General features: G+C 38.5%; 2 protein-coding genes and 2 long non-coding RNA genes across 4 annotated transcripts; all 4 read left to right on the top strand.

Annotated features, from left to right (window-relative positions):
* Positions 1-7,195: 7,195 nt before the first annotated feature.
* On the top strand, positions 7,196-8,368 carry LOC128014568 (uncharacterized). Its single transcript, XR_008183578.1, has 3 exons — positions 7,196-7,814; positions 7,916-7,981; positions 8,267-8,368. It is a non-coding gene; the product is annotated as an uncharacterized LOC128014568 (long non-coding RNA).
* A 165-nt stretch (positions 8,369-8,533) lies between these two features.
* LOC128013970 (uncharacterized) lies at positions 8,534-12,066 on the top strand. Its single transcript, XR_008183467.1, has 3 exons — positions 8,534-8,603; positions 9,855-9,983; positions 11,125-12,066. It is a non-coding gene; the product is annotated as an uncharacterized LOC128013970 (long non-coding RNA).
* A 13,611-nt stretch (positions 12,067-25,677) lies between these two features.
* LOC128014694 (uncharacterized) lies at positions 25,678-29,437 on the top strand. The gene is made up of 2 exons (XM_052598398.1): positions 25,678-26,010; positions 27,854-29,437. The coding sequence occupies exon 2, from the start codon at positions 27,862-27,864 to the stop codon at positions 28,897-28,899; it is 1,038 nt and encodes a 345-aa protein (XP_052454358.1). The 5' UTR covers positions 25,678-26,010; positions 27,854-27,861; the 3' UTR covers positions 28,900-29,437.
* Positions 29,438-35,962: 6,525 nt separating this feature from the next.
* On the top strand, positions 35,963-37,651 carry LOC128014080 (zinc finger BED domain-containing protein 4-like). Its single transcript, XM_052597304.1, has 2 exons — positions 35,963-36,658; positions 36,837-37,651. The coding sequence occupies exons 1-2, from the start codon at positions 35,963-35,965 to the stop codon at positions 37,281-37,283; spliced, it is 1,143 nt and encodes a 380-aa protein (XP_052453264.1). The 3' UTR covers positions 37,284-37,651.
* The last annotated feature ends 29,370 nt before the right edge of the window (positions 37,652-67,021 follow it).

Raw genomic sequence — 67,021 nt, 5'->3', positions numbered from 1 at the left:
GTGTGTCCACCTTTGTGTGTGGGTCCATGCACATGCTGAGTCAAGTCAAAGGTGTTTAGAACCGTTATCATTTCTTTTGTAGTTCTTTTAGTTTTGTTTTCTGCATTATCTATGTGAATATTAAAATCCCCTGCAATTGCAAAACAGTCAAACTCTGAGGAAATTATTGATAACATTTCTGTGCCCTCTTCAACAAAGACTGGAGAGTATTTTGGAGGCCTGTAAATAATAATAAACAGAATGCGTGGAGCACCTTTCAGCACAATCCCTAGATATTCAAAAGACAAGTACTGACCAAATGACACTTGCTTGCATTGATAGACATCTTTAAATAGAGCAGCTACACCTCCACCTCTCCTAACAGTCCTGCAAACACTCATGTAAGTGAAGTTAGGAGGGGCTGCTTCATTGAGGACTGTTGCACTGCAGCTGTCTTCTAGCCATGTTTCATTTAGAAACATAAAATCCAGATTGTTTGAGGTTATAAAGTCATTGATTAGAAATGATTTATTTTTTTAGTGTGCAAATGTTTAAAAGTGCTAACTTGATGGCAGTGCTTTGTGTCTTTATATCAATCTTAGTTTGATGCATAATAGGCCGCAGATTAGATGAGTTTGCCCTTCGGCTTGAGATGGCCTTAGACTTTCTATCACGTGACACTCTTGCACCAAGTTTGTTTGGGTGGAGGCCATCTGGTTTAAACAATTGTCTATGGCCCCAGAAAAGATTGAAGTTGTCGATGAAATTTTATCCTTTTATATTACAAGATCTTTGTAGCCACGTGTTGAGCCCAAGCAACCGTGTAAACATATTTGTTCCCCTCGCTGGGAGTGGTCCACTGATGAACGACTGAACTTTGAGTCTTCGAAGTGTTTCAAAGAGTTCACTGAAGTCCTTCTTAAGGAGTTCTGACTGCTCTTTCTGAATATCATTCTTCCCCACATGGATGATGATTTGATTTGCAGTCTTGTGCTTCATCAGAATGTTCTGAAGTTCCTTGTTCACATCAGAGACCGTTGCTTGAGGAAGGCAGCATGTTGTTGTAGTCCTGCTACGGATGTTTCTGATAACAGAGTCACCCACTATCAGTGTTCTGGGCTTGGCTGCGCTCTGAGCTGAAAGCCGCTGTCTGCTCGTCCTTGAGCGCCTGTTAGTAGCGATGTTAGCTGCTGGCTGATCAGATCCATGTTTAAATACATTTGAGGATTCCTCACCGACATTTATTAATGCTTCAAATCTGTTCTCCAGATGTATAGGGGGTGGTAGAATACCAGTATTTACAAGCCTTGTCATAGTCGAATCTGGGGTAGAGGAAGCTATGGCAGCAATACGAGAAACTCTTGACAATCTGATATCTCGTGTTCCTTTGGGTCTCGCTCCCTGTTTGTGCCATCGATTAGTGTGGCGATCAGTTTCGGCTTGTTCCTCTACACTTGGTATAAACTGTTGAGATGCAGAAGATTCATGGGACTCACCGGCTGTATGCTGAGGGGGTCCATGACGACGGTCTGCTGAGTGTTCCGTCTGTTCTGGAAGTCCAGAAAGTAACTTTGTTTCAAGAATCACAATCTTTTGTAGAAGTTTGCAGCAGTTCATGCAACAAGTAGATCCAACAGGAGGCATTTTCTCTCTTTTCTGTTTGAATGTAGGCAGTTGTTTTCCCGTCTCCGGAATGTAAGCTGTTCGCAGTGGGAGACAAAGTCTTCTTTTTGTAGTATTATTCCAGTCCCAATGTTTTTAGTTTTAGCGTTTGTGCCAAAAATCTTTTGTTTTGAGCACTGTGCTGATAAAAATCTGAGAAAAGTACAGAAATAAGAAGCAAAGCGCAGAGCAGTAAGCTAGAACGTCCGAACGGTAGCAAAGCCGGAAGCTGGACCTGCGAAGCTGGACCTGTAACAGCGAGACGTACTGCACCGCGGAATATATCGAGCACTTCCTCAACCCTCTCTCCACCAGACATCCAAGCTATTTAAAAGATGCGTACGATTTTATTTCCAAAATTGGCAAACTCAAAATTCCATCAAACTCCTTTTTGTTCACCATTGACATAGACAGTCTATACACCAATATTGATACCCCTACTGGCATTACAGCAGTCCAAAACTGTATGAAAAAATACCCCGACCCCCATAGGCCAGATGAACATCTCCTAAAACTATTAGAGATAAACCTGGAATTTATCTGGATTAGCGTAAAATACAGTATAGACAGGTCAGAGGTCAACTTTTTAGATGTTGTGTCATATAAAGGACCTAGATTCACAGAAACGGTTCATCTAGACTTTAAAGTCTATTTTAAGGAAACCGACACACATTCCTTACTACATAGAGAAAGTTTCCACCCTAAACATACCTTTAGGGGAATCATTAAATCCCAATTATTGAGGTTTAAAAGAATCTGCTCACAACCCAGCTCGTTTCGGGAAGCCACACAGACCTTGTTTCACCTCAGGTGTCGTGGTTACGGGAGATCCTTCCTGAAAAAAATATTAAAAAATTTTGATGAGCCAAAGAAACACAAAACAGAACACAAAACAGACACAAGATTATCCCTTTAACGGCACTGTACTCTAGCCAGTGTGTTTCCTTTAATTTGGCCATAAAAGAAAATTTTCTTAAATTCCTAGGACCCACAAAGTGCCTTCAGCACCACAGGCCAATTGCGGCCTATAAACGTAACACAAATCTCAAGGACGTATTGGTCCGTAGCAAATTGTACACTCTCAAACCCCAGAGCCGCGTTGGTCGCTGTAAATACTTTGTGCAAACCAGATGGGTAATGAGCAGATACAACAAAAAGATTTTCAAGATCCCCAGACCTCTGACTCACGAATCGTCTAACTGTATTTACCTGGTCTTCTGTGCGAGATGTAGGAGACAATACGTCGGCCAGACGAAAAACGAACTCCGTGTCCGAGCTTATCAACATGCTCACAACATTACGCATGGCATTGACAAGCGGCTGTACCTCGTCCAGCACTTCCTGGCCCACGGATTGTCCTCGTTTAAAGTCACCGCGCTCCAATCCAATCCAGCATAGTCCCTGAATGAGAGACTCAGGGCAGAGAGTACCTGGATTAAACGTTTGGACACGGTGCATCCGAGACGCCTGAATGAGGCCTAAATGAGTGATGTTTTCCTTCTCTTATCTTCTTTGATCAGCATGTGGGTATGGCAATACCCATACCACCCCACCCCTAAAACCTACCCAGATACCCCGGGCAAATGTGTTTGTATAGCCACACCCACATCCCCCCTAACCCTACCCAGATACCCCTGGCAATATCATCAGTGGCTTTATAGCCCTCCCATTATGCTAACCCACACCACAAAACCTTACCTAAAACCTACCCCTCTCGTCTTGTGTCCGAGTCAACCCTCGGTTCCACACCCCGCGCGGATCCAGCCCGGCCTGTCATACCCCTGGTGGACGTAGCCCTGGACTCCTGAAAAAAATAGAAATAATTATATGATTATATGAAACATAACGTGGGTTAAATGGCATAAATGGCTAACATATAAATAACTATCTTATAATAAAACATACAAAATGTTTTTTTATATATAGACTATAATGGATACGGGTGTGATTACGGGTGGTTATACATCCATACACATAATACCAAATTGACATAATTTTACATACATAACTATTATGATTTACCATACACCGTTTATACTTACCCCTCTTCTGGTTTCTGCAATATTAATAAAAAAATAAAAAATTAATGATGACATACTATTATGATTTAACATACACCGTGTATACTTACCCCTCTCCCGGCTATACCGTGTATACTTACCCCTCTCTTGGTTTCTGCAATATTAATAAATAAAAAATTAAAAAGTGATTATCACATATACCATTTGATGTATCATACACCGTGGTTACTTACCCCTCTCCTGGCTTCTACAGTATTAATAAATAAATAAATAATTAATTATGACACATGCTTCATAGATATAAACTAAATATATAGTGTCACTGTGAGAACACGGGGACGCATGGTATTGACTGTCTTTGGACCTGGGCTGCCTTTAGTGGTCAGTAGAAGGCTGGACTGTGCATAACCATTTCAGGGACCTTAGGGCCCCTGATCTTGGATTTTTCATTCCCCTAACCTAGCCCGCGCCGCCACCTCTGAGCTTTTGGTGGGCCCTGGATCGAGGGTGGTCTGTATTTTAATGTGTCCCCTGTTTCCTATGATATAACAATATACTACCATTATTTTATATACAGATTATCATTGTAGAAAACCATCCCTCAGGTGAATATACAAGTATTTAACACCTAGAGGTTAAAAATTATCACCTCTATTTTTCTAAAACACATATTGATCCCTCTGGTTTTCTTTAGTAGGTATTGAGAAGGCAAACATTTATTATTTTACTATATTAAAACATTTTTTCCTTACCATCATATAGGAAAACGTGCTAAAGTACATTTTATCATAAATCTAAGCTCTCAGAATTTTCTGGGATGTTCATGACTGTTTTTAACAATATTATAGTTCAAAAGAGAAAACGATATCGTCCCGACCTGTGGGACGAGATCGTCCCTGTAAACGGGTTATGTTTATATATTTCCACAGGTATTTCACCACATTTCCTTTTATGAATATGTTCTGTGGTACATTTCAGTCAAGAATCCTCGTTTTCAGAATTTTCTGAGATGTCCACGACTGTTTTTAACGACCTTGTAGTTCTTATATGTTAAAACGATGTCGTCCCGGCTGAAACGATGTCGTCCCGACCGAAACGATGTCGTCGCCGAAACCATTCCCAAAACACATGTTTCCGGGATCCCTTCATCCAAACTCTTTTTACAGAAGGAGAGTATAAAATATTTCAGTCATATATCCTTATTTTCAGATCTTTTACTGGTTCCTAAGACTATTTATAACATGATTTTAGTTTACCACTGTCACCGCGGTGATGACGTCATCCGATGTCGTCCCGCGCTCCAGTAATTATTTAAGCCATATCTCACTCTTATTCGAAACTTTATTCATTAAAACACATCCTGCACCTGTTTCAACCACCATATACTCACTTTTCGCTGTCTTTTATTAATTATATCTGGTTCAGAAGGGTTTTTAATCCACGTTTGGGCATTCTCTCTGTTCCAGAGGAAGCCTATCCATGCGCGCGTCTCATTTCACTCGTGCTCAGACAGCAGACGGTCGCAGCCTTATCGCTCTTCCTTCACAAACCAACCAAGAGTCACAATTCCTACCTTGTTGGGTGTTTATTAAAGATATATTGAGTAATAGATATATATTTATATATATACACATTATAGCCTGTGTGTGTGCCTTTATATAGATATATACTGCACTTTCATATATATCTTTATTATTTGTTATATATAAAAGTTCAAGTCTAGCCTGAAAAAGGTATTATTGATATACCGAAACGTCGCGAAGGACTTGAACATTTGGCCAATTTTTTTTTTTCATTTTTATCTGGTTTTATTTTATTTGTTCTTATTTTATTTCACTGTTCCTGGTTCAACAAAAAAAACTAAAAAAATACAAAAAAACCCCACAATAAAAACACTAAAAAAAGTTCAACATTGTGTGATCATGGATATTTTTCGGGGCCGTTCGAGACAGAGACAGAATACACCTCGTCTCAAAGTGAGACACACCCCAGATAGCAAACACATCCGGGCCTCATCTGGGCCAACTATGGCACATCTGGCTCAGTTCTGGCAGCGGCAGAGGTTATATGGGCCATCTCTGGCCCACACACATCAAGCCGGTTTTAGTTTGAGTTGTGGCATGCTGTTTATGGGCCAGATCCGTCCCATGTGTGACAAACCGGCTTTAATTTGAGTCGTGGCTTGCTGTGTGTGGGCCAGATCTGGCCCGTGTGTGACAAACCGGCTTTAATTTGAGTCGTGGCTTGCTGTGTGTGGGCCAGATCTGGCCCGTGTGTGACAAACCGGCTTTAATTTGAGTCGTGGCTTGCTGTGCGTGGGCCAGATCTGGCCCGTGTGTGACAAACCGGCTTTAATTTGAGTCGTGGCTTGCTGTGTGTGGGCCAGATCTGGCCCGTGTGTGACAAACCGGCTTTAATTTGAGTCGTGGCTTGCTGTGTGTGGGCCAGATCTGGCCCGTGTGTGAAAAACTGGCTTTAATTTGAGTCGTGGCTTGCTGTGTGTGGGCCAGATCTGGCCCGTGTGTGACAAACTGGCTTTAATTTGAGTCGTGGCTTGCTGTGTGTGGGCCAGATCTGGCCCGTGTGCAACAAACTGGCTTTAATTTGAGTCGTGGCTTGCTGTGTGTGGGCCAGATCTGGCCCGTGAGCGACAAACCGGCTTTAATTTGAGTCGTGGTTTGCTGTGTGTGGGCCAGATCTGGCCCGTGTGTGACTAACCGGTTTTAGGTTGAGTTCTGGCTTGTTGTATGTGGGCCAGATATGGCCTATACCAGGTGACCAGATGTGCCATTTTCTGAAGACACGTCCTGGCAGATCACCTTACTTTACCAGTCAGTGGTTCTAAAACTATCTTGAGTACTGGACGCCCATAATATTTCAGGACACGTAATATAAATACATACACACATTTATTTGACCTACAAGGACCTGTTATGAAGCTACAATGTTATTCGATTTTTTTTTACATTTTTGTACCATGTCCTCTGGTGTGACACCATGTCCTTTGAACTTTTTCGGAACCACTACAAATGTTTTATGCTTTGTTGTGCATTAATATGACACCCCTAAATTATATATTTTTTTAAATTAAAAAGTGCATGTTAAGATACATAATCCTAGAAAATTTAGCAAATGTGTCTTGCTTGCCACTAATGACAGGTTAGCTTTGGAATAGCAAGGTCATTAATTGACAGAAAAGGCTGAAACGTCCTTTGGTGTGATAAAAAAAAAAAGTCCTCCATTGTGACACCTGTACTGTCACACCACAGGACAAAGTTTCTTTAAAAATCATTTTAAATTATTAAATAATATTTGTTTAACTCCTTTTTTTACTTTTAAATGTAATAATTACATTCATTAAATTAAGCTCTAATCATCAAAAAAAAATGAATCTTTAGAATATATGAAAATTTCACTTTTTAATAAAAAAAGTTACAAAAAATGAACTTTTTTCATGATATTCACATTTCTTCAAGATGCACCTTTTACACACACACACACACACACATATATATATATATATATGAGTGTTAGTAAAAGCAACAATACAAAATCTTAAACTATAAAAGTGCCACTTTGTCCCACTATTATGTGCAGGCCTGGCATTTTGCACTGGGCTATAGAACTACAAAATGAATTTTAAATTAGAAATATCATAATTGAATGACATTTTGAATTATGTAGTGATCTAATTCTATCCACCAAACAATTGTATGTGAATGTGTGAGACTTATGGTCATGGTTATAGGGAAATAACAAGAAGAACAAAGTGCAGTAAACGGTAAAACTGTTTGCACTACAAACCAGTACGTTCATAATTAAGACAATACATTAAAAATAACATGGTAATACAGCAGTTTGCAACAGTAAACAGCAAAACAAGCTGTTTGTACAGCTAATATAGCTGGAATGACACCGAAAGCCAGACACATTAAATTTACACATGGCCGCGCCCCCTCTTACAGAAAAAAAAATAAGGGGCATATGTTTATTCATATGTTTATTTATGTAACGTAAGAGTGTGACTTTTAATTCGTGACGTGCTTTCATGGGCGTGCGCGCGGACCGGATGGAGTTGCCATGGAAACGGAGCGCAACACTGCAAATGTCACGAGGAAACACCCCGTTTCTCGCTGATTTCACTGTTTTCAGGTGAGTTAAGTCCATGAAATCACACAAATATTACTTATAACTGTTGTTGACACTTCTCTTACTTGTATTTGACTCGCTTCTGTTGTTTATTTACTTTATAGGAATGGTTTAATGTCTTCGAAAAAGTCCGTTAGCATTTCTACCGTTTTCAGACGACGTATCGTCAGGTATGATAACTCTATTGTGCTCTTATTTATGAAAGTTTGGGCTTTTAATCAAATCTTCATCTGTAGATGATAGCTTTTGACTGTTTTGTTGGTAATCTTTCAATGGATGATTGGAAATTGCTTAATTTATTTAACCTTAACATTTACACTTTACTGTTTATCGATGACGTCACGTTATCAAGGAGCGCGAAAATTGGCAGAAAACTTAAGTTGTTTTGATCTTTTATGGTAAACATGAAACTGTTCTGCGATTTCAAGAATAATAAAATAATCCTTCTACAACAGAAGGGAGTGTCCAAGATTTCAATATTTCTGAAGGGAGCTGCTGACAGAGATGTAGGAAGCGCTGAAAAGGTTAAGTAACCTAATATGCATTTTTTTCACAACATATATCGAAATGAATTTGTTATTTTATTTATTTATTTTTTGCATTTCACCTGCTCTAGCTTGTTTCCATCTAATAAACCTGGAACTGCAGACTAAATATCGTTGGCTCTGTGTCAAATTGCTTGTTTTGTTCCTAGATTCTCCAGTGCTGATGGCCTAGTGCATCCAGCAGAGTCGGAGTGAACCTACTGTAAGACAACATCTCCAAGATGCTATTGACCACAAGACTAGTACAGTAAGTCAAACCTCAAATATACAGTACACTAGTGTTCAAAAGCTTGAAGTTGATACAATTTGTAATAATTATCTTCTGCTCACCTCTTTAGTAATTATTTGATTAAAATATGTAAGAAGAGTAATATTGTGAAATATTATTACAATTTAAAATAGCTGTTTTCTATGTGAATACATTATAAACTAATTTATTCCTGTGATGTGCAGCTGTATTTTCAGCATCATTCCTCCAGTCTTCAGTCTCACATGGTTCCCTCAGAAATGCTGATTTGCTGCTCAAGAAACTTATTATCAGCGTTGAAACAGTTGTGCTGCTTCATTTTTTTTGTAGAAACCGTGATGCATTTTATTTTTCAGGATTCACAGATGAATACAAAGTTCAAAAGACATGCATTTATTTATGCAGACGCTTTTATCCAAAGCGACTTACAGTGCATTCAGGCTATCAATTTTTACATATCATGTGTTCCCGGGGAATCGAACCCCCAACCTTGCGCTTGCTTGCTAGCACAGTGCTCTACCAGTTGAGCTACAGGAACACTATTTGAAACAGATGATTTTGAACAATTTGATGCATGTAACACTAACATTAAAATTTTTAGAGTCTATGTAACAATGAATCCAACAAAAAAAAAAATTCAGCACATCTGTATTTTAACATTGATCATAATCAGAAATGTTTCTTAAGCAGTAAATCATCATATTAGAATGATTTCTGAAGATGTGTCACTGAAGACTGGAGTAATGATGCTGAAAATTCAGCTTTGATCAAAGGAATAAATGACATTTTAACATAATATTCACATAGAAAAGAGTTGTTTTGTATTGTAATAGTCACAGTGTTACTATTTTACTGTAATTTGATTCAATAAATGGAGCCGTGGTGAGCATAAGAGATTTTTTATAAAGGCATAAAATATCTTACAGACCCCAAACTCTTGAATGGTTGTGTAAATTACAGTTATGATGTTCCTCCCAGTTAAATTTTATTAAAATGTATTAAATGTTACTCTGGCATATGCAGTCCATTCTATAGAGACTGTGTCTGTTCCCCAAAAACAGACAACAAATAATATGTTTATTAAGGGATCTAGAAAAATTATTTCAGTTTAAACCTACTAGATTAAAAATAGTACTCAATGTACTCCATTGATGAAATTGTTAAAAGTGCACATTGCCTGAAATGATATGAACAGCAGCTATGCTACTCTTTCTCCCTTTGCCTTCCTGTTTCTGCAAATGTCCATCCCAGGGTTATTAGAAACTGCACAGCACAGGACTTGCATTGACTTGTGAGGACTTCAGATGATACCAGTACTCAAAAGACCTTAGATGATGGCAACTATAGATGGACATACAAACTACCGCCACTGCAAAAAAGGTCATGTTAATTTGAAAGAGCTGTGTCACAGTAGCCGTGTTTCCACTATCGAGCTAAGACCGGGCGTGCTAGTGCGTGCCAGGGCCAGTCGCGTTTCCACAGTCACTTCCGGGGCTTGATCGTGCCTCGCCGGGGCTTCCTACCACTTGGATAAATCAGACGTCAGCTTCTTATTCTCTAACAAAATTGTGTATTTATTAAGTAACATTTTATCTGTCGTCTCGTTTCAAGAGTTTAGCTCCACGTTGCATATCATCAAAATATAATAATGATTTTTGTTTGTGAGCTTTTATAAAAATAGCGAGTCTGCACTGCGGATCATTTCAGAAAGATAATAGCTTTAACACCAGCATTAAACACTTTTTTAAATAAGTTGAGCTCAAAACTCTCTTTCAGTCAGCAGCGAGTGTTTGAAATAACTTGATCCAATGTGGATTATAATCACCATGCAAGGCAGAAATATGTATAAGCGATGAAAAAGATATGCACGCTAAACATATTACCATAGTAAACATGGTAAAATAAGACCGCTTGAAGAAATCAGACGTCAGCTTCTTATTCTCTATCACAATCGTGTATTTATTAAGTAACTTATATTATCTGTCACAAGCCTCGTCTCGAGAGTTTATCTCACGTTGCCTATCATAAAAGAATATAGCCTAATAATGTTTTTTTGTTCGGGAGCTTTTATAAAAATAGAGATATTATCATTCATTATAAATATGACAGCTATACTGTGGCTAATAAACAGAAACAGACTCGACTGAATAAGCAGGCTATTTTCATAAGCGTTAAAAATAAATAAAATAGAAATAAGTGTGTTTATGTGTGATTAATTTTGCATGGCGTTGTTCTGAGAGGCGTGTAAAGGGCGTGTTTTAGTGACGTGCAGCGGTGCTTCAAGCTCCACTGTGGAAACCCTGCGCTATTCTGGCCTCGTGCTACTGGCCCGGGGCTATGAGCCCCGCCCGACCCGCTTTAAGCCCTGGCTCGCACTGGCCCGACAGTGGAAATGCGGCTAGTATCAAGGGCTCCCTTATCAGTTCTGCTTTCAGTACTGGAGAGTAAAAGATACATTTTTTTTGTTTGATGTTTTTATTAGTACATATATGTTATCTTGCACATTTTATCTCCCCAACAGATTCTAATTTGAAAGAAGTTTATAATGCATGTTCGCTACTCCCAATTCAGAAGACTGAATCAGCCTGTGTATCTGAATGTTTCTCATACTCACTCCTCTCTGCCGCGGCTGAATTTGGGATTTTCCTTAGCTGTCAGTTATAAACGTCAAAATTAAAAGAAATAAACATTTGAAATATATCAGTCTTTGTGTAATGAATAAATATAATATACAAGTTTCACTTTTTGAATGGAATTAGTGAAATAAATCAACTTTTTGATGATATTCTAATTATATGACCAGCACCTGTATATCATTGCTCTTTTGTTGATTTTGCTTCCATTGTGCTCATTTGTAAGTTGCTTTGGATAAAAGTGTCTGCTAAATGTAAATGTAATGTTAATGTGTATTTAACTATATTTATAAATATTTATCTGTATTTTTTATTTTGTAATAATGTAAATGTATTTGTTTTATATCTATACATGCAGTTGTATTCATGTATGTATATTTATTTGTCTAATTTTTATATTTTAATAAAGCAGTTTAGACTACATGAGTGTTTTCTTTATTCTGGATGAATTACATATTCTTTTGTGTCTAGAAAGGGTTAATATGGGCCATATCTAACCCAGAAGTCAGCCACAACTGGGACGGATCTGGGCCACATCTCAGAAATGGCGTGGTTGACATCTGGGCCAGGTGTCACCCATGCCATTTGTGAGATGCGGCATGGATCTGGTAAAGTTGTGGCTGACTTCTGTCAGACAAAACTGGGCCAGATCTGGCCCAGATGTCACCCACACCATTTCTGAGATGTGGCCCAGATCTGGTTCAGTTGTGGCTGACATATGTCAGCCAGACTCAGGTTGAGTCATCGCCGTCATTCCGCGCGGTATGTGGGCCAGAAGAATATGGGAGATGTGGGCCAGAACTGGGCCACATGTCATTTGCTATCTGGGACTAGTGTCACACCGAATTTCAGAGACTATAATTACTCACCTGCGTCCCAGATAGCAAAATCTTCCGGGCCTTTTCTGGATTCTTCTGGCATTTGTTTGGTTTGTGTACGTTGTTGGCAAATGGATGGCATTCCTGAAGAGTCCCGGAATCGGTGGTGGCGCAGCTGGGGGTGGTGGAGGGAGGGGCATTATTTTATGGCTCTCTTCTGGCAAATATGAAATGTGCCAGATTCAACGTATTTTTCAGTTGCTGTTGTGGGAGTGATTGTGAAATGACTTAAACAAGTATTTCCTCTCATGTTTTATCATTATATATATATATATAGCCTCTAATGGACAAAGCTGTCTTTGTCATAACTTTATGAAATTACACGAAGTTACACAATTTAATAATTAATTTTACTGAAATCACATTTAAAATGTATGTAAAGGTAGGGTATGACCAGAATTAACTTGGCATAATAAAATAAAAATGGATACCTATTTAAGTATGAAAAAACAAACTTATAAAAACATTAATGATTTACCCTTTGACCTTGCTGCCGCGCCATTTTAAACGGAGTCATGTACCTGAACTGCGTTGAGGTAAAGTTTTGCTTAAGCTGAACTATGATTTATTTTTAGTAATTCCATTAACTGTCCTGCAAATAGCCCGTTACCTAATTATAGTTCCTGTTGTATAGGTGGTAAGTTCCGTGTAAACTGGCATTATATTATATGATATGTTGTGAGAAGCAGAAACTATCCCGTTTTTGAATAGTTGTACCAGACCTTAGCGTCAGCACTTACTTTAGCTAACCGAGCCCGTTTCTCTTGACCAAACCAAATGTTCCTGTACATTTCCTGACAAAGATTTCACCGCTGACTGTCAAGAGACAAGTAAAAGTAAGGTAAGTTGTGTTCTGTTCGTCTTTTATCTGCTAAGTAGATTTTTTTTCTTTTCGCGCCCTAACGTTAAAGTGTCCTCATGAGCACCAGGCAGATTGTCATGGCAGTTTAGATGACAGGAATATGATGAGAAAATTGCATATGGCGTATGGATAGGCCAGATCCATTTTCTCACGCACTGAAAAATCGCGAAGCAAAGAGGACATGGAGACCGACAGACTAGACCAAGCACTTATGATATAAAAAAAATCTCAGATTCTGTCAATTTTATGGAAAGGGTCAATAAAATTTAGCCTACCTCAGGAAGCAATTTAATGACCATAATATAGCCAATAGTATGTTCCTGCACAACCGGAGGCTGCAGATTCAGGACCGCAGATCTGGGCCGCAGTTCTAGGACCCTAGTTTTTCCTGACAGCGCCACCTACCGTACTGGCCAATATAGCGATGGCTGCAGTTTCAGGACCGCAGATCTATTACCCTGTTGGTTTAGTTTGCAGTCACGTTACTTTGTATATAGCATCAATATATTAATCTCAGTAGCATTTGTTTTTAAATGTGATTTTTGATTTAAAATGCAGCAGAGTTTAATTACTAAGTGTGCTTTGAGTCACAATTTTAAATTTAAACATGAATTTACACAAAATATAAATGAAATGTCAATTTTGTAAAATTGATGTATATCAATGTTAAAACAATTGTAAAAAATTAAGAACCTTAAATGTCTTGAATTGTCTCTTGAATTATACAGTATATTTATTAACCTCCTTAAGGTGAATTAGCTCATTATCAGGTAAGTTAAAGTTGGAATCAGTGTATGGAGTCACTAAATTACAGCCGAGAGTTTAAAAGTTGTTGAGAGGAATGATCATTCAAAACACAAGAATGATTCAAGAATGTTTATTTATATATATATATATATATTATAGCTAAGACCAAAAGTTTGGAAAGACCTTCTCATTCAAAGAGTTTTCTTTATTTTCATGACTATGAAGATTGTAGAGTCACACTGAAGGCATCAAGGGCTATTTGAGCAAGAAGGAGAGTGATGGGGTGCTGCACCAGATGACCTGGCCTCCACAGTCACCGGACCTGAACCCAATCCAGATGGTTTAGGGGTGAGCTGGACCGCAGACAGAAGGCAAAAGGGCCAACAAGTGCTAAGCATCTCTCGGGGAACTCCTTCAAGACTGTTGAAGACCATTTCAGGAGATTACCTCTTGAAGCTCATCAAGAGAATGCCAAGAGTGTGCAAAGCAGTAATCAAAGCTAAAGAAGAACCTACAATATGACATATTTTCAGTTGTTTCACACTTTTTTGTTATGTATATAGTTCCATATATAATTCCACATGTGTTAATTCATAGTTTTGATGCCTTCAGTGTGAATCTACAATTTTCATAGTCATGAAAATAAAGAAAACTCTTTGAATGAGAAGGTGTGTCCAAACTCTTGGTCTGTACTGTATATACATGTAATTTTTGTGACAACATCACAACAGCACCAAAGTGAACCCCTTCTCCATCAGGTGCTGCATGGATAGAATGGCTGTAGGCTTCAACTCTAGAGAAAGAGAGAGTGAGAGACAGAGAGAGATAAATAAGAAACATTTGTTTAACATATTCAACTGGAATATATATATATATATATATATATATATATATATATATATATATATATATATATATATATATATATATATATATATATGAAAAGTGAAAGTCCTTGCAGCATGTGGTGCATCTCTTCAATTCGGGCAGGGATTTCCCTTTTTGATTGTTATATGTATCTTGGAAAAGTGAGAGTGTACTTGTTAGAATATTTTGAGATCATGAAAATATCACTAATGCCTTTTTTAATCAGCTGTCCTACAATGAGCCTAATCAAATCCATAAAATCCCTTCATATTGCCATGCAGAACATGACAGAAACTAACACATGATCGCACTGTATAACTGTATGTGGAGTAGACCTGCAGATTAGGCCAAATTGTAACAAACTATTAAAATTGCCAAATCCCTCATTTATCATTGCAAAATAATGCCAAAACAACAGGCTAACACATACTGCAACTAGGCAGTCAGTCCAGTTTAATTATGAAATATATTTTATACACCAATATGGTAAAACAACGACTATTAAGCCAGTATTCACACTAATACATTAAGCTGCAGGTAAATCTAACGAACCTTACATCAACCATGCTCTTGTCATAAGTTTAATTAATGTGCAGGCTAGATTCACTTATAATACTTCGTCATTAAAACACAATTATAATTTATGAAATCATAGCCACGAATTAACGTCGTAGTAATTAATAAAACTAGCTCACAAATTCTTAATTTGGTGGGAATTAATTATTAATTCATAGGTAGCAGTTCTCACTATGTAAACTTCGCACCGTTTAAACGTTATAAAATAAAACTTAATTAAATATCGATACTCACCGTCTGATTGCTGTCCACGTCGTCCATCTTTAATTAGTGTTGATTCAGTACAGTAGGTGGCGCTGTCACAAAAATACTAGGGTCCTAAAGCTGCAGTCACAGAATTGCGGTCCTGTAACTGCAGCCTCCGGTTGTGCAGGAATACCCTTCTCCTTTTTAACTGTAAAGTGCATTTGCAGCTTTTGACCGCTGAGTGGCGCTTTAACCACAAGTTATCAAACAAGCGCATCAAAGCACATTTTCACTAATAGACGTCAGTTTTGCCTCGCTGATGTGTTACATTTGACTGCTTTAGTCACGGAAAAAGAAAAGGAAAACACTATAGTTTAAATAACAAATTTTTTTAAATATTTAATATTCCCAGATGAAAGTTTGGTACTTATGAAGTTATATGCATTTCTTAGAACGTATTCAAGCAGGATAAATGTCAAGCCTGTTCAATCAATCAATCAATCAATCACTTTTATTTATATAGTGCTTTAAACAAAATACATTGCGTCAAAGCACTGAACAACATTCATTTGGAAAACAGTGTCTCAATAATGCAAAATGATAGTTAAGGCAGTTCATACTGTTCCTGAGTCTGTGCTTATATTTTCTCTAAGCTACATGGTATTAAACCATATTTTAGATTGGACACATTTAAAAGGTGTGCAGAATTATTTATATTATATTAATTATGCATTATATTATTCAAAAGAAATTGTGGTTTACTTAGCGTCGGAGCATTAAAAGTGGTAGCCTATTTTAGCGGGGTAGGCTACATGGATTAATATGCAATATCGATATTTTCATTTATTTGCCTATATTTTAAATAAAAATGTTAAAATTCCTTTAATAAAACAACATGCATTTTTGTTATCTGTTACCTGCCCTTTATTTTGAAAGATAACTTCTTGGGAAAAAGACATTTGTCTGTAAACTGATTAAGAAATTGTTGCATGTTTAAATGTGAAGCACTGTATAATTTTGTTCACATTATTTATGCCTAATTAGCCTAAAACAAGAAACTAACAAATTAAACCTGCACGATTTAGATAAATCTTTGAAACTCTAAAGAATGGACGGATTAATAAACCGTCTTCACGTTTAAACTCAAGCAAGTGGAAATATATTTTCTAGTCTATATTTCCATCTCATTATGCCGCTGGTTTAGGTTTTTGTTATTTTTATATAACTTATTTGTAAATAGAGCAGTCACTGTCTGTGTATACACCGGGCGCGAGAGCTTTCGTGCGAAAAGTGTGTCTCAACTTGATGACATCACACTACAGTGTCAAATCTTCTGAACACAGTGTTAGTACAATTCGTCATAAACCGAACGAGCATCAGTTCACTGATGGGGATCGTGTCCAGTGTATCCATCACTGGGTTCTGTTGTTGGATCGCGCCACTTGTGTCTGGTGTAGACCTGGTGTGCATTTTTTAATGGGTTATGTAACAGCCCTGCTTGTTTTTTATTTTTTTATGAAATATCTGTATTGACTGCATGGTCATAACATTGTATTATTTACTGCAGCAGAGTCTGTGAGAGTTGCTAGAGCAGCAACAACTTCCTTCCTTCAGAGCATCAGCTGCGCACTGATACCAGAAACACTGCTCCGCCTTCACTCCGTGCGTTAAGTATTTTAGTATGTTTGAAAGGTTATGTTCATAACGTAGCCTATAAAAAATAATAATAAAAAATTAAAATAACAGGAGAGTTTCAAAGTGGCTTAGGCTATTGTGTGTAAACATTTTTCCCTATCACATGCCAAACCAATAACATTGTAAGGATTAAATCTTTAATTGCTGCTTTCTGCTGTGAAAATTTTGTTTGTGAGGAAAATAACTTTTTTTTGTCAGTTATTTTATCTAAACAGATCGATTATTTTCTTCAAGATTTCAAAATCAAATAGATGTAAATTACAAATTCAAGTTAATTGATAAAACGTATTTATCACACAGTCCTACTTGCTTTCATATAATTTAATAAAAAAAAATGTAGCTGCATTTAAATGCAGGTGTGTAAAATATGTGCAAGTGTAGATGTGCAGCATTTATTCTTATTTGTTTGAACTTCATTAAAAATAAAAAGATATTTTTATTTTGGTTTTATTTTGGATAACTGCATGTAAAAAAAAAAAAATTTAAGTTGTAATGCATAGGCAAAATGTGAATTAATATTCATTCAAGTGTTTGTGCAAAAATGATTAATGCGCATTAAAGACAGGGCGCATTAATATTCCACATTCAACAAAGTGAATGTTGCATTTCTCTCGTCGGAGTCATACATAACTACCCCCAAAAACTCAACCCCCTCCAGCTGAACAGAATTCGGTCTGTGTTTTGGCTCTGAGGAACGGTGTGTTACTGAAACATGCCTGCACTCAGCAGCACTACTATTTGTATTCATTATTTTCTCACATCCCATATTATTATTTTCACAAGACCATAATGATAATAACAAATCAACAATTAATAATTCATCATTATTTTATGAAAATCATTGTTATTTGTGATCGTGGATGTTTGCGGGAGGCTTTAAGACCAAGCGGAGTCCTCTGTTCCCGCCTCACAGCGCGTGGGTCTCCGAGGCTTCACTGTCTGCGGTTTGACTTTACTGAATCAGATTGAGGCGAACTTATTGATCATGAGCCCAACATTTAGCAAGGCAGGAAAACATTCATTCTAACTGAAGGAAGACGTATATCATTGAGCTAATGCTGTTAAAGAGAGAGAGAGAGAGAGAGAGAGAGAGAGAAACTAGTCTAGGACTATTCTTAAACTTGGAGCTCATTATATTGAAGTACAAATCCAAACACCAGAAACGTTATGCATTTTATGAATAATGAAATGTTATGAAAAGTCTGCATTTTAGTTCAAAACTTTAAGTTCCATTGTTTAAAAAAATGCTTCATTGGCTAACGTTTCATAAACCTTCAGTTGTTATGCTCTAAAATCCAAATGCCTTTTGTAATTTCACAGTATTTTCACTTCCTAAATCACTAACCTTTAAAGCTGCAGTAGGTAACTTTTGTAAAAATATATTTTTTACATATTTGTTAAACCTGTCATTATGTCCTGACAGTAGAATATGAGACAGATAATCTGTGAAAAAATCAAGCTCCTCTGGCTCCTCCCAGTGTCCTATTGCCATTTGCAGAAACTCCATCGCTCCCGGTAAGAAACAACCAATCAGAGCTGCGGTCCGTGACTTTGTTTGTGTTCAAAATGTAGAAAAATGTATATAATAAGTGAGTACACCATGAATCCATTTTCCAAACCGTGTTTTTAGCTTGTCCTGAATCACTAGGGTGCACCTATAATAAGTGTTTATATTCGGACTATTTTAGATTGCTTCGGGGGTACCGCGGCGGAGTAACCCAGTACCTTTGTGATTCTTCATAGACATAAACAGAGAGAAGTAGTTCCGGCTACGATGTTCTTCCGCAAGACGCAAGCAGTTCTGTTTATTAACCGCTAGAGCGTCAAAAGTTACCGACTGCAGCTTTAAAATCACAATTCTATAATGGTCAAATTTACTCAGGCCAATGGTATTTTTTAATTACATTTTATTTATTTATTTATTTATTTATTTTTGAATAATTGTAGCCGACATAAATAGGTGAAGCGAAACATATTTGGATCGTCCCTTATTTCTTCCCTTATTTTCTTAAAGTATAAACGCTTATTTTCTTCAAGAATAAACATGATAACATGTTACTAATTTATATAGAAATAATTTAAGCAGTTAAAACTTATTTTTAAACATGAATTTAAATACAATTAAACTTTAAAATCTCAAGGTGTTTATAAATTAAAACCTTTATATCAAACTGTAACAATATAAACCTTCATAATCATCGGGAAGAAGGAGGCGGGAACCGGCGGACAATCAAATAGAAACTTTAATTACAAAATAAAGACAAAACAGCGCATCAGCCCCTCACGGACGACTGACGCGGACAAATAAAAACCGAACGCAAACTAAAATCCAGGGCCCGTATTCATAGAGATTCTCAGAGTCCTCTCAGAAAACTCTTAATTTAGCTTAAAAACTTTTACGTAGGAGTCTTAACTTAAGAGCGATTCAGGACCGATCTTAGAGCAACTCTGAGTAAGGAAAAGACAAAAACTTTCATCTTAGTGAGGAGGCGGGGTCGACCCCGTTGCTATGTATGACACAATCTTTTGAAGACTGTGATTGGTTGGTTGTCCAAGAAGAAAAAAAAGAGTGATTTTAAGTATAGGGTGTATTCTAATTCTCACTTTGAATTTACATGCGTAATTATTCCTATTTGACCGTTCTCTCTCTCTCTCTCTCTCTCTCTCTCTCACACACACACACACACACACACACACACACACACACACACACACACACACACACATTATATGTGTGTATATAAATCCTTTTTTTATTTACCATGCTTGTAATTTCCTATAAGGTATTTGATTGGCTTAGAATGATAAGAATTGTTCCATTCTTTCTAATTACAGTGATTGCTGTCGTATTTAAGTGGTGGTTTGAATGTTGGTTTTAATGTATCAAACATGGAATCAAAACCAAGAAGGGCGAGAAAACCAAACTGTACAGAGGAACAGTGTTTACTGTTAGCCCAGTTAGTGGATGAACACAAGGCCATTCTTAAAGGATAATTCGGGCCGGGTGTCACAGCAAGGGACAAGAAGCAGACATGGGAGCGTATAGCACAAACTATTAACGTTTCATTCCCTGCTTGTGCGCATCTATAAGCCTGCTATATTCATAAATGCAGTTATTTGAGCCTGCAAGATGGGAATGTCCAGTGGAAACTAAATGAACTGCGACACAATAAGATGTTCTGAAAGTGCTGTAATTGTGTGATCACTCTGCTTACAGAAGGTTGTGACAGACCCAAATCATCACTATTGCATTGTTGCATTTTTCCAGTTGCCAAATATCGTAATGTAGTGATTACTTTAATTTATATATTAAATTATAAATTATTATATAATCGATACTGTCTTATTAACTCCCTGTCATCCATTGTCTGCAACACATTTCTTCTGCCTCTTCGTCTCTCTGCCATTTTCTCCTCTGCTAAAGAAACTCTTAAGCCTCTTAAAAGTCCTCGTCTGTGCTCCTAACAAGTTTGACCTTAAGACCTCTTTTAAGGGTTAAGATGCTTTCTGAATTACTTTTTTCTTTACTAGGTGTTTTTCTTTAATTTTAAGAGCAAACACTCACATTTCTAAAAATTTTCTTAGAATTTTGTCACTAGGAGCTACTTTTTGCAGTAAGATTCTTTATGAATACGGGCCCAGGCCTGGTCCTCTCTCGTGAAAAAAAAACAAAAACACCTTGATAGTCTAGATTAGGCCCATGCAGGCTCTGCTCTGAAGTATATAATAATTATAATTACTGTTAACCCAGAGTAACACATTTTTCATTTGCTGCATGTTATGTTTTTTTTTAAACATGCTAAAAAATAAAGTTTGTGAGAGGAAAAAATATATGAGTCTGTATAGGTTGCATTTTAACGGATTAATCACCTATTTTCATTTGCTGCATGTATTTTTTATTATATTTTTTATGTATAAGTTGCATTTTATTCCATTTAGAAATAATAACGGCTGGCCTAATAATGTTATAATGTACCAAGAGGATATATTTAGTTCCCTTCAACAAATCCTTTAAATTTAACAAATATATCAGAACAAAAAAAGAATTAAAAATATATAATTCTAAGGGATATATATAATTGCAGTATATAATAATATAGGCTTAGCTATAAACAAACAAAAATAATAATAATTTAAAGCTAAGCATAAGGTAAGGTTGGGCTCTCTCATTCACTCGGGAGAAATCTGTTTCCATATTCGTGATGTTGCCCATTTGAAGCTTAACTATTATTCATGAGGTAAAATACGCTTTGTAGTTCATGCATGTATTAATATCGATGGAAAAAAATCATAATTAACAATATGTGGAGTGAATGGTTTAAAGCAATAGGTTTCCCAAATGAAACAAGTTTCCACATGGTATAATAACGGTGACATGCTGTAATAATGGAGAGCTGTAAATTAACTGTAGAGAGCTGTAAATTAACAGTACAATGCTGGCAACCACAGCTGCCAGTAGATTACCCCTATTTTACAGCACATTTTTTTATAGTGTAGCCTGTTCAACTCAAGCATTGTGAAATTTAAGGTTAAATGAAACAAAAACCTAAACTTAACCGTCACAGACCCAGCATTTAGAAACCTAACTTTCACTTTTTAGGCTCAATGCTTAGACAAGCCCAGCTCCTAGACGCGCACCTTTCCTCAGTCTATTCCAAACCCGCCTAGATGGGGGCTAGGTTGGGGGGAGCGGATGTATTTCACCAAAACATAACCAAGGAAGAATGTGAGATTGAAATAATGGGGGTTTTGTTTTCTATTTTATTAACAACACATTATAATCAAAATATACACATTGAACGTCAAAGACATATTTACCACACTGGTCTATACTCAGAACGTGTACAAACTTGTTTCATTCCTGAAAACAGGTCCTGTTCAACAAGTGAAAGAAGTAAACCATTGTGAAATAAATGTAACATTTAATCACAAGTGAAAGAAGTAACCCATCGTGAAATAAATGTAACATTTAATCATTAAAAAAATCATAAAATCTGCTCAAAGTAATGTACATTATTTATTTTCTTGCAGTCATAACTTTATAGTATGTGCTAGGGAACAAAGATGTTCTAGCCTTAAATAATACATTATTAAAGGAATAGGTTGAGATAATCAGTAACTAAGGAGAAGTGGTTATTGGTTTGCCACATAGGGAACCTATCATTGTAGAGGTAAATTATGTAATGTGACATGCTGTTCATTTTCCTATGTACCTTCCTTGTATAATCTTTTATTTCCTTGAAGCATGAAATAGAAAAATCCACCCTATCTTTGTTTTTGTTTTTTGTTTTTTTTCCCCAATAATGGGTTTTTGCTTTGCTTTTGAAGCGAAACTTATGATTTTTATTAAGTACATTTTTTATTTATTATTTTTTAAAACAAAAGTGACCACTGCTGAAAAGTGCTGGAAAACTGTTTGCATTTCATTCCTAAAATATGTAGGAGGAACTCTTCATATATCTGAGCAAATTATGGTTGCATGGCGCTCCGATACTTCAAAAGCAGGTTTAGAAATGAGGGGGGTCTGGGGGGGTCCCGGATTTATTTCCTAGCGCGAGGCAGCAATCAGGGCAGCTATTAGCTAAATGTGAGTTCAGCATCACAGATTGTTGTTGTGGTGCTCCCGCAGACACGTACTACATGAACGCGGCAAAACGAGACACCACAAAGAGTGAAATCCTGAATGAAAATCCTGTAAGTGCTTCAATTGTGTTTATATCTCCATAATTGCTTATAGTAAAATATTAGGAGTTCGAGTTCCTATATCAAAAGTTGCATTAACTAGATAACCAGTGTAATGATTAGAAGAGTACGTTTGTCAACGTTTCTTGCTAGCTGTAACTTATGTGTATGAAGCCAAATGATCTGCCAGCTAACAGCAGAACGATCGGCTAGACAAGTTATTCCAAGCTAGCTTAACAATCTAATTGTCCAGTCAGTGATTACGAAAGATAACCAGGACTTAATTGAAGTCTGTGAGTTGATTAAAGTGAATGTGATTTGAGCATGAATGTACATGAGAGATTGGTAAAGAAGCTAATATTATTTTTCTTAATTTGGAATCCTGCACATGGAGAGAAAAAGAGGAAAAGAAATATCACCGACTTTTTTTCTAGGGTAAAATGTGCTTATGTGATAACATGGCTGTTGTTGGGGGAAATTGTAGAAATCAGGGATGCAAAAACAGTGCGCTTTTCGGCGCCTCCCGTTTAGTGTTTATTTAACTCTCTATGGTGTCTGCTCTGCATCAAATTCTCATGAAATTCTGCTTTAAAAAACTCCCTGTCAATACAGAACGAAATATGCTGTAGCCAATTTTGCCGTCAATACTGCCGACGTTGTCTTTGCTGTATCAGAAGGCTATATATTTATGTTAAACATCCAAATGTAGACTGGTCTGTCTGTCGGCGCACAGAGCCACGCAGTCGGAGACAGCACGTGGAGTTTGTGAATACCGATTTCCCTTGTCTTTCTTATCAATTTGTGTTTGAACAAAACACGATGTGCTCGAAAAAATAAGTCAAATTGTCTGTTTCAACGAGTTTCCTCGTAAACGCAGTCAGAGAAAGAAAACAGATGCATGTCATTACCAGTATAAGATACATGAATTCGTCTTAAAGGGACAGCAACCCAATATACCTGCAGCTGTTTGTGTCACCTAAGTTAATCAAAAAACAAAAGAGAAAGTTTTTTGTAGCTAAAGGTAAACTGTATTAATAATATGAATCATATTTAATGTATACAGTGAAGGCAGTGTTATTTTACATTTGATTATTCGGTTTCTTTAACTTAATACAGTTAATTTACCCGAGAAACCAAAAGCACTGCTTTATTTCACATATATTTTTGTTCTATTGCATTTATATATGCTTGTACTTTGTTTATTATTTTCTATGCAAAGGCACTTGGCCTACCCTACAAAATAACCCCAATCATCCTAGAACTTTACAAAAAGAGCTACTCAAATCATCAGGTGAAATTGTTTTCAGGAAGAAGAGGAAGGAGTAGTAAAGCAAGAAGAAGTGATAGTTTTTCAGAATTTCATTTTACTCTATGTGCCTATAGGGGTGGGATGGCAGGGGTTGGTGGCAATGTAAGTATCTAGATATTTGCAGCAGGGCAAGGGAAAACATCCCGAGACCATTATCCCACCTTCAACACTGGTCCATATAAATTTGCCTACAATGTATTGTGTAGCAAGGCAGTCTTCAGAACCTTTAATAATAAAATTTTAAGGGACCCCCCAAGAGTCCTAAATCATTTCGAACCCTGTTCAAAAGTATCGCGATTCTCTGAAATAAAAAACATCACGATTTCTAAATGTATTAGTATCGATACTTCAAAGAATGAACATGTTCCAGATTTTTAAGTGACGTATTTCATGTTGTTGTGTGCAACAGATGCTTCCAGTGCTACCCAATAGACGTCTGTGTTTTTTTCCTCATTCATGCAGCAAAGAAGCTGCAGATGTCATGCGAAACTGCTTGCTGTCTGGGAGTGAGAAGACTATGGTTTATCTTGTGACAATTCACTATTTTGCACCACTGTAGTTTGACGAGGCTATATAGAGAAATAGTAGACTAATTATGGGCATTATCCTGATGGCTAACCAATAGACTGCCTACGGCTAATTAAAAATCTCTGAAAACACAACTTTCATACATAACATTAATCATTTACAAACTGCTAAAATGAAGCAAACAAAACATCAGCTAAAATGATCTATAGGCTATATGATTATAATCAGAGCATGTCCATGTTTGTCAGTGATTTGTTTATGTTAGGTTATTACAGCATTTAAAGAGCACATACCTACACAAAGGAGGTGTATTTGTAAAACGCTTTGTAGGAAATTGTGGACTCAAATATATAGTAAACCATCAAAGTAACCATACATTTAAGTACAGGAAACATTTGCCTATATTAATCCATATATCACAGTTTAAATAATTAAATTTAATTAAATTCAAGTTTATTTGTATAGCGCTTTTTACAATTCAAATCATTACAACGCAACTTTACAGAAAATTAAGTTTCTACAATATTTAGTAATAGCTTATAAGTGGTGACTGTCAGTTTATGTGCATAAGACAGGATTTTTCAGAAAAATGAATACAAGACGTAGTCAGCCAGATGATGAACATTATTAGCAGCCATTATTATATGATGCAGTCACACTTGTAGCAATAATTGTTAGTTCTGTTGTTGATTCAGGGTTAGCATCATCTGAGGGTCAGCATCATCTCTTCTCAGGTGTTCTGGATCCAGACTGGAGCTTGTGTAAATCCTAGTTACCACGGGATGAAGATCCAGCAGAAACAGAGAAACACATAGAGACATCATTAGCATAGCTGCTGATCCAACAAAGTAAAATTAGTTTAACCCAAGCTAAAGATTAAGAAAGTGCATTTGATCAGATACAACTGCAGTCACAATTTAATAGAAACATTATTTGATTGCTTGTCGAAAGAGATGTGTTTTAATCTAGATTTAAACAGAGAGAGTGTGTAACATTAGGTTAACTCAATATTTATGTAGTTGGTTAAGTGAATGTTATCAGTTATCACTATAACCACTGCATATAGAGATGATAAGTTAGTCACACGTTTTTGTTTTGAAATAAAGCACAGCAATGATATTTGAGAGTGTATTTTCCCTTTTCAGGAAAAGTATTGAAAAAGTATTGAAATCGTAATTCTTGACTTGGTGTCGTATCAAAACAATAATTTTGGTATCGTGACAACACTAACGCAAATAGAGAACAGTAACAGGGCCAAATACCTTTATTCAACAGTGTAGTATTGCACTGACTGTTGGTAACGCCTGTTGCTGACTGGTCTGGCTTGTGGGTGGGTTTTTCCATTCTTCTGAGGAGCTTTATTTAAGAAAGAAATCTGTCTGACAAGTATCTCTCAGACTTGACCGAGGAGAAGCTGCTCGTCTGTCTCATTCTACAGTCATCTGTGAGTATGTTTCTAATACAGAGCAGTTGTGGGATTATAGTTCATTTAAACGCCTGCATTCTATTGTCAAAAATATTTTGTATTACATACTTATTGGTCCCACTTTATATTAGGTGGCTTTAACTACTATGTACCTGAATTTAAATGAATCATTTGATAAAATTTACAAAAATAAAGTAATGTAATTACTTCTGTAATTAAATTGTGAATTATCCCTTACACCTTAATCCACACTTAAACCTATCCATACCACCAAACATATCGCCTTACCTGTACCCACCTCAATAATACCAAAAGTGTTTTGCAATAGAATATGAACATAGTAATTCTTTTTTTATGTAAGTACAAAGCCACCTAATATAAAGTAGGATTGACTTATTAAATATTATAACTAATATCATATGGGAAAGTCATGTTCTAGTGGTTAGAGAGTATGATTATTGGCTTGAGTCTCGGGCCGTCAATTCCATGACTGAGATGCCCTTGAGCAAGGCACCGAACCCCCAACTGCTCCCCGGGTGCCGCAGCATAAATGATGAACACTGGTCACTGCTCTGTGTGTGTGCATTTCGGATGGGTTAAATGCAGAGCACCACTTCTGTATATGGGTCACCATACTTGGCTCTATGTCACGTCACTTTCTAATATTTAATCAAAAAAAAAAAAAAAATATTAAACAATTTTGAAGATTGTAAATTAAATATTTGGGTCACAAGAAGACTATAAAGAGAGAGCTAAGGAATTATTAACTTTAACTAATTGCCTTGATAATGGAATACTGTCCAAAAAACCTTGCTCATATGTCTGTGAAACAAACCCTCTGGATACTGCTTTTAAAGTTCCTTAGAAGGGGTTACATTACAATCAGTCATTAAGCTTAATTTAGCCATTTAGCAGACTCCAATCAGACTGATTATATTGCTCATAAGCCATGTGCATATGTGTAAAACACATCACTTAAGAAATTTCCTTATAAAGCTATTTAAGATTAAAAGCTATTTTTAAGCTATTTATCTAACCCTAACAGAATATAAAAAGCTATCTGTTATTTGTCACATCTATTGTGCTTAAGTGGTGAGATATTAGCAAAAGGTTATTATATAGTGCTATAGGATTTTTGGTCTTCTAATTACAAAAGCATTTACAGTGACCGTAAGGATATTTAACATGCCTGACCGCTCTCCAAACTCGGGAGAAACAATTATTCAGTGACAGGGACCCAGTACAGTTTTCCTGATAAACCACTGTCTGATGAGGTAGGTTACAGTACATAAATACAGTATGTCTGAAAATGTCTTCCCTTTCCATTGAACATTTTGTTTGCATAATCTGAATTATTTAAAACTTGAAGGCTGATTGTAAAGCCAGCTGAAGCAAAAATATCCTATGCATACATGGTTATCATTAGTGTCTTGACTGGTTGATGCAAAAAAAAAAAAAAGAAAAAGTATACTGTAATGAAAGCATATTAAAAATTACACTTTTCAGAATATTAAATACAAAAACCACATCAAACAGAACAAATACAGGCTAATGATCAGAAAAGAGTAACAGGTACATGTTGTCATCAAAAAACGAGTAACCAAGGAAACAAATGCAAACCAAACATCACAGTTTGTTTTCTGAAAAATGTTCTCAGGTCTAAGAAGAGTATTTTGAAATAAAAATGTATTTTCCACTATATTATTAAATGCAATGAAATAAATATCAGGATTATATAATCAGTTAACTTTTTATTTTTGCTCCCAGATTTAGAGCTGTTTTGGCTTGATATATAGGAGGACTAAACTAACAGCATTCCTTTTGGGTGGAGACTGAATGTTTGTCTTATTCTGTGTTTCAGGTTCAGACATGATGAAAGGCATTATTCCCAAGAGCAAAGCAAAAGGCACTGATTTCTGTGCAGAGGGCAAATACCATTATATAATCCGTTCTGATCTTGGCTGCTATATGCAGACAATTGACGTAAAAGAAGGTTTAGACATCTCTATTTTCAGTCTGCATCCTGCCTGCCAAAATGGAGACCATTACCTTGGTAGTGGAGATGGCTCCTTTTTCATCATCAAGGGCAAATCATTCCGCAGAGTCAACAACCTGACTAGAGACAGTGATGCTAAAGTTTACAGCCTTCATCCCAACTGCCAGGGTGGAGACCACTATTTTTCAACCTTTGGATCTTGTTATTACATCATCTTCCAAGAAAAGGGCACTTATCGAATAACAACAGACTTGCATCAGGACACAAAAGGGGAAGAACACAAACTACATTCCAACTGTAGAAATGGTCTTTATTATTGGGGCATGCCAAAGCGCTGCTTCTTTCTCAAGCCAGTCTCAGATTGGGGAGTTGAGTTCTGCGGAAGTAATGACATCAGCAAAGAGCAGTGCTTTGGTGTCTATTCTGTTCATCCTGATGTTCTTAACTTCCTTCCTGGTGGGCTGTCAGTAACTAAAGGCCCAGCATTTGGCATTTGGGAAAACATTAAAACTATAACTAATGACAGCATGACACCAGTGACATGGCAAAAGAGAATCAATAAAAAGGTTGGATATAATAAGGAGAAGATATCCCAGATCACCCACAACTGGAAGGTAGCCATATCATCCTCAATTGAATCTGGAGACCTTTCAACGTTAATTGCAAAATGTCAGTTCTCCTTTTCTGCAGAATATGGAGGTTCACACGTCAGCACTGAAAACGAAAGCTGGAATGAAGCAACTGAAGTGGAAGAACAGCTCACATTTGAGCTGAAACCAAATGAGTCTTTATATCTGTGGCAGTACAGACTGAGTCTTGGTCAAGAACCAGTGTTATTCTGCCGTGATTTGAAAATTTGTAATAAACCAAACCCTCCGACCGAAGTCCCGCTTCCACCTGCACAATCATGAAAAATTACAGGATGGTTTAAGCCCAAGTAACACCAAATGCTTCCGTTAAATACCTTAATTATTACTTCTCAAGTGATTACTATCTGCATGCATTGCTTAAAATTAAACTAAACTGTTTGAAATATTTAGGATAATTTTCAGTTCTAGTCAGTATAACCACAAATTACAACACTATTCATTATGATATTATTAAAGAAATGGTGTTTATTATTAAAATAAACTGACAGAATCATATTTTTAATCTCATGAAATGTCTTCTTAAAATCTCAACTCAATTGTAAATCTTTTAATATGGTTTTGGGGAATTTCTACTCTGATAAAAATGGGTGCTTAGCATTTATTATTGTACATGTAGTTATAGATTATGTTGTAGTGTATCCAAAGTCTACTTAAGTGTTTGATTCACAAGTAATACAAAGTTATGCATTCTGTACTCATACATCTGGGATGTACATGTAATTTAAGGTGTCTTTTTTATGTTGCCACATTTTACTTTAATAGCATATATAATTTGGATTTTGCTTTTAATAAAGCTGCATACCGCTTTTACAATTTTGTTGTTTTCATTTCTATTCTTTTTCTTTATCAAATAGCATTGTGTTGTGGTGTATGTTTAACAAATCTAGACTCCCAGATAGCACATTCATGTCTATGATGTGTGATGGTTTTTAAGAAATATGCAGAAGATGCTGGAAAACAACAGATGCAGGACCTGCAGGAATTTTCTAAAAAAGTATGGAGCAGTTTAACTGCAAAGTTCAAACTAGGGACATTTTTTAAAATTCTGTGATTTCGTCTTGTGGAATACATGTAATCATCTGTTAAGTGAAGTAGCTTAGTTGTGGAATGAAAAAAGGCAGTTTACATGATCCCTCATATATAGTTTAAAATATTTACATTTTCAGATTCTGCAAGGTCTATGTAATCTTATGTTTACACGCAACTGTATGTCTGATTTTCTGTAGTGCTGTGTGTGCACAGGGCTGAAAATGTGTGTGCATGGGGGTGGGTATTTGTGTCTGGTTAGCTGCAAAATGTTTCCTTTTTTACGCCATAAAACCCTGCAGACTGTAGCCAATGGAAATACTTCTCTATTGGTTAAGGTTAGAGTGCTGCATAGAATATGTATAAATTAACTGTTAATAAACTATTATAAACTGAGCGCAGCATTAGTTCAGTCAGGCCATGAAGGCATATGCTGCGACCAGGTGATGCAGTCAGCTGTCAAATAGCTCTGTAAAAGACTCTTAGGATACTGCTTATTAAATAGGGGGAGACAACATCCATTTGCAAGTTTTATTTCACCAATGGGAGTACATCATTCTTTCCACAGGTGTATCAGACTGGTTTCTGAACTTAAACAAGATAAACAAATAAAGTTAATCAAAAAGTAAGCTTTCATCTGCACACAGACACAACACCATATGAAAAAATCCAGAGCAGTAAACATGGAGTGAATTGATTGCTGCTCTGAAGCAACCCTTCTTAAAGGCCCTTAATTGGAGTCGGAATAGGGTGCAGCTGTCAACAGTGGGTGGAGCTACAATTACTATGTCATGGGTTTTCAACAAATCAGCCCTTAAATATGACATCATATTTTCAATTGAAGAAAATCATAATAACATAACACTCAAGACTAATCCTTAATCAAGGGTAAAGGAATAAGCCGGCTGACAGGACGAACATATGATTTCCCTTTTATTTCTATTTCAGCAACTCGAACACGGCCGTCCTTGCCCAAGAAAGACTTTAATACTTTACCAATGGGCCATAAAGCATGGGGGAGTTGAAGGTCCAAGATCATGACCACATCAGAATCTTTCAGGTTACCTTGATCTTGCTGACATTTTTGGCAAATTTGTAGATTTGGCAGATAATTACAAATTAAACTGGTCCAAAATATATCTGCCAGAACCTGGCTATGTCTCCATCTTCTCTAAGATAAGAGATTAGAATCTGCATAAATCACTTGGGTAACAAAGCATCCTGCCACCCTATTAGAAGCAAGTTCGGAGTAACAGGATCCAAATCATCCGCACTAGAAGAGACATATACTAAAGGTTTGCAATTCAATATTTCTTTAACCTCCACCAATACATTGGGTGGTATGGGAAGTGTTTCCGGTTCCGGTTTACCTAATTAATGCAGCCTAAAAATCCTTTAACGGATTTGGATATTAAAACAGTCCCTCCAGAAAAACGCGATTATGCGATTTCCTGATTTAATGCATAATCAGCCAAAGGTCGCATATTTATCCGGGGTCGCATTTTTTCAAATACGGCGATCTTTTGCCGCATAAATTACCGATTTCAGAAAGCAAAATATGCGGGGCTAGCATGATTTCATAATCCCTGTATTTTCGTTGCAAAAAACTCAGCAGAAAGTTGAAAAATTTTGCGTTTACTTCACACATGTAAAGCGCCATTTTCCCCCTATTGCCATGGGAACCTTATGAAGTGATGTAATTACGTGACATGAACATCATCTGTAAACCCCGCGGTGAAACCAGGGTGAAACTTGAAGCTCGCAAATCATTCTTATTTGCCAACAAAAATAAGTGAAAAAAAAAAAAAAGCGAAGCAGTTTCCCGATTTGTTACATGACAGTGGAGCCAAATTATATTGCGAGAACTTGCGAAAACTGCGGTTTGATGAAATAGAGAAAAAAAGGTGATTCCCCCAACACCCCATTCTCACTAGGCTACTAACACTGTTGTAGTTTCATTCAGAAGTTGATGCAACTTTACAGTTGTAAGACTGCACTTTTTTGTTACAGAACAGTACCAAAAACTTACAGTTGTAATTATATTAGTAGTATGTAAAATAATTTACGTTGCAGTAAGAGATTGCAACTTAAATATTCTGTGATTTAGTATGCTCACTTATCATAGGAATAAGAAATTACTCTTTACATTAAGGTAGTAGGCTAGTGAGAAAAAGGTGTTTGGGGAATCACCTTTTTTTCTCTTTTTCATCAAACCGCAGTTTTTGCAAGTTCACGCAATTTCATCGCATAAATTGCAAAAATATCCCGCATATTCCATCACATTTTTTAAGAAAACGTGCCGCAAAATCAAGAATTTTTGCCCGCAACAATCACAAAAAAAATCTTTGTTTTTCTGGAGGGACTGTTAAAATCATATTAGTATGTTATGTGTAAGCCAGGTTAAAGAGATGGGTCTTAATCTAGATGTAAACTGCAAGAGTGTGTCTGCCTCCCGAACAATGTTAGGTAGGTTATTCCAGAGTTTAGGCGCCAAATAGGAAAAGGATCTGCCGCCCGCAGTTGATTTTGATATTCTAGGTATTATCAAATTGCCTAAGTTTTAAGAACGTAGCGGACGTAGAGGATTATAATGTAAAATATAAAGCCAGTGCAGTGTTGACAGGACCGGGCTAATATGGTCATACTTCCTGGTTCAAGTAAGAACTCTTGATGCTGTATTTTGGACTAGATGTAGTTTGTTTACTAAGCATGCAGAACAACCACCCAATAAAGCATGCATGGAAAAATGCAGTTTTACAAATGCTAGAAATGTGGCTTTCTAAAGGAAAGATTGCAATCAAATAGCACGCCTGGGTTCCTAACTGATAACGAAGAATTGACAGAGCAGCCATCAAGTCTTAGACAGTGTTCTAGGTTATTACAAGCAGAGTTTTTAGGTCCTATAATTAACACCTCAGTTTTTTCAAAATTTAGTATCAAGAAATTACTCGTCATCCAGTCTTTTATATCGACTATGCATTCCATTAGTTTTTCAAATTGGTGTGTTTCACTGGGCCGCGAAGAAATATAGAGCTGAGTATCATCAGCATAACAGTGAAAGCTAACACTATGTTTCCTGATGATATCTCCCAAGAGTAATATATAAAGCGTGAAGAGTAGCGGCCCTAGTACTAGGCCTTGAGGTACTCTATATTTATACACCTTTATTTATATAGCGCTTTAAACTAAATAAATTTTGTCAAAGCAAATGAACAACATTCATTAGGAAAACAGTATGTCAATAATGCATGGTGCATTAACTTGTGTTTGATATGATACATCTTCATTCACTGTTACGAACTGATGGCGGTCATATAAGTATGATTTAAACCATGCTAATGCAAATCCATTAATGCCAACAAAGTGTTCAAGTCTATGCAAAAGAATGTTGTGGTCAATTGTGTCAAACGCAGCACTAAGATCCAATAAAACTAATAGAGAGATACACCCACGATCAGATGATAAGAGCAGGTCATTTGTAACTCTAAGGAGAGCAGTCTCAGTACTATGATACGGTCTAAATCCTGACTGGAAATCCTCACATATACCATTTTTTCTCTAAGAAGGAATATAATTGTGAGGATAACACCTTTTCTAGTATCTTGGACAGAAAATGGAGATCCGAGATTGGTCTATAATTAACTAGTTATTTGGGGTCAAGTTGTGTCTTTTTGATGAGAGGCTGAATAACAGCCAGTTTGACGGTTATGGGGACATATCCTAATGACAATGAGGAATTAACCCTCTGGAGTCTAAGGGTATTTTTAGGGCCTGGAGAAGTTTTGTCACGGCCTGATATTTGTGCTTTTTTCAGTTTCTTATAAATATCTAAATGGGTAAAGTCTAATATCACTGTAATCAGCACAAACTGGGCTATAATAATATGTGAAATGCATGCATGTACATGACTGTATTTTTGAGAAAAAAAATGTTATGCATGGTTAGTGAAAAACTAAAAATGTTAAATCACTTGAATAAGGCAATAAAACACATACATAACATTGGTTCCCGGGACTGTTGAGAACTGGAGCTTGTAGCCTAGCATTTTTCTTTCTAAATTATGTGAAAATGTTTGTTTACTCACTCACAGAAAACAATATATTGATTAAAATTTTCTAAGACACTTTTTGTTGGTAAAAGTCATATGCGAGTAGGCGTCAACTATCATGAATATCATTGTGATTTACACCTGAGAAGACAAAGCCCTGCATAATGAGCTGCATAATGAGCCTCTCATTCAGCTGTGCCACTGTGAGTGAGGAGTTACAAGAAAGAATGTGAGGACAAAATAAATCTATATAATTTTATGTTTGTAGTTTATTAAGAATATATTTAACCCTCTGGGGTTCTTCATTTATGAGTCACACTCAGGACCTTCGGGTCAAAAATGACCCAGAGGGCGGGATTCAGGTATACTTTTTTTCAGTAAAATCAATCAAATGTATTTTTGTTCAATAATATTTTTTCTTTCTTTTTTGGTGTTTTGAGAGAATTTTATGATAATAATGAATTTTTATGCAATAATTATGATCCATTTTTTCCCATTGAATATAATAGAAAATGTATATATATATGTATTTTTATTTTTATTAATGCTGTATTTTATTTAAAAGTACAGCCAAGGCCTATAGAAAACAATTTTTGAAATTAGATTGCTGCCATCTGGTGGACAAATTAAGCATTTTTATCATGCAATAGCACATTTTTACCACTATAGAGAATTTACAGCTCTCTGTAGAAAGGCTTGTGAATTCTAGTGATTTTTGCACATATTTGCCTATTTATTTCAGGTTGTGGATTTTAATATATAATCACAGATTCTCAAAGACTATTTTTGTCAAGTTTTTTTTTTTTTTTTTTGGTTGATTTAAATGGTAATTTCAAGTGCCAGTTTTACTTTATAATACAGTCAAACCTGAACATTGCACTAGAAAGAGAACAAATGGAAAGCATTTTGTTACCCATTGTTTTAATTCTAACTTAATAAAAAAAATTACATTATTTAAATCATAACATATTTTTATTTACCTTTTATTATAAACATTTCCATTAAAATTATTTTTTGCAATTCAATGAACAGTAACTCTTCAAAATTGCCAACAGCAATTATGAACAAAAAACAAAAATAACAGCAAACGTATAATCATTTTCAAACAGTACATGTAAATGGAAAATAGAAAAATAAAAAAGTGTTTTAAATATTATCATAACTAAATATTTACATATTATTATGTCCATATTATTTAAATTAAATGAACAGTAACTCTTATTCAAAATTGGCAACGGGCAATTATGAACAAAACTAAACTAACAGTTATAAAACTAAATTAATTATTAGGGGTGTAACGATATTTCGCAGTACGATATTTCGCGATGCAAAAATGTTACGATATGTATCGTAAAATGGTGGCGATACTTTAACGATATGACGGCAGTCTAATCCTATTGGTTGAGCTGCTGACGTGACTTACTCTGCAACAGCGCCATGTGTGGTTTCCTCAAAGTTGAAGAACTCGCTCAAGCTGAACATTAGTTGAGAAACATGAGTTCGGTTGAAACTGAAATTGAAGATGCCCCATCTTCTTATAAATCCGAAGTCTGGCAGCATTTTGGCTTTCCAGTCACGCGACAGGACGACGGTAAAAAAATTACAGACAAAACACAAACTGTTTGTAAACACTGTAAAACAAGACTGCCATACACAACGTCAAACACTTCGAATATGATGTGCCATTTAAAACGGCATCACAACAACAAACTTCTGCAAACTCCTTCGACAAAAAGAGTAAAAGAAGGCCAAACATCTATACAACGCAGTTTTGCTGCAACATGGTCTCAGTCAAGTGCGAAAGCTCAAGAAATAACTAGGTGCATCGGAGTTTTTATTGTAAAAGACATGAGACCATTTTCCGTTGTCGACAATGTTGGATTTCGTGAATTGGTCAGGGTACTGGAGCCCAGGTATCATATTCCGTCACGCCCGCACTTCAGTCAAGAGATAGTTCCAGCCCTGTACTGCGAAGCTAAAGCAAAGGTGGTAGACGGTCTGAAAAAAGCAGAGAATGTGGCAATAACAACGGACGGGTGGACTTCGCGGGCTTGTCAGAGCTATATTACAGTCACTGCGCATGTTATTACAGCGGAGTGGGAAATGAAAAGTTTTGTGCTTCAGACTCGCCCACTTTTTGAGTCACACACTGGAACTAACATAGCCGGAGTTTTAAAAGCGGCTATACAAGAGTGGGGGCTTGAAAAGGCTCCTCATAGTACTGCTGTTGTTACTGACAACGCACGCAACATGGAGGTGGCAGTGAGAGAAGCCGGGTTGTCACCGCATATTAAGTGTTTCGCGCACACACTGAATCTCGCGTCGCAATCAGGTTTAAATGTTTCTCGCGTGAGTCGCCTGCTTGGTCGCGTGAGAAAAGTCGTGGCTTTCTTTCACCGCAGTGCCACAGCAACAGCTGTGCTCGCTGAAAAGCAAAAGATGCTTGAGATTGCATCACATAAGCTTATCATGGATGTTGTAACACGTTGGAACAGCTCCATGGATATGCTGGAACGCTATCTCGAGCAACAAGCGGCTATAACTGCATCTCTCTTGAGCACAGAGGTGCGCAAAAATGCCCGTCAACTTGATACTCTGGATAGCAACGACATCACTGATGCAGAAGAAATAGTAACCCTTCTTAAACCTTTAAAAAAAGCCACCAGTGTTCTGTCTGATGAAAAGAGCGCCACCCTGTCACTCATTGTGCCCTTGAAATCCATGATCGAGCAGAGCATGACACTGGATGAGAAGGACTCCACAACTATAGCTAACATGAAAGCAGCCATCCTGCAAAACCTCTCAGGCAGATACTCAGAAGTACACGATTATCTGCTAGAGAGCACTGCACTAGACCCCAGATTTCGATCGTTGCCCCATCTGCTCCCTGAACAACGTGAAGAGGTTTTCCACAGGTTGATGGACAAATCAAACCAGTTACAGCAGGTATGTCTCTGCATTACTAATTATTTGAGAATCTGTATTTGCATTTCCATGTTTTGGTTAGCCTTCTTTGTGACGTGGGTGTGTGTGTGTGTGTGTGTGTGTTTGTGTGTGTGTGTGTAACTATGCAACTATGCTATACCTCCCCACTCCTTAATAGTGTGTTTAAATATTTTTTGAGGCTGGCACTGTGGAGCAAGCAGATAAGAGGGAGGGAGGTGCCAGTGATGGAGATCCCACTGATGCAGCAGAGAAGAGAGAGATAACACAGAGAGTTGAGCAAGAGCAGCCACCACCTAGCAAAAAGACAGCACTGGAAGATCTCCTTGGTGCAACATTTGCTAAACCAACAGTCTCTCAGTCTAGATGTAGGATAGAAGTAGAGATTGAAATGTACAAAAAAGACACTTCTATTCCCCTCACTAGCTGTCCACTGAAATGGTGGAAAGAAAATGCTCAAGCGTACCCACTTCTTTCCTCTCTTTCCAAGGCTTACCTAACAGTTCCAGCAACTTCTGTTCCCAGTGAACGTGTTTTTTCTACAGCAGGGGATATTGTGAATGCTCAAAGATCCCAGCTTCTGCCAGAAAATGTAGATATGTTGGTTTTTCTGCAAAAAAACCTGTAGGTAAACTAAACAAACCTAGTGTCTATGTTTGAACTTATTTGAACAGAAAACCATTGAACCTTTTTTTATATACTGCTTTCAGAAGTTCTGTCTTAGGTTTCTTAATTCTAAGTTCATGTTAAATAAAAAAAATTAAACAAATCAGTGACAGACAGACCTATTCAGTTGGTAATTTGAGTACAGAAAGGTTTTTATTAAACCTTGAAATTTGATATTTTATGTACAACACAGAAAGTTGTTGAAATTTGTTTGTTTTTGAAATAAATCTGTTATTTAAATTTCAGTTTCATTTTTTTAAATTTTGTTCAAAATATCGTGATATGCATCGTATCGTGAACCCAGTATCGAGATACATACCGTATCGTGACCCAAGCATATCGTTACACCCCTATTAATTATACTAAATATAAACTAAAAATTATCAAAACAGTAAATTATCAAACTAAATTAGAGAAAAAAAAATATCATTCTAACTATATTTACATATTATTTACAAACTAATTATCACAGTTCTCACACATCACAATAGAGTGTCCCTTACAAATTGGAATGTGGCACTTTGAGCAAACGATTCCTGTTTTCAGAGTGTTCAAGAGAGAGAGAGACATAGTATGTGACTTTTGAATTTTGGACCCAATGCCTCCCCTTTATTTTATTTATTGATTTTATTTCACATATTCTCATATTTCTCTGTTACAGGCTCACCAGTCTAGTATTTCCTTGTGTGTGTGTGTGTGTGTGTCAACAGATGCTGTGATTGGCTTCTTGATTTTATAAACAGGTGCTGCAATAGGCCTGGAGGATACTAGGGAAGAATTCCATCCTTTGACCTTACTCTGTTTGTGCGTGTGTGCGTGCGTGCGTGCGCATGTGCTTGTGTGTGTGTTTGTGTGTGTGTGTGTGTTCAAGAGAGAGACATGGTGTGTGACTTTTGCATTTTGGATCCAATGTCTCCCCTTTATTTGATTCATTGATTTTATTTCACATATTCTCTCATTTCTCTGTTACAGTTTCACCAGTCTCATATTCCCTGTGTGTGTGTGTGTGTGTGTGTTTGTGTGTGTGTGAGTGTGTCTATTTTGCAACCTTGATGGCTTACAGCCTCATGCTTTCATTGCTGTGCACTTTATTTCTTACATTGATGAATAATTGCTTTTATTTCACACATTTCCCAAAATTAGCTTTTGCAATGACACACTTTCATTTCTGTGTGCGTGTGTTTTTGTGTGTATAAGTGTGTGTGTGTGTGTGAATTTTTTTTGTCTGTTTTGCACTCTTGATGTCTTAGAGATTCACCCCTTCACTGTTGTGTGCTTTTTTTCTGCATTGTGGCTGATTTGTAGATTAAAGAACCCCAGAGGGTTAATTATCCCACAACATAATTTAATATCCACTTGGGGGAGCAGTTAAACAGTTTATTAGGAACAATCAAAGCTTACTTTCAAACTAATTTTTTGGCATCTTTACTCCAGTCACACAATCCTTCAGAAATCCTTTTAACAATCTTATTTTCTACCAAAAAAAAAAAAAACATTTATTATTATCATTATTATTATTCTTATTATTAATGTTGAAAATATTTTTTAGGATTTATTTAGGGGGAATAAATTGAAAGAACTGCATTGTTTTTACATTTGTTAGAGTTATCTCTATTTGTTACATTTATATTATTTTCATCAAGCTTTTTATGGTATAGTATTGTATATTGTTATTGAAACTTCATATTGTTTCATGTGATTATACATTTAGTCAGGAATTATAGTTTGGAAAAAGTATTTGGAAAAAGTCTAACTAGTAAAATGTTTACACGTTATGTGAAAACTAGTACAAGTATATAAGTAAATAAAAAGAGACTTACTCATGTTTATGATCTCTGCTGAATAAAGTGCTTCATTTTTTTTCTGAGGAAATCCATTTCTCAAATCCTCAACCACATCACGTCTTTTTGGGGTGAATTATGTCTTATTCCTCTCATCGCGAAGCAAACAGTAAAATAAAATAAAAACTTGAAGAACAGTGTTGCTGCTTTTTCTTCTGTGTGGGAGTATTCAAGCCTTGCACTTCAGTTTCAATCTGAATAGCACATTAAGCGCGGGGCGTGGTCGCATTAGATATAATGAAGCGATGTCATGAGTCCGGACTCGGTGGTCCTCCCTCTCACCAACAGAGGGCACCATTTCCATTCTCCCGGACTCATCACCTTCACCCACTCACACATTCATTTACACACCTGGTTCACTCCGTACACCTGTTTTGCATCCGCTCACTCACTCAGACACACACAGCTGATTCCCATTTGTTCACCCACATATATTCTCCTCTCTCCCACCACTCGTCCTGCCTGGATTAATTGTACTTGTTAATGTTGATTTATATAGTGTTCCTGGAGTTGTGTGTGGTTTCCCAGTGATCGTGTTTATGCCAGTTTTGTTTTGCCTTGTTGGCCTTTTTGTTCTTTTTATAATAAAGTGTCTCTTCCCTGCATTTGGACCCAGAATTTGCTCTTTCCACGGCGCTGTCTCTACCGCGCCGTGACAGAATCCAGGCAGCAAAGATGGGTCCAGCAGGGAGGATCCTCGATGTCCGCCAGGGAGTTCGGAGTATCGAGGATTATGCTTGGGACTTTGTGGGGTCGGCTCGGCAGTCAGCGACAGAGAAGACCTGTCTAATGGTCTTCTTCTGGGGAGGACTGGCCGAGCCCTTTAAATCTTCCATGCCATACTGGCACCCTGACGAGACGCTGGAGGACTATGTGAACCTGGCTCTGGAGTTGAGTGACTCAGCTGTCAGGGTGGGACTACTGACCCAGGAAGTTCCCGGCGAGGCGGCGGGTGCCGTTCACGAGTCCCCAGTGGAGGCGGGGCTTGCTGCTCACGAGTCCCCCGAGGAGGAGGCGGCGGGTGCTGCTCACGAGTCCCCCGAGGAGGCGGCGGGGCTTGCCGCTCACAAGTCCCCAGAGGAGGCGGGGCTTGCCGTTCACGAGTCCCCCGAGGAGGAGGCGGCGGGTGCCGCTCACAATTTCCTCGAGGAGGAGGCGGCGGGTGCCGTTCACGAGTTCCCCAAGGAGGCGGGGCTTACCGTTCACGAGTCCCTCGAGGAGGCGGCGGGTGCCGTTCACGAGCCCCTCGAGGAGGAGGCGGCGGGTGCCACTCACGAGTCACAGAGGCGGCGGCGGGTGCCGCTCACGAGTCACAGAGGCGGCGTTGTCCACTCACGGTCGTGGTTCTGCCCTGGCTTTCCACCCCACCGGCCTTGCCCGAGTCCCCTGGTCCCCCTCCAGCTCATGGACCAGGACCCCCTTTCATCCCACTGCAAGGCGTCTCCTCTGGGTGGGGGCCACTGGAACGTCTGGAATCCGTTCCTTAGAGGAGGGGTCCTGTCAAGGGAGACATGAAAAACAGACATCGCGTTGTTTTCATATGGATTACTTTATCTCAGAATATTTGTTTTCGGCAGCACTTGTTTAGTTTAAAATTAAACATGTCAGGCTTTCTATTGATATCTCTCTCATGTCTCTTCGTTGAGTATTCACGGAGTTACAGTTCATTTTAATGATGTGTTTATAAATGAAGATCAGCGCAGACAAAGGCTGCAGACAGCGCACCTTGTTTGTTATCTTTATTTTATAAGTGCACAAAGGTTTTTTGTTATTATGTCTGTATCCAAAAAAAAGTAGACCGTTTACAGATTCGATTGATGTATTGCTCTTATCTGTACGATTAAAACTGAGAGTGTAATTTAAGTTCTTTTCGGGGTTATCAGGAGAAAATTACTCAAAACACATACATGCGTTAATCGACTCGAAAGGGTTAAGACTGTATCTGCAGCTAAAACTAAATCGGATGTAAAATCACCAAACTCTTTAATAAAGTCTGTATGGTGCCCTGGTGGCCTGTATACAGTAGCCAGTCTTGTTTTGACCTCACTGATTGGAGTGTTTTTGAAGCTGCTACCACCGATCTGGACGAACTCACAGAGACCGTAACATCCTATATTAGTTTCTGTGAGGATATATGCATTCCTACCAGGACTTAACATTCAACAATGATAAGCCATGGTTTACAGTAAAACTCGTCAGGCCAAAGAGGATGGCTACAGAAATGGGGACAGGGTCTTGTACAATCAGGCCAGGAACACACTGAATAAAGAGATTAGAGCGGCTAAAAAGACCTACGCTAAAAAGTTGGAAGACCAATTTACTTCCAACGACTCAACTTCAGTGTGGAGAGGTCTAAGAGCCATCACGAACTACAAGACACCATCCCCTTGCACTGAGGCTAATCAACGACTTGCTAACGACCTGAATGAGTTTTATTGCAGATTTGAAACCCCCAACACCCATTCTGACCATCTCCCTACACAGCCATTAACACATCCTGTAATCCCACCCTCCACACCTCCTGCTCTTCAAATCTGTGAAGATGATGAGTGCCAGGTCTTCAAGAAGAACAAAAGAAGAAAAGCACCAGGCCCAGATGGTGTTACACCAGCCTGTCTGAAAATCTGTGCTGACCAGCTGGCCCCCATCTTTTCACAGATCTTCAACAGATCCCTGGAGTTGTGTGAAGTGCCTTCCTGCTTCAAACACTCCACCATCATCCCCATCCCAAAGAAACCCAAGATAGCAGAACTTAACGACTACAGACCTGTGGCTCTAACGTCTGTCATCATGAAGTTGTTTGAAAAACTGGTTCTGGCTTATCTGAAGGACATCATTGGAACCCTTACTGGACCCCCTGCAGTTTGCTTACCGAGCAAACAGGTTCGTGGATGATGCAATCAACAAGGGATTGCACTTCATCCTGCAACATCTGGACAAAACAGGGACTTATGTGAGGATCCTGTTTGTGGACTTTAGTTAGGCTTTCAACACCATCATCCCAACAGCCCTTCAGACCAAACTGACCCAGCTCTCTGTTCCTAGCTCTATCTGTCAGTGGATCACCAGCTTTCTGACAGAAAGGCAGCAGTTAGTGAGACTGGGGAAATTCACATCAAACAGCTGCACCACCAACACTGGTGCCCCTCAGGGCTCTGTTCTCTCCCCTCTGCTTTTCTCCCTGTACACAAACGACTGCACCTCTAAAGACCCCTCTGTCAAGCTACTAAAGTTTGCAGACGACACTACAGTCATCGGCCTCATCCAGGACGGTGATGAGTCTGCTTACAGACAAGAGGTTGAGCAGCTGGCTGTCTGGTGCAGTCTTAACAACCTGGAGCTGAACACGCTCAAACAGTGGAGATGATCGTGGACTTTAGGAGAAACCCCCCTGCACTTTCCCCACTCACTATCACGAACAGCACTGTGACTGCAGTGGAGTCATTCAGATTCCTGGGAACCACCATCTCTCAGAACCTGAAGTGGGACAATCACATTGACTCAATTGTGAAAAAGGCCCAGCAAAGGTTGTATTTCCTTCGCCAGATGAGGAAGTTTAACTTGCCACAGGAGCTGCTGAAACAGTACTACCTAGCCGTCATTGAGTCTGTCCTGTGTACTTTAATAACTGTCTGGTTTGGTTCAGCAACAAAATCAGACATCAGAAGACTACAGAGAACTGTTCGGACTGCTGAAAGGATTATAAATGGGCAGGGTGCTCCCCTGCCCACCCTTCAAGAACTGTATACATCCAGAGTGAGGAAAAGGGCTCAGAAAATCACTCTGGATCCATCACATCCAAGTCACCCCATCTTTGAACTTTTGCCATCTGGCCGGTGCCTCAGAGCCGCAAATACCAGAACAGCAAGGCACAAGAACAGTTTCTTCCCCCAGGCAATCTACCTCATGAACAGTTAAATGTTCCATACTTATGCTTATAAACGTGCAATATCCTTATATTTATTTGTTAACCCTCCATCCTAGAACATTCCTGCATCTCACTCAATCCTATTCCATTATCATTTATAGCACAATTGTTTATACACTTATTTATTTGCCAATTTGTAAATCTTTTTTTTTTTTGTCTGTCTGTTGTTGTCTCTGTGTACTGGAAGCTTATGTCACTAAAACAAATTCCTTGTATGCGTAAGCATACTTGGAAATAAAGCTCTTTCTGATTCTGATGTTTTTTGTATTTTCTAGTTTGGGGAACAGACACAGTCTCTATAGTGTGATATCTAGGTGAAAGAGTCTCTATGTGCTGAGAATTAGCTGACCTCTGTGACGTGAGGCAGCTAGCAGACGGTCGGTTTAGCCAGTCTGTCTGCTTCCTGACCTGGGCCCCAGTTAGTCAAGTATAAACACTAAGAATATTGGCCATATTTCTAGAGAGAAGAGTGGCGCCACCCCAGGAGGAATGAAGACCAACTCTTTTCAACAGGTCAGGTCTGCCCCAAAAGCTCGTCCAATTATCTATGAAACCTATGTTATTCTGTGTGCACCACTTAGACATCCAGCCATTGAGGGATGACAATCTGCTATGCATCTCATCACCACGGTAAGCAGGGAGGGGACCAGAGCATATTACAGTGTCTGACATCGTGCTTGCAAGTTCACACACCTCATTAATGTTATTTTTAGTGATCTCCGACTGGCAAAGTCGAACATCATTAGCGCCGGCACGAATAACAATCTTACTGTATTTACTGTACCAACTTCCGGTTCCGGGTCGAGTACGCTGTGCGCATTTGTGCTGCCGCTTCGTATCCTGGATTGTTTGTACTGTTTGTCTGGTTCGGATATTTTTTTCCTATTTTCTCTTTTCATCGGAACTCTGTGATGTTTACTCCGTTTCTCTGACCTGGACTGTTGTCACCGCACTGACCACCTCTGCTGTCTGCAAGGCGTTGCGAACACTGTGCGCGTCTGTGCAGCTGTTTCACCCCTGGTTGGATTAATCCTTTTTCCACTGTTTAAACTCTGAACTGAACTGTTGATAAGTCTGCCGCCGGGCTGCTGCGAGCTTTCTTCCCTGTTACATCTCTACCACACTCGGCTCCTCAGATGGGTGAGTAAATCGCTCTCTCTATCGGTTGCGCCGTTTGTTTACTGCTTACTATCTGGGTGCGTCGCCTCCTATTTAGTTAGCTGTTTTGGTGAAGTGACGTTCAGGTTTGGCTAACGTGGTTTTGCTTGTGGTTGGGCTTTCACTTTCTCAGTATCAACATGCCTTGTGCAGAAACATTTTTTCTTTTTTCCTCTGCCTTATTATTTTTTTGTCTTACATCTGCGATGGATATTGAATATTCTACATCACAACTGAGGGCCTTTAACTGCCGCCCGCGTCTTGATTCGGTGACGTATGAATACTGTCGGAGACTAGGGATTCTCCGTCGCCCAAGATACACACATCGTTCGCGGCGAACACTCTTGAGTTCCTATTGTTCAAAGCCTGACTCCCCTCCTTGCATCTGGACCAACAATAGGCTATCTTCCATGCCAAAACAACTGTCTACCCAGCGTTCTCTGATCTATCTCACTAATAGCGATCAGCAACATACACCCAATTTGAATCCTTCGCATCATCACTTTGCTCTTTTGAACTGTCGATCAATTTCGGACAAAGCCCCTTATCTCAATGAAATGATCACTGACAATAACCTTGACATTTTTCTTCTCACTGAAACTTGGCAAGTTCCTGAAGATTTTTTACAGATAAATCTACTTACACCAGATGGATATAATTATCTGTCCAGACCGCGACCCCATGGTAAAGGGGGTGGTCTCGCTATCATCCATCGTGATAACCTCCGTATCAAGCAACTTTCACGACACCAATACATTTGAGTACATGGTTTTGAAGGCTGACTCTCTCATAATTATTTTGCTCTATCGACCTCCTAAGGTCCTGTCTAACTTCTTTTCTGAACTCAGTGAACTGTTGACCCTTGTCTGCTCATTGTCATTTCCCATTCTACTGCTTGGTGATTTCAATATTCATGTTGATGCTGTTTGCTCTAACTCCAACCAGTTACTTTCTATTTTTGATTGTTTTAATCTAATTCAGCATGTTAATTTTCCTACTCATACCCGTGGTCATACCCTTGATTTGATTTGTACATCAATGACCAATATCTCTTCCATCACCTCTACTGACACTGGTATTTCTGATCACAAATTTCTTGATTTTAGCTTCAGCCTGCCTATGCATAAGAATTGTTCTACAACTGTCATATCTTACCGCAATCTCAAAGCTGTTGATACTGCATTATTTTGTACCTCCGTTTCCTCTTCTAATCTCTCTGATGTCTTTGATATCTCCTCACCCTCACTGATACTATCCAACTATAACTCCATAATCTCGGATATCTTAGATAAGCATGCTCCTGTCAAGACTAGAAGTGTCCCTTCCACACATTCGTCTCCTTGGTACACTCCTGAGCTCCGTATCTTAAAGGCCACTGGCAGACGGCTTGAGCGTTACTATAGGAAAACTGGCCTGACTGTTCACCATTTGGCATTCATCGAACATATCAAGATTTATAAATCGGCCCTGAGTTTGGCTCGTTCCAGTTTTGTATCTGCTATAATCAATAAATCAAGCAACAGGCCAAAAGCATTATTCAACACAATAAATAAACTTACCAAACCTCCATCTCATGTTGCTCTAGCTTCTGATGAACTTTGCACTTCATTCTTGGCTCACATGCTCGAAAAGACTGATGCCGTAAACCAGTGCCTCTTTAATGATGCCAGTAACATTAGTCATCTGCCGAATCAACCTTGTCAATCCCTGCCTTTTTTCTCTCTGTCTACTCCTTCTTCTGTCTCTGAGTTAATCTTGAAATCCAACCCTTCATCTTGTCATCTTGACCCTGCTCCTACTACTCTACTGAAACTTTGCCATTCAGTTATTTCTGCACCTATCTCTCACTTCATCAATGCTTCTCTTACCTCTGCTTCATTTCCTCTGTCACTCAAAACTGCAGCTGTTACCCCTGTTCTCAAGAAACCCAACCTTGATCCCTCAGTTTTATCTAATTATCGTCCCATTTCAAATCTCCCCTTCATAGCTAAATTACTGGAAAGTACTGTTGCCTCCCAGCTTCAGTCTTTTCTAGTTGAAAATAATCTTCTTGATCCTTTTCAATCTGGTTTCCAGATCCGTTCTTGGGCCATTATTATTTATAATCTATATAATCCCTCTTGGTCAGATCCTCCGCCGTCATGGTTTTAATTATCATTTCTACGCTGACGACATTCAATTATATACTACCTGTACATCAACTTTATCTTTCACAACTGACAAAATCTCTGCCTGTGTACATGAAATAAAAGATTGGCTTCATTCAAATTTTCTAAAACTTAACATGGACAAAACTGAGATTATTTTCACTGGACCTTCATCACTCACTAATAAAATTCCTACTAACTTCACCTGTGAGATCGCCGGCTCTCTTATCAAACCATCTAGTACTGTTAAAAATCTTGGTGTAATTTTTGATTCCTCTCTATCTTTTCACTCTCACATTAATTCCATCACTAAATTGGCATTCTTTCATCTACGTCGTATCGCTCAGCTCTGTCCCTTTATCAGTATCTCTGATGCTGAAACTGTCATCCATGCATTTGTCACCTCACGTCTTGAGTACTGCAATGCACTTTTCATCGGCCTATCAGCTAGCTCCATTTCCAAATTACAATACATTAAAAACTCTGCTGCCAGACTACTCACCCACACCAAGCGTTCTGCACATATTTCCTCAATTCTGCATGATCTTCACTGGCTTCCTGTGGCTTACCGTATTAAATTCAAAATTCTCCTTCTCGCTTTTAAGTCTCTGCATGGCCTTGCTCCCCCCTACCTCTGTAACCTGCTTCTCCCTTACACCCCAACTCGCTCTTTACGATCCGCTGATTCCAGCCTTCTCGTTGTCCCTCGGCATCGCCTTGCTTCAATGGGGGGCAGATCATTCAGTGTTGTTGCGCCCAAAATGTGGAACTCTCTCCCCCCATCACTCCGTTTTGTTAACACTATCTCTGAATTCAAATCCATGCTCAAAACACACCTATTTTCTGAATGTTATAGGTCTTAGTGTGTTTTTTTATTTTTTACTTTATTTACACAATTCTCACTTACTGTACTTGCACTCTCATTTGCCTATTGTTGTTCTGTCTGCTCTCTTTGTCAATTGCCTTTATTGTTGTTTGTTTATTGTAACGTGTCCTTGAGCTCTGGAAAGGCGCTATATAAATAAAACGTATTATTATTATTATTATTACGTTTAGCATTAGCCAACACTTTTAAATTTGCCAATATGTACAATAGAATCACCAATAACTAGAGCACTTTCATCAGGTTTCTCAGTTGGTGCATCACTGAGTGGGGAGAACCTGTTTAATGTTTTGATCGGAACAGAAGAGCGGTATTTTGACCCACGACTACGCAGCCTCACCGTCACCCAGTTGACCTGCTGCAGGGGCTCTGTTGCCGGAACCGAACAATGTACAGGAATCCCTGAGCTAGATGCATCCAAAGCCGTATCGAGAGCCCTAACAAAATAAGTCAAAATGTAATCAATTTAGAACACACCCATAAATTATCACACACTTGATGCTTTATGTAATTCAATCACATCTCTGAGGTAATATTTCACAGGGACATATGCTTTACTTTAAATAAAGTTGCTCCTTTACGCTTAAAGACGGTTAAGGAAAACTGTTTGACACCATGGTATAATGAGCATACTCGCACCCTAAAGAGAGCAGCCTGAAAAACGGAGCGCAGCTGGAGGAAAACAAAACTAGAGGTATTTCGAATTGCTTGGCGGGAAAGTAACCTATCCTACAGAAAAGCATTAAAAACTGCTAGATCCAATGACTTTTCTTCTCTTTTAAAAGAAAACAAACATAACCCCAGGTATTTATTCAATACAGTGGCTAAATTAACGAAAAATAAAGCCTCAACAAGTGTTGACATTTCCCAACACCACAGCAGTAATGACTTTATGAACTACTTTACTTCTAAAATCGATACTATTAGAGATAAAATTGCAACCATTCAGCCGTCAGCTACAATATCACATCAGACAGTGCACTATAGACCCCCTGAGGAACAGTTCCACTCATTCTCTACTATAGGAGAGAAAGAATTGTATAAACTTGTTAAATCATCTAAACCAACAACATGTTTGTTAGACCCTATACCATCTCCTAAGCTCCTAAAAGAGGTGCTTCCAGAAGTCATAGATCCTCTTCTGACTATTTTTAATTCCTCATTGTCAACAGGATATGTCCCCAAACCCTTCTAACTGGCTGTTATTAAGCCTCTCATCAAAAAAACACAACTTGACCCCAAAGAACTAGTTAATTATAGACCAATCTTGAATCTCCCTTTTCTGTCCAAGATACTAGAAAATGTGGTATCCTCACAATTATATTCCTTCTTAGATAAAAATGGTATATGTGAGGATTTCCAGTCAGGATTTAGACCGTATCATAGTACCGAGACTGCTCTCCTTAGAGTTACAAATGATCTGCTTTTATCACCTGATCGTGGGTGTATCTCTCTATTAGTTTTATTGGATCTTAGTGCTGCGTTTGACACAATTGACCACAACATTCTTTTGCATAGACTTGAACACTTTGTTGGCATCAGTGGAAGTGCATTAGCATGGTTTAAATCGTACTTATATGACCGCCATCAGTTCCTAGCAGTGAATGAAGATGTATCATATCGATCACAAGTGCAGTATGGAGTACCTCAAGGCTCAGTACTAGGGCCGCTACTCTTCAAGCTTTATATGTTACCCTTGGGAGATATCATCAGGAAACATGGTGTTAGCTTTCACTGTTATGCTGATGATATTCAGCTCTATATTTCTTCGCAGCCCGGTGAAACACACCAATTTGAAAAACTAATGGAATGCATAGTCGATATAAAAAACTGGATGACGAGTAATTTCTTACTGCTAAATTCTGAAAAAACAGAGGTGTTAATTATAGGACTTTAAAACTCTGCTTGTAATAACCTAGAACACTGTCTATAACTTTATGGTTGCTCTGTTAATTCTTCGTCATCAGTTAGGAACCTAGGTGTGCTATTTGATCACAATCTTTCCTTAGAAAGCCACGTTTCTAGCATTTGTAAAACTGCATTTTTCCATCTCAAAAATATATCTAAATTATGGCCTATGTTCTCAATGTCAAATTCAGAAATGTTAATCCATGCATTTATTACCTCAAGGTTAGATTATTGGGACCCACTTTATATTAAGTGGCCTTAACTACTATGTACTTACATTTTAATTAATAATTTAGTACAGTGTACTTATTGTGTACATACATTTTTTTACATTGTACTTATATTTTTAAAAAACTACATGTAATTACATCTGTATTTAATTTCTGTAATTACATTTATAATTACACTGTTGACCCATACTTTATACCTTAACCCACCCTTAAACTTACCCATACCTCCAACCCTCTACCCTAACCTTACCCCTATCCCACCTCAATAGCAGCAAAAGTGTTTTACAATACAATATGAACACAATAAGTACATTGTACTTATTTTTTATGTATGTACATAGTAGTTAAGGCCACCTAATATAAAGTGGGACCGATTATTGTAATGCTTTATTGGGTGGTTGTTCTGCACGCTTAGTAAACAAACTACAGCTAGTCCAAAATGCAGCAGCAAGAGTTCTTACTAGAACCAGGAAGTATGACCATATTAGCCCGGTCCTGTTAACACTGCACTGGCTCCCTATCAAACATTGTATAGATTTTAAAATATTGCTTATTACTTATAAAGCCCTGAATGGTTTTGCACCTCAGTATTTGAATGAGCTCCTTTAACATTATAATCCTCTACATACGCTATGTTCTCAAAACTCAGGCAATTTGATAATACCTAGAATATCAAAATCAACTGCGGGCGGCAGATCCTTTTCCTATTTGGCGCCTAAACTATGGAATGACTTACCTAACATTGTTCGGGAGGCAGACACACTCTTGCAGTTTAAATCTAGATTGAAGACCCATCTCTTTAACCTGGCTTACTCATAACATACTAATATGCTTTTAAAATCCAAATCCGTTAAAGGATTTTTAGGCTGCATTAATTAGGTAAACCGGAAGCGGAAACACTTCCCATAACACCCTATGTACTTGCTACATCATTAGAAGAATGGCATCTACGCTAATAGTAGAATGATTCTTCTGCACAATCTGACTTTGCTGCAGCCTGGAATTAAACGACTGGTTTCGTCTGGTGAGAGGAGAACTGGCCCCCCAACTGAGCCTATGCACCCATCTATTCCACAAACCAGATGGAAATCTGGACTATGACTATGTGCAAAATTGATGTGACTCAATAAAGATTTGAGAGTAAGAGCCACAAACACATAACAAATGATGCAGCGCCAAATCATTTTCTCCGGTAAAATCAAAGCAAGCTTTCGTAGCTACCTCAAATAAAACAGGAGAGATGTTGAGTTTAAAATGTCAAATGTATCTTTCAACAGTAACCAATTAACTATGTTAAAGCCAGTATAATAACTACTATAACGTTCTTAAGGTGCCAAATTGAAAACGTACAACACAGGAAATAAGAAAACCGCGCGAGCGTGCATGTGCAACAGTGCGTTGATCCTGTGACATATTAACGTTTTGTAATACGCATGAGCAATCAGCGTGCCAAAGTGCAGCAAGGAAACGAAGGCACTTCCTCCCGCCAGTTTATCATGATGGATGGACTCGAGGAAATTGCGATTTGTACTGTAATTTTTTATTTTTATTTTGAAAATCATTTAACTCTATTGGTCATTCTGTGTATTTGAAGTTAAATTGTAATCTAAAATGATTCCTACCGGAAACAACGCTCCTGTAACTGAATGAAATTAGCTGATCATTCAGTCTTTTTCTTGAGATGTTCAGTGACTTAACGTACATCTTTTGTCTGAAATTTCTGCCTGTCCCATTTTGCTTTCCAAGAAATACTTAATTTATTAAAAAGCAGCTTATATCCAAAAATGACCTCAGTTTGTTTTGTGACGTCACCCTGAGGCAAATTCAATTAAACTATCACTTCTGTTGTTTTATCATTAACACTTTATAATAAATTTGTATTCAGTGACATTAGTCAACTGTTTTACAACATTTGTTTTGCAGCACTTATTGATTCTTGTGTTACATGGACTATTACATTTTTTATTTAAATGTACACACCACAACATTAGTTATTTCATAATGAACATACAATGAACATTTGTACCACCATTTACCAATACATTTAAATGCTCTAAAACTGTTTATTGCTTTTTCGTCATACCTAATGCATTTACTGATGCAAACAAAAATAACCTTTGTGTCAAGTGTTAAGAATCTTTTATCATTATTGCCTGTTTATTTCACTTCATTAAAGGGGGGGTGAAATGCTCGTTTTCACTCAATATCCTGTTAATCTTGAGTGCCTATAGAGTAGTACTGCATCCTTCATAACTCCAAAAAGTCTTTAGTTTTATTATATTTATAAGAGAAAGATAGTCTGTACCGATTTTTCCCGGAAAAACACGACCGACTGGAGGCATGACGTGTGGGCGGAGCTAAAGAATCACGAGCGTCAGTAGGCTTTTGCGTTGAGAGCGTTTGGAAGCTGTGACATTACCTTGAGGAAAGAACCATCATCCAAAACAAACCATGGCTAACAGTCAGATTCAGCCGTTTATTTATGATCCAGAATCAGATCCAGAGGCTGAAACTGAATGAGAGCAGCAGCAGCAACGACTCGCTCCGAGCGGGCTCGAACCCGGGTCTCCGATGGGAGGCGGACGCACTAACAAGGAGGCAGAGATATTTGAAGCAGTTTTACTCACCGCCTGCGGTTCCAACACACGATCGTGACCCTTTTTCGTTGGGATTGCATCATCCTTAAGAAATAAACCATACGCAAATCCGTCGTCAAACTGGGCCTTGTTTGTAAAACAAGCATTTTCGAAATGCAGGGAACAAACACAAACACTTGCACAACTCCGTTGATGCTCTGTAAAAATAAACTCCATCCACTTAATGCTGTTTTTTCTTTGGTAATCTGTGCAGAGTTGTCTTGCCCTGGCAACCAAAAACCCACTCCTTTTGTGACATTTCGCGAGGCTCTCGCTCTGATCAGTGAATGCCTGTTGTGCTCTCAGTGCTCTGCTATACGGGAGCGCGCGCTCTTCTGACAGACGTGTCCTAAGGACCCATATAAGGAAATTCTGCTCCATCTAACGTCACACAGAGCCATACTCAAAAAAAACTTTCCGAAACTTGTGACAAACCGGAAGGAGTATTTTTGGAACAGAAATACTCCTTCAAACGTATAACTTAATTTTTGAAACTTTGTCCATGTTTAGCATGGGAATCCAACTCATTAACAGTGTAAAAAACTCAGTATGCATGAAATAGCATTTCATCCCCCCTTTAAGCCATTTCATAGATTTAATATTTCTGCCATGTTAGGACCATGTTATAAAACATGTCTTTATTTCTCTTATTAAATAGCTATAATCACATGAATGCATTTTTCACAATATCTGAACAAGTTATGCATACAGTATAATGTATAATGCAAGTATAATGCACCTGAGCTATGCTAACTAACATATTTACATGTGTTCTAAGCTGCTAACATTGGGGAAGACATTTTACCAACTCTCTCACGGGATGATATCAGAGATCTCTTCCTGGTCCTGAGCACTTCCTACGGCGCAAAGCCATTTGGCTTATTGTTCATAAGGAAGAACAGGTAATTTCACTTAAACCCTTAACTGTCACCCTATTTTTGAGAATAAACATGAATCCAATTCAAATTTAAAGCTGCGGTAGGGAACTTTTGACGCTCTAGCGGTTAATAAACAGAACTGCTTGCGTCTTGCGGAAGAACATCGTAGCCAGAACTACTTCTCTCTGTTTATGTCTATGAAGAATCACAAAGGTACTGGGTTACTCCGCCGCGGTACCCCCGAAGCAATCTAAAATAGTCAGAATATAAACACTTATTATAGATGTACCCTAGTGATTCAGGACAAGCTAAAAACACGGTTTGGAAAACGGATTCATGGTGTATTCGCTTATTATATAAATTTTTCTACATTTTGAACACAAACAAAGTTACGGACCGCAGCTCTGATTGGTTGTTTCTTACCGGGAGCGGATGGCTTTCTGCAAATGGCAATAGGACCACTGGGAGGAGTCAGAGGAGCTTGATTTTTTCACAGATTATCTGTCTCATATTCTACTGTCAGGACATAATGACAGGTTTAACAAATATGTAAAAAAATATATTTTTACAAAAGTTACCTACTGAAGCTTTAAGTGTTTATAATACAAGAATGCTTAGGAGTACAGACCTAAATTTGGTCTGCTAAATATTGTTGATGAAAAGTATGGAAATTTACTGTAAATAAAGTGTACTGTACTAAGCATTTATTTTATATAAAATGTATATTTTATCAAATATATTTTACTCTAAAATTGCTATCAAATGAAAGCCATATGTCTATCCAAGTTGCATTTCAAATTTGATGTCAAAAAAAAAAAGCCGTTGGGTGTCACAGACATTCTGTTCAATTTTTTAAATAGAAAAAAATAAAAAATTTACTATTACTCAATTTTACTATTATTTTTAAATTACTATTACAAATTTATAAATGTCTGTCCAAATATCAAAACAGTTGGCAAATATTGAACTGTGAGACTCAAACCTTTCCAACATTATTTGTTTTGTCAAGATTTGACTATAAAGTAGCTAAACTAAATATTGTAATTTGTAACCTGACATCACCCACTAGGGTATTAGCTCTCTAAAAGAAATGAAAGTACAATTTCCATGCTAACACCACATCGATTCCAAATGGTTTTCATAGCTCGAACCTAATTGTGGTGTTGATTAATAAAATATGTGATATGAAAAAAGACAATATATAAGAAGAGTGTCAAGTGTCCCACCAGCAGGATGGTGAAAGTTAAGGTTAAAATATTTGTGTTTTAGATATATTTAACCTGTTATCGGTAATTACATTTTCAGCACAGAGGATTTATATGTAAGTTGGTGTGGTTAAAGATTAACACTTATACATTCGAGGGAGACCCTCTGTGACGACTGGTGAAAGGACAGTCTGGAAACAATTGCGAGTTACAGATATTTAATGAGAAGATATGATGAAGGTACAAAAACACACAATGACGATGATACAGCGACACTCCAGAGGGATGGTTGTGGCGGTGAGAAGTCCAGACGGTGGTGGAGATAAGGTGAGGAATCCGGGTGTTGACGGCGTGAGGCAGCAGGAGAGAGTGGCACAGGAACTGCGGGGAACAGAGCCGAAGGTAAGTGTCCGTGGCAGAGTGATCGTGCGGAGAGTGGATGAGGTTCTGGGGAAACACAGACATCCAACGCAAACTACACAGAAGCCAGACGGGGGTAAACACAACGACATGAAACAACGATCTCACAAACACAGGACGTGAGACAAGCCATTATATAGTGGATGAGTAATGAGTGGCAGCTGTTGCTGATACAATTAACGGAGACGCCCACAACTAATCAGTGCAGACGCGGAACACACAGAATTCACCACAAAGTGTAAACAACCCGAGATCACGGTTTACCAACCGTGACAGTACCCCCCCTCTAAGAACTCCTCCTGGAGTTCCCAGAAGGGCCTACCTGCTGATTGAATTCATCAATAAGGGAGTGATCCAATATGTCCCTAGCAGGTACCCAACTCCTCTCCTCCGGACCGTAACCTTCCCAGTCCACCAGATACTGGAATGAAAGGAAAGTACTGACCAGGCTCAGCCCTGCTTAGCTTCAGTGGGCAACCAGTCTTGGGCTCCAGGGTGATATGGCTGCCGGCAATATCACAGGAATGTTCAGGTGATGTGCAAGTGAAGAATCAATTAAATTACCTTCAGCTCCGGAGTCCAGAAGGGCTTGGCATTCATGATGGTGATTCTTCCACCGCAGTCTCACCGGAAGGAGGGTCGATGATGTGGGTGAGGACTTCTCAGCGGAGATCCCACCCGATAGTAGCCAAAGGCCACCTGCATGGGCTTGTGATCGTCGACAGAACCGACTGTGTTCTCTCGACTCAAGCGCCCCCTACCAGGAGAGAATGGAGGTCTGGAAGGACTGTGTTGGCGGCCCAGGCGATTAAACCTGGCCTCCACCCGCAACACCAGGTCTATGAGTTCGTTGAGAGTAGGGGGCAGCTCGAGGAAGTAGATCGCCTGCTGAACACGGTCGGATAATCCATGCATGAATCTATCCCACTGCGCCGCCTCGTTCCACTGGCACGCGGCTGCCAGGGTACGGAACTCGATGGAATACTCGGAGACAGATGAATGTCCTTGCCGGAGTTCCGAGAGGCGATGGGCGGCCTCCCTGCCGGTCGCAGCCCGGTCGAAGACTCTCTTCATTTCATCTGATAGGAGGTGGAACGAGGCACAACACGGATGTTGATTCTCCCACACCGCCATTACCCATAAGGCAGCCTTGCCAGAGAGAAGTGTGAGCGTGAACGCTACTTTGGATTCTTCCGTAGCGAAAGTGCGGGGCTGCAGAGCAAAATGCATCGAGCATGTGTTAAGGAATGTTCTACAAAAAGTTGGCTCACCCGCGTAGTTCTCCGGCGCCGGAAGTCGTGGCTCTGGCCGGAAGTGGTCCTGGGGAATCCCCGGGGGAACGGACGGCACAGACGGTGCGATGGGCGCAGTGGGAGACGTGAGCTGATGGATCTGCTGGGTGAGCTCGGACACCTGTGCCACCAGCGCTTGGACAGCGCGTCCGGTGTTCGAGATGCTCTCCTGCTGCTGATCCATCCTTTTGACGCTGTGGTGCATGAAGTCGGTGAGGGTATTGGTGGTCGCTGCTTCCATAGTGGTGAGAGGACAGTCTGGAAACAATAGCGAGTTACAGATATTTAATTAGAAGATATGATGATGGTACAAAAACACACAATGACTATGATACAGCGACACAGGGATGGTTGTGGCGGTGAGAAGTCCAGACGGTGGTGGAGATAAGGTGAGGAATCCGGGTGTTGACGGCGTGAGGCAGCAGGAGAGAGTGGCACAGGAACTTCAGGGAACAGAGCCAAAGGTAAGTGTCTGTGGCAGAGTGATCGTGCGGAGAGTGGATGAGGTTCTGGGGAAACACAGACATCCAACGCAAACTACACAGAAGCCAGACGGGGGTAAACACAATGACATGAAACAACGATCTCACAAACACAGGACGTGAGACAAGCCATTATATAGTGGATGAGTAATGAGTGGCAGCTGTTGCTGATACAATTAACGGAGACGCCCACAACTAATCAGTGCAGACGCGGAACACACAGAATTCACCACAAAGTGTAAACAACCCGAGATCACGGTTTACCAACCGTGACACCCTCTGGAATAAAAGGATAAATTACTTTTCTGATTTGATTAATGTATACATTTTGTATTTTAGGGGCACACCATTCCTGTTGAAGCCCAAGGTTCATCAGCTTATGATGAACATAATGGAAGTCCAAAAAGAGATGACCCCAGCACTTCAAAGTTTTTGAAGTTACCCAGCCCAGAATACGTTCTCTTCACTGATAGTGAACTACAACATGTGAGACGTGCATACTTCGAGCAGCAACGTCTTGGAAAAGAGGGTGAAGTCACCTTATCAAAGGAGCTCTTCTGCCGGCTCATCCGAAATGAGACATACATATAATGACACATATAATATCTTTTGCAAGAGCCTCTTCAGATGACTACAAATATCCCACTAAACATGAAGTTATTGCCATGGCAAAGCGGTTAGTGGAATACCACCATATGATAAAAGATAAGTCAACTGGATCGAGTCATGAATGGGTGAGAGACTTCATTTACTTGAATATTTATAGTCAAGACATGTTTTCCTGCTAACATTATGTTTCAAAACTATTCATTGATGCTTTTCTCTGTTTTATAGGACACTGTTGCCAAAAAGCTCTAGAAGTGACTTTCAAATATCCAAAGTCCTGTGAAGGCCAAACAACCTCCATCCAAGAGAGCACGTCTGAATGAAGTACCGTCTGCTGCAGTGGCAAGTGACTATGATGCTGATTCCAGTGCATCAACAGTTCATCTATCACCACCTTCAATATCAAGCAAAACTTTAAAAAACTTTAACTTTAAAACTTTAACAAAGAATGAAGCATTTTTGAAGAGCCTGTTCAATTTGTGCGACTGAGTTAATTTTTTTTCTTTTTCATTGTGTTTTTCTTCTTTTGTAATGGCATATTTTTGATAGTTTCTGAAAAAGTTATGTTCAGTTTTATAAAGTTTTGTTCATTATAATTGAAAAAAATGTAATTCCATAGATCTCACTTTAGATTAGGTCACAGTAAATTGTAAAATGTCATTAATTAAGCGCTTTACACCAACCTTTTTTAAATTAATTGCATTAGTACTAAGTGCTCCTTTAAAAACTTAAATACCGTTTTCTGTGATGGGAAGGTTTATGGGTAGAGTTAGTGTAGGGGGAGAGAATATAGAGTTTGTACAGTATAAATAACATTACGCCTATGTCCTTGAAAACAAGCCATTTTAATGAACACTTAATATGAATGCAGTTAATGTATAATAAAGGTTGGTTTAAAGCACTTAATGACATTTTTCCATTTTCAATGACGTTTCCATGAATTTTGCTATATATCCTAATCATAGTTAACATGTGTTCTTTACTTCCATGAGCTCATTGTTTTTACCTTAAATTAATACATTGCTTATTGATTGATTGATTGAGTACTTTATTGAACACCAACAATCAACACGAAGTGTTCAAAAGGATAAAAACACAAAAAGCCCATAAGCTTATTTCCATTGTGGTCCTTAAGATGTAAAATGAGTAACAGTACATGTACTAACAACATTTAGGACAATGAAAAAGCATTAAAAAAATACATATAAATAAACAAAAACCACTAATAAAAACACAATAAAAAAAACTAAATTCCCAAAAGACAAACAGACACACAAGCAGACAATACAGTATTCCTACTACTTCAAGGATTTCCTTACTTTTTTCTTTTTTCCTCTTTATGAGTTTAATAACCAATTTTTTATTGAAGATTTAAAATGGTAATAGGAAGAGCTCAACAGTTTAAGGTTTAAAGGTAACCCATTCCATAATACAGCTGCAGAGTATAGGAAAGAGTACTTTCCCACACAGCTCTTAAAGCGGCAGGGCCTGTAATCCGTCGAACTCCCCCTGGTGCAGTAATTGTGCGTATCACTAATTTTTGAAAAGTAATCACATAAATATTTGGGTGCCAGATTATTTCTTATTTTATAAACTAAACACAGTTTAAGTTGAGAAACCCTCTCCTCCACTCTGAGCCACCCAAGACTTGAGAAATGGTTAGGAAGAAGATGAGTTCTAGGATGTAATTTAAGGAACACTGAGGTTAAGGAGTTCTGAACTAATTAGCCTTTCCACCTCTGATTTGTCTTTATGAGAGACTAGAATAGCTGAGTCATCTGTAAATAAAAACAAATTACAGTTTATAGCTGACGACATATCATTGACATATAATAGAAAAAAAAGAGGACCCAAAATACTACCCTGGGGGACTCCGCAAGTTAATTTAAGTGGTGAGGACAAGCACCCTTCCACATCTACCACCTGTTCTCTGCCCACCAGGTATGACCTTACCCAATGAAGAGATGCAGGAGAAAATCCTAGGGCTTTTACCTTTGTTCAAAAGGACATCATACTGAACCGTATCAAAGGCCTTTTGAAGGTCTATTAACACCATGCCACAATAATTCCCCTTTCCTACCTCTTACCTAATAAATTCTGTAAGATAAAGCAGACAGGTATCAGTGGAATGGGCTTTTCTAAAACCTGATTGGAAATCAAATAAAAGGTTATGTTCTGCTAAATATCTGTCTATTTGCTCATAAATTATCCTTTCCACAATTTTTGATATTGAACACAAGATTGATACAGGGCGAAAATTTCCAGGATCAGATTTGGGCCCCTTTTTATATAAAGGTATCACTCTTGCCACCTTAAATTTACTGGGGAAATGATTTTTTTAATAGATAAATTAATAAGATAAGTTATAACAGGAGTGATTATTTCAGCCGCATCCTTAAGAAATCTAGCAGGGGTGTTGTCAAACCCAGTAGCCTTGGAAAGCTTTAGGCCTTTGAGTTTTTTTAGTACCAGCTCCTCTGTTACTTGTTTGAAATAAAAAGTGTTTGGCTGAACTCCCTTTTCTTCATAAAACTTATGCACTCTCTGTGGATCACTAAAAACACCTGATGCAGATGGAAGCTTCTGCACCAGATTACTTGCAATTTTTGTGAAAAAACTATTAAAAGTATCTGCCACCACTTTTTTATCATACCATATGGACCCATTAATATCTAGGCCTATTTTACCTTGTTTTTGCTTAGGGTTCTCTTTTATCCCCAAAGGCCTAAGAGTTGACCATAATTTCTTGGAATCCTTTTTATGCTCCTCAATTTTAGACATAAAAAAATCATTTTTCGCCTCATCCACCATTCGCTGAACCTTATTTCTAAGAACTTTATATTCTTTAGAAATAACAGGCAGTTTCGTTCTTTTAAACTCACTTAAGATTTTATCCCTCAAGTAAATGGTGTCCAAAATATCATTATTTTATTTAAAGGGCTATCTTGTCAAGTATTTTCAAGAAAATAGATTGAAAACAATCCCATCTTAATCTGAGCTCTCTTGACTTTCCTGGTACAGTAGGTTAAAAAATGGCCACTAATTCCATACACAATGACACCACTTTGTAGGATTTTACTTGTGTCAGATACAATGATGTGGTCAATAGCAGTTTGGCTATGCTCAGTTATTCTGTTTGGAACGCTAATTAATTGAGTTAGACCATGCATTTTTAGAAAATCACAAAAGCCACAAAAAAATTTAAATTAATACGTTATAAGCTAACTATGAATTTCTATATGTACATTTCTGAAATTACTCAAATTGGACAGCCATTTGATAACAGATCCCTCTAAATTGTGCATGCTCTGTAAATCTGCTTTAAAACTGTGTATTGTGGAAAGCGCTGTACAAAAACATGTGAGTTGAACTGAATTAATCTATTTACTCCTTAATTAACAATTCCTTTACTATGAGCTAATTTAACAATAATAACTAATTGCAGTGACAGTGAACTCACTATTTGTATATTAATATATGTAGATTAACTACGAATTAACTATAAACAGTTTGTTAATGATTTTGATGTACTTTATTCCTGTATACTTCATAATAAAGTGTTAACCTAATTCCTAAGTGCATATCAATATCAATTTCCTCTCTTGTTTTTTTTTTAGTTGAACATGCCATCAAAGTTTTTACTGCCCTACCACTGCTCTTCCCATCTGGCTCTGCAGCACCCAAGAAACTGGTCCCAATCAGTGAGGCTCTTTTCCACGTCCTTACGGTAAGTTTAACTTCAGTAGTGATAATTTTAGCAGGTACCTAAGATCCCTACACTCTCAATAAAATACTTGGTTTCACAAAAACGTCCTAATTCAGCTACTGAAAAATTGGCCATGAAACAAACAAACAAAAAAATAATAATAATAATACCCATGATAACCAGTCATTTAGAAGTGTGTAAATGCTGTTACGTGTTACTGAGCTTTATTTATATTAGATGTATTTTTACCCGGGAAGAGACTCAAACTTGAAACAAATGTTTCCTAAGCCTTTTCCTCATTAACCATGTCCACCCAACAACATATGAAACACAAACATAACTTACGTTGCTTTTTTGCTGTGTTTGTAGTCTAAATTCTGTATTTATTTATTTGGTTTTCTAGCCCTCTGAGGATCCTGATACCTACATCCACTGGCGTGTGCTTTCTAGTCCTGTCTAGCTGATTGGTGAGCAGAACTGCATTGTGGTTGTTGGTACAACTCCATTTGTAACTTTTGAGAAAGATTTGCTCCACGGGGACCTCTCTACATCCTGGCCTATTACTATGCATTTCACCTGACATATCCCAAGTGTATTGCCACACTCTTTTGTCAATCAATCAATCAATCAATCAATCAATCAATCACCTTTATTTATATAGTGCTTTAAACAAAATACATTGCGTCAAAGCACTAAACAACATTCATTTTGAAAACAGTGTGTCAATAATGCAAAATTATAGTTAAAGGCAGTTCATCATTGAATTCAGTTATGTCATCTCTGTTCAGTTTAAGTAATGTCTGTACATTTATTTGCAATTGTAATACTCCTGTAAAGGATGATATTAAATGAATGAGCGTTCAAGCGATGTTTCTTCACCGATGCTTTATCATGAAATAATACAAATGATGTGAATTGCACATGTGCATAGTCTCACACTTTTCAACAGTATATTCACAAATGCATAGTATCAACACAGTATTGACTTAGATGCTGTTACTGTAACCACAAATCACAATTTATGACACAAGGCCAGGTATGTAAATAGGTCCACTCGACTACATAGTCTTCTCTGGGCGTCATACATACATATCAGTGAAAAAGCATGAAATAAACTCATAACAGAAGGAATAAGGAATAACAACATATATAATGAATAAAGTATAACATGAAATGCATATAACAGTACATGTATTTTACATCCGTGTCCTAATAACCAGCGTGCGATCTAATCACGGCACATTTATGCTAACCATGTGCTCGGATTTGATGGTTAACATTAGACCGAGTTTATGAACATATCAATCATATGCATCTCGAAAAACAAACAGTATAGAGAACAGCCTTTCTTACAAAACGATTAAAGCAGTGATGGTGTGTCTTGTGTACATTTTATACCTGTAAAGGATGATATTAAATGAATGAGCGTTCAAGCGATGTTTCTTCACCGATGCTTTATCATGAATGAAGCATATCGCGAGAACTCCCGCACGCAGTGGCGCGCACCTTTTCATTCAACCAATCACACACATCCATCTCCAGCTGATAATATGCATATTAAATCGGAACGATAACTCTTATGAAAAATCCCGAAATAGTTGCAACATGTATTTTGATTAACACAGCATTTATAATATGATAGAAATTATATAAATAAAATATAAATCAAATCAAGGAAAATGGATATTGCCACATGAAATATACACAAGAATAAACTGAAAATAATTATAATTATGACAATTATTCAGGATACCACACTCTCCCCCTCAAAGAAAAGATGTCGTCCCGACATCAAATTGCTTAATTAGTCACAGTAATGCTCAATTCACAGTATTTAAACTTTTAGCTTTAACCAGCAGTTATCTCTGATATCAGATATAACAGTAGCCTACTGTTATCAACAATTTCCTTGTGCATTTTTTTCACAGCTTTTTTTGTTTTTTGTTTTTAACAAGCAACATTTACAATGGTGATATTGCCCATTATCAAGACCAGAATTCTTAATAGTCAATAGACTAGAGGCACATGTTTGTAAATAGTCCCATAAGGTAGTGCAAATTTGTTTTGTTTTTTAACTACCAACAAGTCTCTTTAAAGAAAAAAAACAGTCCATTCATCTGCTCCAGCAAAAATGGCAAAAAGTTCCTCGCAAAGGGAAAAAGATTCAAAAATTGTCAAAAAGATAGTCTCAAAGTGTCCACAATTTCAAAACTGCACAACAGTCCACTTTCTTAATATCTGATAACAGTCCATGGTTTTTGTTTTGCCATAGTTTCTTACTATGCGCAATACACAGTCTCTGGTTAATGTGCTATACAGTGGCATTTCATACCTTCAACACAGTCCATACAGTAACTAATTATGGGAGATAAGTTCATGTGGTAGCAATTCAGTTAATAGCACATACTGTATGAGGGCTGGGGGTAACAAAGTGGTGTTGTTAACCAGGGTGCCACAGCTGTCATTGCCCTAGATGCAAAGTGTGGGTAGTGGTTATTGCCTACTATCTGCACATTGTAGCACGATGGGGTCCCAAGATTGTCATATGTAAACTTTTTTGGTGGCTGTCGCTTTCTCCTGGTGAACTGGTACCCATTTTCCTCCTCTGAGGTCCTGTCCTTGGACACAGGCACTTCAGTTGTTTCATTAACAGGAAAGCCTCGTTGCATTGTGTCAACAGTTGATTCGTTTTCATCAAGTTCTTGTCTTTTTTCAGGTGCAGATGCAGGTTCTGGAAGACCTATCTCTAGTTCGGCTTGGGGTGACTGTGGCCTTGGTTCCCATACTGGAGAGCTAGATCGAGGTTCAGAAGATACTGGCTGTGGTGGTAGCTTATCCAGTTTTTCTGGGGAATCACCGCTTTCTCGTGGTCTTATCTGATAAGGCTCCACTAGGAAGAAGTACTCATCCTCTTCGCTTTCATTATCACACTCTGGTTCAATTTCTCTTTCCTTGGGGGGCTGAGTTCTGCTGCTCTTCGGTTCCTTTGGTTTGGCACCTTGAGTTGGTGTGATTTTAAGAGGTAGATGGTCACATGGAAGAAGAAGATTGCGATGCAAAACTCTTGATCTACCCTTACCCTGTTCAGGTTTTACTTCGTAAATTGGTGCATCACTCGCAACCTGGCGTGTGACAATGTGAACTTCATCTTCCCAGTAATTCCTCAGTTTCCCGGTTCCACCTCTTGGACTCAAGTTTTTCACAAGGACCCTGCTTCCTGGGAACAGATCAGTACACCTCACTTTTCGATCGTAATTTCTTTTGTTTCTGTCAGCATACTTGTTTGCCTGTTCTCTTGCTATCTCACAAGCTTCCTGCATCCCTTTCGTCCATTGCTCCATGTACTCATTATAACTTTGAGAGTTGTTGTCTGAGTTGAGACCAAAAAGAGCATCGATGGGCAGCCTTGGTGTACGACCGAACAGCAGATGGAATGGTGAGAAGCCAGTCACATCACATCTAGTACAGTTATAGGCAAAGATTAATTTGTTGAGTGCATCCTTCCAATTCGATTTTTGTTTTTCAGTCAGGGTTTTCAGCATCTGCAGTAACGTCCTGTTAAATCTTTCCACCTGCCCATTTCCCTGTGGGTGGTAGGGGGTGGTCCTTGAGCCAGCGACGCCACTGTACTTCCTGAGTTGGGTGAGTAGCTGATTTTCGAATTCTCCCCCTTGGTCGTGGTGAATCCTGGACGGAAACCCAAACTTGAGGGCAAAATCATTGAATAATCGTTCAGCCACTGTTTTTGCTGACTTTGAGGTTGTGGCATAAGCTTGAGCAAATCGGGTGAAGTGGTCGACAATTACTAAGATATACTCATAGCCCCCCTTGCATTTGTCCAAATGTAGAAAGTCAATTGACACCAATTCAAAAGGGTGGGTTGTTTTGATACTTTTAAGGGGTGCTCTTGTCTCACGGCATGGTTTTTTTTGTTTGATGCAGAAGCAGGTTCTCAGGACATAGTTCTCAATGTCTTTCTGCATGTAGGGCCAGAAGAACCGATCCCTAATGAGGCTTGTGGTGCGGTCGAGGCCCTGATGACCCATCTCATCATGCATTTCCCTTAGAACAGTTTTTCTGAATTGAGTTGGTAATACCAGCTGTGTCCTTTGAGATGTGTGGCGGAAGAGAATGCCATGTTCATCCAGCTTCAGCTTATCCCATTCTCTCAGAAGAACTTTGGATGACGAGTTGACCGAACGCCACTGCTGAGGAGGCCTAGATCCAGTTTGCAAGTGTTCAATGATTCCTCTAATGTCCTTGTCATCCTTTTGTGCTTGTCTAATTTCTTCTTTTGACAGGGGTTTGAGGAGTCCCTCATTTTCCTCCCCACATATTAATACATTCTGACAGGCTACAGCAAGGGAGACATCTGGATTATTCTGGAGCTCCACCGCTTGAATCACAACTCCCACACATTCAGAGGAGAATTCTTCCGTGCATTCTCTCATTGTCGTTTCCAGATCCGTTGGCATCCTGGAGAGTGAGTCCGCATCTATATTTTCTTTACCTGGACGGTAGCGGATGGTAAAGTGGAAGTCTGCGAGCTCCGACACCCATCTACACCCAGTGGCATTCAACTTTGCAGAGGTCAGCACATAGGTCAATGGGTTATTGTCACTAAACACTGTAAAGGTTGGTGCATAATACAGGTAGTCTCTGAATTTCTCAGTGATAGCCCATTTTAGAGCTAAGAACTCCAGCTTCCCACTGTGCAGATGATAATTTTTCTCTGCCGCTGTCAAGGTCCGGGAGCCATAGGCAATAACTCTCAGCTTGCCATGCTGGTTCTGGTATAGAACGGCACCTAACCCTTGATTGGATGCGTCTGTATGGAGGATGAACGGCTGGGAGTAGTCTGGAAATCCTAAGACTGGAGGCTCGATCAAGCAGTTAATCAACTTTTCAAGGATCTCTTGATGGTGTTCTGTCCACTCAATTGGTTTACTTGATGACACCACATGATTCCGTTTGTTATTTTTTTCTTTGTGTCTTCCTTTTCTCTGTGGCTCATTACCATCAGCCTTACATTTTAGCAGGTCATAGAGGGGACTGGCGATCCGGGAGAAGTCTTTAATGTATTGACGATAGTAGCTGAGCAGGCCCAGAATCTTGCGCAGCTCTCCCACAGTGCTTGGTTTCCGTTCCTTTAGTGCCGTTACAGCAACTGTGTCTGCTGGATCAATACGACTGCCTTCAGCTGAGACAATTCTGCCCAGATAACGCACCTCCTTCTTAAAGAGCTCACATTTTCTGGGTTTTAACTTCACTCCATGGGACTGCAGCCTTTGCAGCACTCTCCTTACTGCTTCCACCTGTCCGTCAAAAGTCTCAGTAAAGACCAGGATGTCATCTAAATATGGTATGCATATTTTGTCTCTCAAACCTTCCAGACTTTCCTCCATAAACCGTTGGAATGCTGCAGGTGCATTCATGAGGCCGAAAGGGATACGGATCCATTCATAGAGACCCCACGGTGTTGTGAATGCAGTAAGGTACCTACTCTCTGGGGACATGAAGCCTTGATGGTACGCCTTTCCCTGGTCAAGCAGAGAGAACCACGCATTGCCCCCAAGGCCATCTAGGATATCCTGCACCCTGGGTATTGGCTGGCGATCAGGGATTGTTTTGCTGTTCAGGTCCCTATAGTCAATACACAGCCTGAGGCTGCCATCCTTTTTACGGACGCAGACAATTGGGGACGAATAAGGGGACTGAGACTTAGCCACCCATCCTTGAGCAATCAGGTCGTGTAAGTAGTCCTTCATTTCCTGGTATAATGGTTTAGGGACTGATGTATACGTGCGGGCAACAGGGGTGTTATCATTTAATGAAATACTCAGTTGCAACCCTGGAACACAGCCAATAACATCATCTGACTGCGAGAAGGCATGACATTCTTCCCGCAACATCTGCTTCACTTGTTGTTGTTGAGGCAGAGTTAAATGGCTCAAATCTACTGGAGGGTCCCATGAATCTCCGTTACCGTCTCCTTCCATTGTTTCCGGTAGAACCTGAGTGACAGAGGTTGTGGCTGCAGACTGTGGACTTGCTATTGGTAAGACGGACTTGACTGGCTGCAAAGTTCCTATCTCGGTTTTACCACTGAGCATGATGTCATGGTCTGTTCCATTCTGCACAATGACAGTAATCACTGGGCGGGCTCCCCTTTTCAGAATGTGGAGGGTATCAAAAAGTTCAAGGCCATCAGGGTACAGTGGGTTAACAGGTGGTTCAAACAGCAGTACACTTTCTTGTTTCACGTAAGGCACTTTTACCAGACACTGAATCTGCATAACGGTGTGCTTCAGTATGTTTACAGGCTCTTTCATGGTTCTTACTATGTACTCGCTGGAAACATCTGTAGTCACCAAACTGAT

This window comes from Carassius gibelio, chromosome B25 (assembly GCF_023724105.1).
Source record: "Carassius gibelio isolate Cgi1373 ecotype wild population from Czech Republic chromosome B25, carGib1.2-hapl.c, whole genome shotgun sequence".
Taxonomy (NCBI): Eukaryota; Metazoa; Chordata; class Actinopteri; order Cypriniformes; family Cyprinidae; genus Carassius; species Carassius gibelio.
The sequence above is the reverse complement of the archived record's forward strand: the minus strand, read 5'-3'. Positions and strand labels throughout refer to the sequence as shown.

Bases quoted from the DNA above. Each gene is read 5' to 3' on its own strand.
- LOC128014694 (XM_052598398.1), top strand. From the start codon at position 27,862: ATGATGAAAGGCATTATTCCCAAGAGCAAAGCAAAAGGCACTGATTTC.
- LOC128014080 (XM_052597304.1), top strand. From the start codon at position 35,963: ATGGAGGTGGCAGTGAGAGAAGCCGGGTTGTCACCGCATATTAAGTGT. The intron at 36,659-36,836 runs GTATGTCTCTGC...ATATTTTTTGAG, and splicing joins AATCAAACCAGTTACAGCAG to GCTGGCACTGTGGAGCAAGC.